The sequence below is a fragment of the Idiotropiscis lumnitzeri genome, chromosome 10, assembly GCF_059441095.1.
Source record: "Idiotropiscis lumnitzeri isolate Australia: NSW breed Sydney's pygmy pipehorse chromosome 10, RoL_Ilum_1.0, whole genome shotgun sequence".
Lineage (NCBI taxonomy): Eukaryota > Metazoa > Chordata > Actinopteri > Syngnathiformes > Syngnathidae > Idiotropiscis > Idiotropiscis lumnitzeri.
The window spans coordinates 19842538-19914626 of NC_142400.1; the positions used below are offsets into that span (position 1 = coordinate 19842538).

Genomic DNA, 72089 nt, shown 5'->3' on the forward strand with positions numbered 1-72089 from the left:
GAGATATTTGCATGTTGTTCTTTGAAAGAGTGCTTTGGACGGCTAAGTGTATATAAAAAAGAAAATTTTAATTTAAGAGAGAAGCCTCTATAACTGTTCAACATTGTCAAGATTTTTATAGTCTACCAAATTCGCAAAAATACTCAACTAGACCACTGTCCCAGCACGAAAATGACGATGTGCCTGTTTTTATGCTGAGCGCAGACTATTTTCTGTCACCAATAATATATCAAATATCAAAATATCAGGTGTGTCAGGGGCAAGGCTGGTTTGTGCTCTTGGTCTTGTGCTGGTCTCAGTGAGTTCTGGTCTTGGCATGTCTTGGTCTCAGATAGTGTCATCTTGAGCACATCATTTAAGTACGATATTGTATTCCTAACATAAAAGCGTTAAAGGCTTTATTTGCTAAAATATATCCATAATAATAATAATAATATTCCCTTTATTAGTCCCACAATGGGGAAATTCGAGATTCGAACCCAGGCCTCCTGGGGAGACTGGGTCCTGAACGCGGCACCTTAGACCACTCGGCCATCCTGGCAGCCAATAATATTCCCTTTATTAGTCCCACAATGGGGAAATTCGAGATTCGAACCCAGGCCTCCTGGGGAGACTGGGTCCTGAACGCGGCGCCTTAGACCACTCGGCCATCCTGGCAGCAAACATCAGGTTCCACCGAGATATGGTGTACAATGTATAATGTGTTTAATTTCAAGGCAGGAGCCATGTTAAATTTCTACCAGATAAAGAAGAGGATATCCAAAGTTGAATGGTCTGAAATGAGAGAGGAAACGTGGCCAGCACATTGCAACAGATTACACACCAGTGATCGCTCATGCTTCAATTACAGACTTTCTTGAGTATGTAAATAAATGAGGCAGAAACATAATCAATGCAAACAAAGGGAATACTGTACACATATTCAATGTGGAAACAGTTTCAAAGGCAACCTTGATATCGTGTCCATTCTTTGTTGATCGAGCATAACATTCTGACCAATAATGTTTTTTGTCAATCATAACCATTCTTCCAAAGTTAAATGAAGAACAAAGAATGCTTGTTTCTGTCTGTAGATTGTTTTTCTCTCATGTTAGGTCCCATGGTGATGTACAGTAAACTGATACCGAGAATTGCTATGCAGTTCTCTCAAAATAAATGCTGTCATTAATAAATCAAGTCCTCTTTTGGTAATCATCCACTCAAATGTGAAATGGGATGCTAATACCACAATACCGGTACTTACGATAAAACCAATTAACACACACACATTAAAGTAAGTAAGACATTTTTTTTACATTTACCAGACAGTTCTGATTGTATCTTTATTTATTTATTTTTTGACAAAAGTCTTTTTTGTCATTCAGAAGATCCATCAGATTATTTATTTAATGCTTCTGATAATGGTGAACTCATGTGAGTCGATTTCATATATTCACTAAGACGTTTGATGATTTTAACATTATTTACTTTTTAGATATATCGGTCCGTTAATATGTTCAAAACAGGAAACTGTATAAAACCTCATTCGCACTGTCCCGCATTTTCACGGCTGTTTTCTGGCACGGATGCAGGCAGTAATGGCATTACACCGGGGCTAGGTGGTGCTATAGCCCCGCCCGTGAGAAATCTGTGTAGCCCCAGTTAAGCAACAAAGCACCCTTAATTTTATACTATAAAATACGTTTATGCATTATATTCTCAGCCCACTATTGATAAATCTCGCCCCCATTAATCCCAGGGAGAAGAAAAAAACCTGAAGTCTTCCCTGGATGCGGGATCAGGGGAAGGTCAACTATATATATATATATATATATATATATATATATATACACATATATATATGACTGTCAAAATTAAAACATTAACTTTTTTTTTTAATTCATCTTTCAAATTTCAAATTTTTTGGTTCTGAAAAGTGACAGTATCCTAAACCACAACAAAATATTTCGCAGGAATGGAAAAGGAGCGGTTGAATCTTTAGTTAAATTGCCCTTTTCCTCTTTGTGTGCTTGGAGAAAACATTCTGTGCAATTCGAAAGAACGTTGGCTTTGTTTTGTAAACTTGAATATATTTTATGGCGCAAACCTGTCAGGGTGGAGGAGCTGAAGAGGAGGAATCAAATACTTTCATTTTCACGATGAATAACAACAACTGATGTAATTTCAGAATGCTGCCTTTTTGTGATTAAAAGTAGAAAATGACTGGTTCTGATATCACAAAACTAAAAAAAATCTAAAGCAAGAATACGCAAGGTGACTGTTTTAGACTGTTTGGTTATGAGCAACGACACCGAAATTGAGTTTCTATCCACCTGAATGGTGCATTCACACTCAAAGAGCCTCATCCATTACAGTGTTCTAAATGGCTAAAAATAATTGCCTTTTGATAATCTCTTCTCTCAGGCCTTTATCTGTTTTTCCTTCTTTGCTCACCACATGCTACCTCATTTCCCCCTCCTCCAGTTTCACTGTGTCATGTTTGAACCTGAACGTGGGAAGGGAAGTTGGGTTGAGTTTGTGAGAGATGTTTCTTTAATCCCGGATGAATACATCGTCTGTGAATGCATCTTCACCAAATACTTTCTTGACTACTGTCCAAACCTCTGCTATCTGAATGAGCCTAACAACTCACTGGGGAAGCACACACGCACACACACACACCCACACGCACGCACACCCCCGCACACCCCCCCACCCCCACACACACACCCCGCACACCCCCCCACCCCCACACACACACGCGTTGACACTCCTGTTCAGTCTCACTAAATCAGCATGCTTCAACAAGCAATTAACAAGACTGTAATAAAACTGTTGGCAGAGTGGTACTACGCAGCAGTAGTATCGCGTCCAACTATTTTCAGGATCAACAAACCAGAATTTCTGTATTGACAGAGGAATAACTACACACAACCTGTCTCGTCTGACAGTGTGGAAGAAGTGAAGACTTTATTATGAGGCGACAAAGCATGAAAGGAACGTTAAATCATAAGCATGCATGTAACAAAGTATTACATCATAAACATATACCTAACAAAGTAAGGACTTTGAGAGCACATCTTTAACAATAAAATATTAAACTGTTATTCTTGTCAGAGTAAATCAGAAGAGTTGCTACAGGCACCTGCTTACACACCCCAAAATAAATTTGTATTATTCTGCCTCCTCTCAGTTATTTACACTACATTATATCATTGTGCGGAAATTCCAAGAATGCCGAACATGACATCCAAATACTGTTTTTACATTTATTTCCTTGAAGTGGAAAGTTCCTCTCTGGTCACATTAAAACAACCTTTAAGTTGTCCAAAATGATCATACTGGATGGTAGCCCAAGATGTATTTTTTTTAAATATAATGCTCATCATGGTATGGAACCAGGATAATTTCACAACTCATAAGTGAAAATGAATATTTCTCTATTTTTGTGATCAGCACAAGTCTGGCACAGCGAGTTGCATAAAATTACCAAGTTCGACCGAGTGTTGGTGTTTTCACAGATGCATGCAAGCTGGTGGTTGAAAAAAGGGCCGTTTGCGCCCATGTGGGGATGAACACAGCCAACTTGATTCATCACCATTCAAAGCGGCTCCTCTCATTCTTTTTCAATGTGGCGTGTGAGGAGCACACTGATCATCCTTGACATGGCAGAAGAAGAAAAAGTTTGGTTGAAATACAAAGTAGGCCTACATTCATTACATTCAGGAACTTCAGACCTCAACAGGCAGATGACGTAAAGTTGGCAAGGGAGATAGCAGGAGTGTTTTTCAACGCCGTGCACTGCATTGATGTGCACTTCTGCCTCACTCTCAAAAGGGTTTGAATTTCTGATCAGGCCCTCCTGCTTATGAGGAGTCAATTAGAGACTAAATTGTCTATAGGTGTGAACATGAGTGTGATTTTTTTTATTTCTCCACCATGTTTCCCGCCTCTCAGTCACCTGAAAAAGGCTCCAGCTCCTGATGGTTCTGAAAAGTCGGTCAAATAGCAAATGTTGGACCCCCAGGACTCCATTTTCTGAATGACAACTTTATTTTCTTTGCTCAGTTTGGCAAACAGTTTTGTTTTGGAATGTCCATGGACGCAAAAACTGAATCTCGTGCAACAAGGTCATACTCTCTGGACATTCTTCTCCATTCTCCATGACCAAGGATGTCATTTCATTATTGACATTGGTCTCCGCACAAGCACATGTGCTACACTAAACAATACACAGTGCAAGATGAATCATCCATCCACCCATTATACACTATTAACTTCTTAAAATCTATGACATTACATTCACATACTTACGTCTTATTTTTACTGTATCTGAAACACACACACATTAATACTGTTGGTTGCAACGCAATTCTTCTGAAGACTCTAAAACAAGCCGTCATCAGTCTGACAGGTAGGCTGAATATTTTTTCAAATTATTTGAATGTTTTGTTACCCAAACACACAGCGTTCCCCTTTTTAAATGCCTGTTTTTCCACTATTAATTTGACCTTGAGCAAGTACAATCAATTAAAAAAAAGAAATACTTTAGAAAGCATGAGTAAAAATAAACAACAGTTACTGTGGTTGCCCAAGTGTGCACGCCATCTTATAAGTGGGGATGTGGTTGTGTTCAGAATTAACCAAGCGCATTCAAACTCAGGTGAACTAAAGTGCCTTGAATTAACCTCAATAAAGTTTAGCTGCTCTAACAGGCTTTTTTTTTGTGTTTTTTTTGCTTTGTGGCAGAAGCCCGAGACTTTTGTGTTGACACTGACTGGTATATGGAACGGTTCATAATTCCGGCCATTCTGACTGGCGTCTTTATACTCACGCCCATACAGGTGGGGCACGACGGCCACATTGCATCAAGTAACCGACACATTATCCTCTCCGACCGGTCTACAACACATGCTGCGTATGTGACAGAAATTGTGGCCAAGTGTAGAATCATCTCTCATGATTAGGCCGTTTAGACTCGTGCTGTGATGCCGAACTCAGCTTTCTTTGGCTCGGTTTCTCAATACACCTTATTCCTTCGCCCAATATGTTTTTGTGCGCAGGTTAGAAGAGAAAACATTTCAATCCCGTTTTCCGCTTAGAGGGAGGAGGATGACATCAAAAGAGCCCAGGACCCACAACCTCTGCACTGTAAGGCCATCGTGCTAACCACTTGTTCTCCGTTCCGCATAACAGAAACATCCCTCCATTCATTATCTGCACTGCTTGTCCTCACAAGGGTCGCTGGGGTGCTGGAGCCTACCCCAGCTGTCTTCAGGCAGTAGGCGGGGTACACCCTGAACTGGTTGCCAGCCAATCGCAGGGCACACATACATGAACAACCATCCGCACTCACACTCACCCCTAGGGGCAATTTAGACTGTCCAATCAACCTGCCTTATGTTTTTGGAATGTAAGAGGTAACCGGAGAAATCCACGCAGGCCCGGGGAGAACATGCAAACTCCATACATGAAGGCCGGAGCCAGAATCAAACCCACGACCTCTGCACTCTGAGGCCATCGTACTAACTAGTCGGCCACCGTGCCACATTACAGCAACATATTTTGTCAATATATCTTGAGTCACTGTCAATCTTTACATCATATGAAACTATGGTATGCCAAATGAGACCTCGATACATCAGCAAATATGATCATGCTGTACTGCAAAGAAAAAAGTGCAATCAAATTCTGTGCTGGTGCGACCGACTGAAAAAGTTGGTCGCACCAACTATCTATGCAAATGTTTGTGTAGAGCCCTGTAGTTGGAAGAACAAATGTTGCACGAATATGTGAAAGGGAAACGGGGTGACAAACTGTTCAAAATTTGTAAAATTAAACTAGTAGTTGTTTTGTTTGTTTGTTTGTTTTTGTTTGTTTGTTTTTCAATGTATCTTATCTCCAAAATGGGAGAGAATCAGAATCAGAATCAGAAATCCCTTTTAGTCATTGTACTCAAGTGTGCAACGAGATTAGAGAGCTCCCCTCTCCAGTGCAATACAACAATAATTCAGATAAATATATAAATTAGATATAGAATAGTTAGTGCAGAGAGATGTGGGATGTCAAGTTAAACGGGCGCAAGACGGGATGGGAGTTGTTTTCACTGGGACAGAGTAGGACATAATTTTTTTTTTTTTTTTTTTACTAGGGTCCGGGCCTGAGACAGAAGTGAAAATACACTTCCGTGTCACTATGCTTTAATCCTCTCTTGATCTGCTGTATTGTTACGTGAACACAGAAGACATTACAAATAAAAGTTGTGCTTTAGCAACAGAAATCACAGTGAATCATGTCATGCCTTTATAAAATAAAGTTCTGAATTGTATTAATTTCGCTGTCAGCAACTATATTTGCAGGGAAACATCCCGCCATCCACGCTTCCTCCTTGATCGTTTTGGAGACGGTGCATTGAAATAAATCATAACGCAACCATTTGGCACCATCTAGCGGCTCTTGACTTCCATTGCAATTCATTTTCATCTTTAGAAAATGATTCTCTCTCTCTTATTCTGATAGAGGAAATAAAACAGTTTGACACCTCATTTTTATAATGTAATTACATTTAGATGTTTTCTAAGTCAAACAATAAGCTGGAGCAAGATTTCTTTTTAGAGACGTGTCACATAGGAGTGGAGTGCAAGTATGATAGTAACCATCTAAAAGACAGAAAACAAATACAGCATATAGTTAATAAATGGATGCTTTGTTTTGTTTCATCTTTTTGGTAGGTTTTCATTAAACGTATAGTTTAGTTGCACACTATCTTAAGAATGAAACAAGTAACAACTGTATGTGTGCGTGTGGTGGTGGGGGTGGGAGTCGCATTAAATAAAAAAAAATAGTCGTTGTAAAATGACAACGTAACACACTGCATTTGATTGTTTCAAATTGTATTTTATAGATGCTTACAGACTAATGCAGAGTACTTCAACCTCTGGATGTGTGCGCGTGTGCGTGCGCGTGTACGCTTGCGTGCATGCGTGCGTGTGTATGGAGCGGCCAATGAAGTTATTGTCCATGTTGGAGTTTATAGATTCCAAATCCCGGAGGTCTATGAAGGCAATTTATGAGTCTTCACGAGTAGGCTTGTATGAGACTGTTGTGTGTTTGCGGAAAAAAAACAAGAAGTGAGTGGTTAATGTAGTATTAGGTGACATATGTAGGTAGGAACCTTACGTATGTACTGTGGGCTTGGGGGCAAATGATAAACGTTACGCAATAATACTGCACGGTGTGTGTCGTCCCTCCTGTCGCCTCCTGCCAATATAGTTCGGCCAGACTCACGAACCAACAATACATGGTGTCAGAAGTGGCAGAAGAGGGTCTTTTTGGAGCTGAATCTTACCGAGAGAGTGTCCCGCGTACACGCGAGTTTTCGTTTCATACGAGACAGTTCAGGCTGCGGGGGCGAGCCCGCGTAACGGCAAGATGTCTCAGTTTCAAGTCTCTCCACCTGAAAAATTTACGTTCAGGGCTGAAGACTGGACGAAATGGATAAAGCGTTTTGAACGGTTTCGCATTGCGTCCGGGCTGGAAGCGCAAGCAGACGAGAATCAGGTGAATACGCTTATCTACACCATGGGGGAGGAAGCGGAGGACATACTAGTTTCTCTCCACCTGAGCGCCGTGGAAGCGAGTGACTATGTCACAGTCAAAAATAAGTTGGACACCCACTTTGTGGCTCGCAGAAATGTCATCTTCGAGAGGGCAAAGTTTAATTTGCGTCAACAAGAAGAGGGGGAGTCGGCTGATGGCTTTCACACGGCACTACATTGTCTCGCGGAGTACTGCGGATACGGGGCTCTTCACGATGAAATGGTGAGAGACAGATTTGTTGTCGGCTTGAGAGATAAACGTTTATCAGAACAACTGCAGTTGGACCCAGAATTAACACTGGTGAAGGCAATTACCAGAGCTCGTCAAAGTGAGCAAATAAAGAAGCAACAGGAGGTGTTAAAGTCTAACTTTAAAGTTGACATCGCCAACACTCAGCTGGACAGCGTGCACGCGCGTCACCGCGGAGGCGCGCGGCCGAAACAAATGCCGCGACAACATGGAGGAACATTTAAAAAAGCACCAAAGGACAGACAGACACAATGCAAACGATGCGGTGATTCAAAAGGACATAGTCTGCAACAATGCCCAGCTAGAGAAGCAATGTGTAATTACTGCAAGAAAAGGGGGCATTATGCAACAGTGTGCAGAACGAAGAAAATAAAAGGAGTGAATGCTGTCATAGAGACTGATGATGAGGCAGAAGTTGCATTCCTTGGCTCCTTGTCAGCCGATAAAATGACCAGTCCATGGATGACAGACATAAACATGGACAATTACAGTGCAGTGTTTAAGATTGACACTGGCGCGGATGTTACAGCTGTTTCAGAAACACTTTACAGCCGTGGTAAATTCAGAAGACTGGTGAGACCTCTTAAAGTTCTGAAGGGACCAGGGGGCGCACGTCTAAAGGTCAAGGGCATGTTCACAGCCACACTCAGTAAGAACAATAATTGCGTCAAGGAGAACATATATGTTGTGAAAGGGCTGAGCACACCACTGCTGGGCGGGATGGCTGCGATGAAACTGCAGCTGGTCGCTCGACTGGAGAACATCAGCCTGGTCTCCATGGAATCCATAAAGGAGGAGTTTCCCAAGCTTTTCAGTGGATTAGGTAAAATGGAGGGTGAGTACAACATTGTACTGAAGCCTGGGGCACAACCTTTCTCTCTTTCGACGCCCCGACGTATTTCTCTCCCACTCCTGCCAAAAGTTAAAGAGGAGCTGAAGCGTATGGAGGCGCAAGGAGTCATCTCTAAAGTGGAGGTACCAACGGAATGGTGTGCACCAATGGTGGTGGTGCCGAAGCGGACTTGCAAGAGCAGAGTGAGAATATGCACAGACCTCACTGAACTGAATAAATCTGTCATGAGAGAAAAACACCCTCTTCCCTCAGTCGAACACACCTTAGGTCAGTTGGCAGGCGCTAAGGTGTTCTCAAAGTTAGATGCCAATGCTGGTTTCTGGCAGATACCGCTATCCAAGGAGTCTGCTTTGCTGACTACGTTCATCACTCCGTTTGGACGCTACTGTTACAACCGTCTGTGTTTTGGAATCTCATCTGCACCGGAACACTTCCAGAAGCGTATGTCGCGCATTTTGGAGGGCCTGGATGGAGTTGTATGTCAAATGGATGATGTGCTCATCTGGGGAGCAACGCAGTGTGAGCATGATGAGAGACTGAGGAGGACTTTGTTACGTCTACAGGACGCGGGCGTCACACTGAATGAAAAGTGTGAGTTCTCAAAGAACACAATAAAGTTCTTGGGACAAGTTATCGACTCATCGGGGGTCAGTGCAGACCCTGACAAAGTGAGTGCTGTAAAAGTTATGAAGGAACCAAGCAACATCAGCGAGGTGAGACGTTTCCTAGGGATGACTAATCATCTTGGCAAGTTCCTACCTCACCTGGCGGAAAAGACGCGTCCTCTCAGAGACCTGCTTAGGAAGTCCAACATGTGGGTCTGGGGACCACAACAGCAGCAAGCATTTGATGGCATTAAAGCGGACTTGACGTCGACCCCTGGGCTGGCGTTATATGACCCAAATGCTGAAACACTGGTCTCTGCTGATGCATCCTCCTTCGGGTTGGGCAGTGTGCTTCTCCAGAAGCAAGCTGATTCTCGTTGGAAGCCAGTGGCGTATGCTTCGAGAGCCCTCAGCAGCACCGAACAGCGATACGCCCAGATCGAGAAAGAGGCACTAGCTTCGACATGGGCCTGTGAGAGGTTTTCAGAGTTTCTCATAGGAAAGCAGTTCCATATCGAGACAGACCACAAGCCTCTAGTTCCCCTGCTGGGCTCCAAGAGTCTAGAGATGCTTCCGCCACGCATCCAGCGTCTTCGTATGAGATTGATGAGGTTTTCTTACACTATCTCTCATGTAGCTGGTAAGAACATTGCAACAGCAGATGTGCTGTCACGGGCCCCTGTCAGCGCCACGTCGGACGGGTTGCAAGAAGAAGAGGTCAACTTGTATGTTGATTCTGTCATTGCGAACCTTCCTGCTACTGAATCGAGGCTGGTGGAAATACAAGAAAGTCAAGACAACGATGCCATTCTCCTGCAGCTGAAGAAGTTCTGCCTGGAGGGATGGTCGGACAAATTTTCTGTGGACCGTACAATCCAGCCCTATCTGCCGTTTTCTGGTGAGCTCACAGTTCAGGATGGACTACTGCTGTATGGCTGCAGGATTGTGATTCCAGCGTCGCTTAGGGCAGACGTGCTGTCCAAGCTTCACGAGGGCCACCTTGGGATTGCTAAATGCAGGGAGAGGGCGAAACAGTCTGTGTGGTGGCCTGGTCTCAGTACGGATCTGTCCAGGACGATTGCGGACTGTGATGTGTGTGCCAAGGAGAGGACGACTCTCAGAGAAACAATGATGCCTACTGCGTTCCCATCGAGGCCATGGTCCTTGGTCGGGGCTGATCTGTTCCGGATAAATAACAAAGATTATCTGGTCGTAGTGGACTATTTTTCAAGGTTCTTCGAAGTGGCTTGGCTGACCTCTACTACATCGGAGGCTGTGATCGAGCACTTCAAGTCTATCCTTGCTCGTCATGGAATTCCCGAAGAAGTGCGCTCCGACAACAGGCCACAGTTTGCTTCTGTGGTCTTCAACAAGTTTGCCTCGGAATGGGGATTCAAGCATGTGACGTCCAGCCCACGTTTTCCACGGGGTAATGGTGAGGCTGAGCGTGCGGTGAGGACCATAAAGGGTCTTCTCAAAAAGTCTGCAGACCCGTATCTTGCCCTTATGGCCTACCGTGCTGCTCCCTTGGCGAATGGCTACAGTCCCACTGAACTCCTCATGGGGAGGAGGATAAGGACACCTGTTCCTGTGATTTCATCTCAGCTTAATCCCAGATGTGCGGACATTGAGGATTTGAAGACTACAGAACAGAGGTACCGACAGATGCAGCGTCAAAATTATGATCGCAGACACAGAGCACGTGATATGCCACACCTTCGACCAGGAGATCAGGTGTGGGTCAGGGACACGCAAGAACGTGGCACAGTTGTGTCTACTGCGGGCACACCGAGGTCCTATGTTGTCGAGACACCCGGCGGTAGGCTGCGAAGGAACCGTTATCATCTCTCGCAGACCTCTGGAGGAGCCGAGACATCAAAAGACTTGCCAGAGGCCCAGGTAAACGCTGATCGTCAGGAGGTGAGTACACCTGGCACACCTGACATTCTTCAACAACCAAGCGGTCAGCAGAATCCAGTGTGTGAGAGGCGGTTTCCCACAAGAGTGAGGACACCTCCCACATTCTTAAAAGACTTTGTTTGCACATAGCTATAGGAGCTGAGTGAGCATGAGGCAGAATAATCCTCACACTCAGTTGGAGGGTTTGGGCAGTCTACCCCATCCCTCATAGAACATATAGGAATGTGTGATGACTTTCCGTTTTCCTTGAGTGGATTATTTTTTTGGGTTATTAATGGTGTGCATTGACGAATGTTTAATAGCTAATATCATATCTTGAGTGTAGGTGTTTATATGCTATAAGGCATTCCTCAGCTAATGACTGGAATGCTGTTTTGAGTTTGTTTACTGACTCGGTATAATACATGTTGTTGTGTTTGCCTATAAGTGCATATGCATCTTCCCTAGAAAGATTCTTTAACCTCGAAAGGGGGATGTAGTATTAGGTGACATATGTAGGTAGGAACCTTACGTATGTACTGTGGGCTTGGGGGCAAATGATAAACGTTACGCAATAATACTGCACGGTGTGTGTCGTCCCTCCTGTCGCCTCCTGCCAATATAGTTCGGCCAGACTCACGAACCAACAATACAGTTAAATGCTATACGTAACAATTCACAAAACAATCGCTAAACATGAAATGTTAACATAACTACCAAGGGGCCAGTGGTCATAAGATAAACACAATAACACACGCACGCACGCACACGCACACACACACACCCACTCACGCCCACACTCGCACACAAACCATACAAAAAGAGAAGCGATTTTTTTTCTTTGTTTCTTTTTGCAAAAGACAGTGGATACAACTTGATCAAATATGAAGAACAAGCGCAATAGTTGATAGAAATACACTACAAATCAGTCAGTCAAGCTAAAGATGAGCAGACACAGCGGAAAGGCAAATATAGGAGCAAAAGAAAAAAAGGACTTAAAAAGATAGCAAAATGTTATGCTGCAACATACAATGGGCATACAAGTTTATATAAATTTAAATCAGTGCAAGGCTCCATTGTTTTCCAATAGAAAAATGGATTGAAAGAATGTATTGTCTAATTTATTTTCCAAGAAATTTACAAAAATGATTTTACAACAAATAATGCTTGAAATGCTTGAACATGAGCCACCATGAAAGAAATGACTGGTGGTAAAAAACGGACATTTTAGGGATTTTAATCAATGTCACAACTGCAAAAGAGAATAAAGTCAATACCACCTAGCTTTGATATTATATGGAGAGGAATAATATTATAAAGTTGGGTTTTGAACAATTTATTTCATCCAATTAATCTTGAAAGGGAAGTGTAAGAGAAAGAAATTAAGTCCACCATTTTCACAAGAATTCAAAACAAGTCTGATTTAAATATTGAGGCCTGTTTTGTCAATCCAATGAAGGATCGCCTTTTGACATGTTGCATCCTAGTCGTATATGTAAAGGCCTCTACACACCAAGCCGACACCGTCCATCATGGCCAACCGTTGCGTCAGCCTAGAACAGTGGTTCTCAATAATTTCCTGTCACGCCCCCCCCTACCAAGAAGAAAACAATTCGCCTCCCCCCCACCACCATTTTTTTTTACATTTCGTACTAATGTACATGTTCTTTGTATATTAACGTTAGATTGTCAATAAAATATCCCTTAACAAAGCTAAATGAAAATTATTTAAAAAAAAAAATAATAATAAAAAAAAAATATATATATATATATATATATATATATATATATATATATATATGTACAATACACTTCAATATATCTTTCTAAGTGTTTATTTTCTGCTATACTGAAAATACAGTCAAGCACCCAAGATGATACACAACTGTATTTGGATGAGGTTTGTGTTATGATTCAAATTTTAAAAACAATGATGTTTCAAAGTATACACTATTAAGAAAGATAATTGTTTTTTATGTATACTCGACTGAAAAGATGTGTTACAGAAAAATATTTTTAATTTTATATATAAAATAAATAAATGTTAGAATAAATATTTTAATATTTTTTTACATACCATATATAGCCTATATCTTTAACCCAAGAGTTTAAGTTTAAGGTCCTGTTTTTGTTTAATAAGTTAATGGTGCTGAATAGATAAGTACAGTCTTTTATTTTCTAAGGAGCTGTTTATTTGTCAAATATGCTGTAATCTGTTGCTTAGAATGCACCACAGAAGATGGGTCATTTCTCAAATAATTTATTTTGTATTCATACAATATTCTTATATTTTTTCATGGTGCTGTTTTGTTTAATTTTGCTAAGTCAGCAGAAAAGTAGTCAGGTATTGCTTAAATATATTTAATTAAATGTAAAATGTTTACTTTTGAGTTTAAACAAATGTAAGTAGCTTCAATTAACTATAAATTAAAAAGAATTGTATTGAAAAAATATCGAACCGTGTAACAAACGTATCGAACCGAACTGTGAATTCTGTGTATTGTTGCACCCCTAATATATATATATATATATATATATATATTGTTCCGGCCTTTGGCTAGGGCCCACCTACAAGGCCATGCCCCTTGTTTCATGTGTTACCTTTTCCACCTTTTGTACTAAAGTAAATGGACTAGTATCCTGCTTGTCCCTCATCGGTGGCCTGGTTTCCTGCTCATTCGTCATTGGTGGACTGCTTTCCCGCTCGTTCCTCGTTGGTGGATTGGTTTGCCGCTCGTTTCTAATGGACCGCCCTATCAACGGGCTCCACCTGTGCAGCTGGGACCAATAAAAGGACCTCGGCCCTGCTGCTCAGGGCGGCTGGGACTTAAGAGTTCAGTTAGCCGAGCTTTTGCTAGTCGTGTCTCTTACTATGTGTGGACTTCAGTTTATTTTGAGACACTTGTTATTGTTTACTCATATACATTTGTGAAATTGGTTAATACTTTTTTGTTAAATTTGTTGTCCAAAACTTACCTCTTTTCTTTCACTAAAAATAAATTGTAAACTCCATGTTCAAACCATTTTACAACTTGGTCTATGTTGCTTTCCTCCTTCCCAAGCAGAGCTGGTCGTAACATATAAATGTGTGTTTGTGTGTGTGTGGGTGCGTGTGCGTGTGCGTGTGTCAGGGGCCGACAATTTCTATTAGTAGTGCCGGTGGGTCGAAGCCGGAACGGTACCGAGATTGCGGCCGGAGGGAGGGTGACTGTCCGTCAGAAAAGGGTCAAGTGCCCAGCTCTGGTTTCCACGGGGAAAATGCACATAATGACTCACAAACAAGCTGGAGTTCTCTGTGGTAAATACCATCAAACATTAATATTGTCAGTATGGAGCGTGAGATTTATAAAGCAATGACGCTAATTTAATATAACACGAAAGCAACACCCAAGTGCAATGGGGCATCAACAACGATATCAAGACCACCATCTGAGTTTTACTGACTAAAATCCGTGCATGTGGGCTGGGGAAGCGTGGGTTTGCCAAGGTCACTATCAGTTCAAAAATAAGTCCAGAGGAGGTCACTGTTGCGTGACAGGTTTCCAGGCGCCAAGGATCAGTTTTGTGTGTGCGTGTGTCAAGCATAGGACTCAAAGGAGCAAGGGGGGGGGGGTCAAGGGGGCGGCACAGGGTTGTGGAAGCCACACCCCCCTCGTGATGATTTCATATTCAATGAGGTCGGAACAGACGAGGGTAGGCATCAGCACAGTAACAACACGGACTTCATTCACCTAAACACCGGTCGTCATGCTTCATGGATGCGTCGGTACATCCTCTGTCACCCTGGCAGAAGAGTTTGCCCACTTTCTACCGCCCTCCTGTGAACTTTCCACGGCTACAGCAGCAAGCAGCCGCTGTGGACGGATACCGATGCCCCGTTGCGGCATGCAAATACGTACTCTGACGTCGGCGATCATGTGGCTTTTGGCGTAGATCCTCCTTGTGATCGCCAATTTTTCTCTCTCCTGTCGCCTGTTGTCTGCCTAGCTACTGGAGCTACAGTGGTTTTAACAGCTTTCGCTTATTCTGTTGCTTTGGGATTGTAACATACGCTATCTGAGCATCACGACAGAACAGTCGACAGGTAAGAAATAATTCTAGTTTTGGTTTAGCTCCAAAGTACCGCAAATCAAAAGTGTCTGTAAGCGCATTTGTCTCTGAAACCATTTCTGTCTTCTCAGCTTTTGCGCGTGTTCAAAACAGCCCCACGTCTTCATCTAAATATTTAACTTGTCTCACTGCGTGAACTTTGCTTGCCCGCTTGCATATCCCCACCTGCGCACTAAATGTCTCCAAGTTGTTGTTTTTTTGTTGCCATTCGGTGCCCCCCTATTTTTGAGTTCTACTCTGAAACGCCGTCGCCGAGTCGACAGAAGGAAGCAAGCCAGTCAGAGAGTCGGGGAACGAGAAACGTCGGGTCTACTTTTCCTCCTCCTCCTCAGTGTGTCGACATAACCAGCTAAACATGGCCGTCCTCTGCCGACATGTTGTTACGTCGCTGGCGAGAAGGAGGGGGACGTTTGCGGAGCGGGAGTGCGTTTCCCCGTGCCGCTATGTCGCACCAACGTCGGGAAGAGAGCGCTCGGCTTGGCTCCCCTGCCGGTGCATCCGCACAGGGGTCTGAGTGCAACTTTAGGAGTCCCGTGTTGTTTATCTACTTGGATTTGTGATGTAGGCGGCGTAACGCGGCCAGTCGGTGACGCCTCCTCCCTGCCGGGCGCAGGCTGAGGCTGCTTGCAGTCTCGCTGACTGGGGCTCACTTTCACTGCAGTGACGTGTGGGCCGCTGCAAGACGCCAGGCGCGGTTCTTTCTGTTCCCAATGTCAACTTTGGGACAGGCGTATTGCCTCTCGTTTTAAATAACACGTTGCAGCGCCCTGTGATTCTTTGCTGGTGGTGGTGGCATCTTTGCATCCCGATTGCCAACCCTGAGCAAAATCACTGACAGAAACTGGGCAAACATATTTCACAATAATAGAACCACAATTTTGCCTTTTCTCGCGATATATTTACTTGCTTGATCTGTCATCATAGGAGCAGAATGTCATTTTAAGCAGATGCCAGGACAGGTTCATCAAGTACCTTAAAATAACGAAACAGAAAATGGACTCAATTAAAAACCCTACTTTTAAGGATTATTCGTTCGTCTTACAATATTTTTTATCAGAGATGCTGTCTGTTTTATAGAGGTGTTGATTTAAAATGCACTGAAATTTTGGAGAGTCTTGTATGTTGTCTCTTGTGTAGCAGACTATCAGATACACCTTAAGTATGATGGGGTGAATCACTACCAAATCGCATCTACACAAATTAATATTTCATTGTTATAGTCTCAATAAAACCAAGTTTGTTTACATTTCCCTTAATCACCAAAGAGTCTGAAATGGCTCCACAAGCCTACAGTTCACAAAGATTGACACTATTTCCTCGTCTAAACCCGTTTGGGAAGAGAAAAACTCCCAGGAAACCCATTTTGAGAAAAATAACACTTGAAAAGGAATCATAGATTAAGGGATCTCCCTTCCAGGATGATGGGTATGTTGTAATTATGATTAATTCTAGTAATTCATACTTCTGGTCGTGTTTTTTTTAAAATTATAATTGGGGGGCATCAGATAGCCACCTCGGACCACATGAGTAAAAAAAAATACAATGTAGCGTATTTTTTTCATGTTACTCTTTTAAAAAGAAAAAAAATATTGGTATTTTCCAATTGGCTGCAGATAACTTAATTTGTTTATATTATTTTTTAAAAAGCAAACTAACACACAGAGTATGCATATTCACTGGTTATTTGTCATGATTTGTTTATATTTTTCATTTCTATAAAGTGTAATTGTAATTATTCAGCATCCAATGCACAATCGATTTTCACCAAATACTCTTCAGGAGCTTTGTGCCTGTCGTTTTGCTCAGCTTGTCAGATAGTTGTCTGGATGGTTATCTGACATGACATATTTCCCTTTTGAAGAAGTATGGTGTTCATGTGCCAATACCCCCCTCACACTGGGATGACCCAAGATTCTCTGTTTGTGAACACACGCTATTCAGCTGGAGCAATCAGCCCAACATCTAAGAGGGTTTGATCACAGCGCAGTTAACCCTCCTGTCATACTTTCTAGTACCTGCAATTCCTCTGGGTATTAACTTGTCGCCTCACACTCCTGCTCTTTACATGTGAAGAGCTATTTGGCTCATGTTTGTTCGCATGTTCCCCCGCGTGTGATGTGCCTAATCTGAGATCATGTGTAATTTAGAGTGACAGCGGGCTCAATTCTATTCTTGCAGTCATAAATCGGAGGTCTCTTGCTGATGAAAGTTAACCACAATTCTTCTGTACATTTTTTGGATGTGTTTCAGTGTGAATGTAGACCAAATTAGCACAATTAATGTATCTACTTGTGTTGCAAGTAAAATAATTAAATCCATACAAAGAGATTGCTGCTGATGACAGATGTATTTTGTGGAAGGGGGTGGCGAGTAGAGCGATGACGAAATTGCTCAAAGGATTACGCACGAGTGTACAGATGTCGCATCATCATTGCTACGCAGAGCATTTAAGTTCAACTTGAAATGATTTTATTTATTTTTGTTGATGCTAGCGGATCACACAGCTGGTTTTGTGCAGCTGGGAGTGATCAATTGCCATCAAATGCATAATTCACCATCAAATGCTGTGTAGCTCTCCTCTCGCCCTAAGTCAACTGGGATAGATTGTACGTGACATGGAACAAGATAAAGCAGTATATGAAATGGATGAATGGGTCCAGACAGTAATTGTTGTTTTTTTATTTTATAAATTTGAGCTTGAATAAAAAAAACTATTGTTTATTCTATGTTATTTGTGTGCTGCAACCTCTAAGAATGTCATGGCCAAACATCCAGCTGTGATGTGATCCACTCTGTTGCTTCCTAGAGGCGTTTACTTCTCTACTTTAGTCAGAGAGTGGAAAAGTGAACAACACTCAGTCTGTCAGATTTTGTGGGCTAAAAACCTTGGATGCATATAAGAGCTGCTGTCGTGTTTTAACCCTGAAATAGAATCAAAACACAAAGATCTCTTTTAGCACAATCAAATTCCAATTTTACAACTTAAATGTGAGATCTACTGTTTTGGATTAACGTTGTACATTCAGTCGAATGAGCTCAATGCATTTTGTTTGTTGGTGGTCATCTGCAGCAGCATAAAAAATATTTTGTTGCGCAAATCTGTTTGCATCTTTTATAAGAATAATAATATATATACTGTATTGTATCAATGGAAGGTTAATCATGCTGTGATGAAATCCATAGACAAAATGGACAAAAATCTTTGTTTTGATTCAGTTTTTTTAATATGCATGTATTTCTTTTATCGTGTGGTTGGAGGAGTTTGGTGTGGAAAAATGATTTCCTGTGAGACAGCCATTGGCCCCAGCTCCATCAGACTCCTTTGAAATGTGCTAGAACCAATACAGTGAACCAACATCAGTGAGCTCTGACCGTTCAAACGTTCGTCAGCGTGATCGGACAAAAACTTTCAGACACACTATTATATCCTGTTGGAAGTATTCCCAGAAGCTTGACTACTTGCATGAGGGAGACCATCTCCACACCATCTTCCATTTTCAGTTGCTCTAAATTTAATGACCAAGTGTCCCAATATTTATTTAGATTTTATAAATATCAATCAGGCAATATACAGTAGAGCACAATTAGATGGCCCTGGAGACATTGGAAAGAAGTTTTTTGTGTGTGTGTGGGTGTGCGTGCGTGGGGGGGTGTGCGTGTGCGTGTGTGTGGGGGTGGGTGTGTGTGTGTGTGTGTGTGTGTGTGTGTGTGAGATGATATAGCTGTTAGTTTAAAGCGTTGTTGTTGACTTTTTACATTTGTTTTGGAGTGCGACCGTCACTCTACATTTTTAATACTTGTCATGGTTGCCGTCATTCTCTGTGTGCTCATGCTTATTTATCCCGTGGCATATCGCCCATTACATCTATTTTCGTCTTTTTGGCTGACTTGCAGCATTTTCTTTGCCGACATCAATAACTTCCAGCATCCTCTGACTCCACGTTAAGTATTCAAATCAAGTTTCAAGCCGTCCTTTGTCTTTATGAAATGAAAAACAAGTCCTAGCACATTTGAAGGATGAATTTGCTCAGCTTGATATTGTGATGACATCACCAACAGGGACGTGATGGTTTTGTTTCATGTATTCAGACGTGTTGTTTAGTGACTAATGCTACCAGAAACGTTAGGTCATCATCTGTTTCCTGCGGCGAAGAGGAGTGTGGGTAGTAGGAGGCAGAAGAAGTTTCTGGTATGGCTGAACGATTAATCGCGATGTGATCTTTGGAAGGGTTCAGGCCCGGCAGCAAGAGCAACAGTGTAATTAATGCAATACAATACAATACAATGCAGCTTTATTTGTGTAGCTTTGGCGATCTCACTGAGTGTTGAAAATTTGTTTTCGAAGGCCACAAATGTTTCATTCGTGTCAGTGTCACAAATGTTTGCCAAATGTTCACCAACTTTTTTTTTTCTTATTGCGAGAACATTTTGAACAAGTTTAAAATTTCCTTCGGACAGCAAATGTACAGGTTGACGTCTGACGACTGTTTGACGGACATTTGCAACCTTGAACGAACCCTGACAAAAATGCACATTTTTCTACCTTTGCCATCAGTTGTAAATGTTCACCCCTCAGTGGGATAGGGACTTAAGTCAGCAATCATATCTTCCATGGTGCGAATGAGATACACGACTTAGAAGTGTTGTTATCATCAAGGAATTAAGAAGCTTAATTAACAGAGGGAAAGATTTGAGAAGCCGTGCTTGTTGCTAAGATAATTGGCTAACAGTAGCTGCAAAAGACTCGAATAAAGTGCTTGGGTGATTGAGTACACTTCTCATAGAAGTCTGTCTGGAACTGGGTATCCAAATTTGACCGGCAAAATAGCATGCAGTTTTGTGTCTGGCCCTATGTGAGGAAAGAAAATCCATCAAAAACACCCGATCTCTCTCATGCTTGTCATATGTGCGCCACCGTTGTAAGGCTTGACATCGATTTCTGTGTCTCCCAATTTGGAGCACACATGCAGAGACGATAGTGTGTGGCTACTTGAGCCATGACTAATAAAAACGCATTCGTGCAAAGGTGTCAAGTGGTCAAATATTAAGAGGCTGTATGTTTCTAACCAAAAGACAGTCGTTAAGATGTTTAATGATGAGTCGCCGCTGAGTGGTAATGTCTGCTGGTGCTTGTTTGTTATTGAACTAGAAAGCTATTATGTCATAACTAGGCATGATACTTACTTTTTCTACATGTTAACTCACTGTTCTGCTGTTTTTCTGGCATCTGTTGTAAATGTGTTTGTGTTTTAATTTGTGTTCTATTTACCTGCTAATTTATATGACGGCATATGGAAAACGCTTTGTTACAGCTGCAGCTGTTGTGAAATGCGCTATATAAATAAAATTGTATCGTATTGTATTATGTGATGCTATGAACTGCAGAGCAGGTAAATTTAATTTTATACGTTTTATTTATTTATCCATCGATATAATAAGTTGAGTGAGTGATTTAAGAAGTGCAGTCCATGTTTACATGTAATAGTTCATGAAATTAAGTGACGTCTAGGGAGTGGTAGAGCCACTTGATTATTGTTTGACGCTTTATATGAGAATTTGAGTGATTAAGAAGTGCAGTTCATGTTTGCATCTTGTGTCATGTTTCATGAAACTAAGTGATATGGCGGAATTGGCAAAGCTACTATATTTATGGTACAGCACACCTGTGTGGCAGAATTATGTTGTTGTGGTGGCGCTTACCAAACTGCACATCAACATCTTTAAGTTCATACCTATATTTTGTTACTTGCTTTGTTGTTGGTTTTGCTAATGGATCTTTTGTATATGCACTGAGAAATGTGTCATGAAAATTCAAATTGCACATATGCCCATTTTGTCCATGCCTGAAAATGTAGTTTTGTTATAGTACCCTGGTAGCACTGATGAAATTTTTTTGCCCACTGCAGTATTTAAGTTGCCCATCCCTGGCCTAGAAGATTAAAAGTATATTATGAATGAAGATTCGTGGCCCAAAAATGGATGGATGAATGAATATGGTATATCGAATACATTACAACACAGTCCTGAATTTTGATTTGACTTTTGAGGACTGCACTGTTGTGTTCGTCTTCTGTTTACATTTGAGTTTATCGAGCATCAGTATTGGATGCATTTCTCATTTTAATTTATTTTCATTCAAGTTCTGTTTAACGTAAAAATTAAGTGAGAAAGGGGATGCAGTCAAATTGCATTCTGTGTTCGATATTTTTTATAGCATAACTGCACTGTCCCCCCCCCCAATCAAACCTTGACTTTAGGTTGCGTGTATTTGTGACATCTTAGCCAATTCCTTCACTTGAGTTGCAATGCTCACCAGAGCGTTGCTTGTAAAAGTCAAAATGAATGAATTATTCATTGACACAACCATTGAATGACTGTATGGATGTGATAACTGTCATGCATGATGAGGCACTCAAAGTCCTGATTGTTTTCCGTGTAGTAAATTATGAGATCATTGGTATCTGTGTACACCATTGTTCACCGTACATGAAGGGAGAAACAGTTGGCAAATAAGGGCCAATTTGCCGATGATCTTTACTGATGGTAGAAGGACTATCATTGGTTTAGACCTACTTTTAAGTGGAGTTGTTTCAAGTCATGTAAAACATTACTAGACCACCTTATTTTCTTCAATTTCTTGTTCATTTTAACATCATCTGGTACCACTGAAGGACTCTCATGTACCAGACAGAATAGAACACTTAGATTGCTTAAAATGTTCTGCCAGTACATTTCCATCGCTGTTGAAAAGAACTTTTGATTTTGGTTGAAGAAGGAAAACCATGAAAAAGGGCTTGCTCCTTAGTAAAACTTTTTTTGATTGTCATCATTTTCTTTGTCCGAACAAATCTACATTTTGTCATATCATGCATTTAAAATATACATACTGAAGAAACCATATTATTATTTTCTATCACTGTATGTACAGCAGTGCATACATTTCACTGCAGATGATGTTTTTTATGGCCAATGCAGTCTTTCTCCAGTGAGAAGATTGTCTCCCATCCTCCAGATTTCTAATTTGGAAGAAGGCAAGGAGAGGCAGTGAATGTTCACTGACAGGCTCACTGCACTGCATCACGTCAGCCACGGGCAGCGCAATGCCACCCCAACCCCCACTTCCCCTGGTAGCGTGTGGAGGAGACAATTCAAATGTGAGGAAGGCACAGAGTGACAGGTGCAGAGATTTGACCACACGGTAATGGGTAGACTCATACATAAACAGTTTTCCTCATTGAGTAGTGGTATGTGCAATATCCATATACATGAGGTCATTTTAGCTGATGAAGAAAGACGACGATGTTGTCACGCTGACCTAATTTGAAGGCTGCTAGATTAAAATGAACAACCACTTCTCCCCCGCCCCCTTCCAATTTTATTTATTGTCATTTATTATCAACTATAGATAAAACACATCATCTTTAGTTACATGTGACTAAGTTGCAATTATCAAAGAACTGTCTTTGATTAATTGGACGTGAATACAAGGGACATTGTCAGTTGACTGCCTGGCGTGGAACAAGACATGAATTGGACACTTCATTATCAACTGACTTATAATCGAGTTGAATTAGAACAACACTCAAAGCGTAGACCTCTGTCCACGTTGAATAAACGTGAGTGAAAATAATTTGACAGGAGACAATTAGCATCAGTTTCTGCTGGGCTTTACGCGGTCAGGATTTTTGGAGGCGAGCAGCAATCACAAATCTTGGCAGGTAAAAAAACATACTTGACCTATTCAAGCAGAAGATGGAGAAATAGATCTATTTAAACAACTTGTAACTTCCAGTCACCCCCAACCATAGCGAAAATCCATGCATTGGAAAAAAATATTAATTTAAATCCCCCAAAATATAAAAAATGCTGATAGATATTAAACTTTGCCTTGTGTTACATTACGTTATGTTATGTAATAAATAGTCCAGACACTTACTTGCTAGCTATGGCAAGTAGCCTACGCCTGCTCCTTTTTGGCTCGTATTGAAAACTCGCGGTATTGTACAAGTCCCGGTGCCCACAGACCTTAATGACTTCTGACGGACTGACCAACCGATGATTACAATTCAATTCGGCTTTAAAAATGACCGATGATGGACGGGTACCCAGGCGTCTGACGGATGACTAATGACGGACCGTCAACATTTTGTCAAATGGCTTTCGGACTTACAAATACACTAACCTGGAGGGAATGAGGTTGTGTTTGCTGTAATATTTAATTTTGCAGATCTGATCAATGTCATTAATAGATTGCGCAAATTATAATATTGTAGTCAGTGGTTTTTTTTTTAACATCAAATCCTAAATATTAACCGATCTCAGTCCAGTCAATCACATCGGTATAAAATCTAATTTGAGCAATCAACAGCATGCGCTCTGACAGGAACAGGGTGCTAATGTAATTTCTGGATTAAAAGTGACCTTTTTTCATAGTTTGGCTGGTCCTGCGACTTCTACTCATATGCAACTTGTACATACTAATATTAGAGCTCGGTCTCGCCACTAATTTCCCTGTTCTCTAATCGTGTTGATAACAGCAAATGAGTTCCAGTTGGATTTGAAACTTAAACTTCTATGCTTTTGATTTTAGTTTTAAATTGTTTTCGTTAACTACCATCGGGCTTTACATTGAATCAGAATCAGAAAGCTGTTTATTGTCATTGTACTCAGTGTGCAACGAGATTAGGGAGCTCCCCTCTCCAGTGCAATACGACAATTTAATTAAATATATAAATTAGACTAATTAAAGATTAATTAATTAATAAATTAATTAATTAGACAATAAATACGAAATTGGATAAATAAAAACATTACGTTGCTGTTTGTGTTCTCCCCGTGCCTGCGTGGGTTTCCTCCGGGTACTCTGGTTTCCTCCCACATTCCAAAAAACATGCATGGCAGGCCGATTGAACACTCTAAATTGCCCCTTGGTATGAGTATGAGCGCGGATGGTTGTTCGACTCTGTGTGCCCTGCGATTGACTGGCAACCAATTCAGGGTGTACCCCGCCCCCTGCCCGAATTAGCTGGGATAGGGTCCAGCAACCCCCGCGACCCTAGTGAGGAGAAGCGGTACAGAAAGTGGATGGATGGATGTTGCTGTTTGTGTGAGAGTTCAGCATGGAGATGGCTCTCAGGAAGAAACTGTTTTTCAGTCTGTTAGTCTTTGTTTTGATGCACCTGTAGCGCCTGCCAGAGGGAAACAGGTCGAACAGGTGTGAGCTCGGGTGAGTATTGTCTTTGATGATCTTGTGAGCTCTGCTGAGGCACCAAGTGGTGTAGATGTCCGACAGGGAGGCGAGAGGGCGGCCAATAATTCTCTGTGCTGTTTTGATTGTCCTCTGGAGCCTCACTCTGTCTGCCTCAGTGCAGCTGCCGTACCAGGTGGAGACACAGTAAGTCAGCAGGCTCTTGATGGACGAGTGGTAGAAGGTAAAATCCTGGTCAGGTATTGTGCCTTTTACTTCTGTAACTAGTAAATCCTTGTTGTGGTGGCTCCCTCATGCAAACAGAGCAAGCTCACCGGTGAGACGATCATTTCATTTGTTGCCATGAGAGGCAGCTGCAAACTAACGACCTACGTCAAACATTAGTTGCAATGACTGGTACTTTTTCCTTCTATTCTTCTTCTTTTTGTTGTGACATTTCTACTTCTGCTTGCTTTTAGCAGTTGACAAACACTTTTGCTGCAGTACTGCCACCTTCTGAAATGGCGTGCGTCCGATAATATTCAATGATTTATGATTCAAATCAGAAATTTCTGATCTGGTTTTAATTTTTGATGGCCAATTCTTATCTTAATTCTGGTCACCAAAACATAAAATGTATACTGTGATTTTACATTCTTTAGTGTTGACAAGTACAGATATCTGCTCCATCTGTACCGCTGAATATTAATTTACCACAAACATTAACTGAAAGACAATCGAGACGTACTGAATACTAGGGCTGGGTGATAAACCGAAAATTTACCGTTACCGAAATTTATTACAATGACCGAAATCATTTTGCCCATGTCGGTAAATTCGGTGTTAAAAAAAAAGAAACGCCTTTTCTGTCTGCGGCAATGTTCATGCCCCTTTAAGACCGCTACAGCGCCTCTAGTCACGTGACTCCACCGGTCTGATCGAGAAAGAAAACAGACGTCGCTGTCGTAGCTGGCGATTGAAATCCAGAAGCTTTTTCACCACCCACAACACAACCATGCTGTGCTGAAAGTTCAACGTGAGTGAGAAGCAAGGTTCGACAAGTGACAACAGCCCATTAACGGAAGCGACACCATACGAGAGATCGTCTCAGAGGTGGACGCGATAGCCTAGCACATAGCTAAAGATAAAGCTCCTCTAGTTACAGTGGCGCGCACAGGATTTAAACGCTTCATGAAAGCCATATTTCCCGATATGGACTACATCGGGCCGGGAGCTTAGACATGTCAAGCATTTTGCATCTACATCCGACTTGTGGTCGGGTCGCAACATGGATCCCTGATTGAGCCTGACTGTGCATTACATAGATGACAAGTGGCAACTGCGCACCAGAGTACTCGAGACGGCACATTTTCCCCGATGTTGCACACTTGTTTATTTGGCTTGCATTGACATTTTCTTTCATTTTATTTACCATTTTTTTAATTTGCCATTATTTACATCATGAGAGCATCTTGGCGCAATCTTTTTGCAGAACAAGATTTTGCAAGAGGTACCCTTTTTCTTTGTGACATTGTTCAAGTCATTTGGAATGTTTATACAAATGATTTTTGTACTTTTATTTTTCATTGAAAGTAATGTGTACCAGTTGGTCAATAAAAAAAACAGTCAATATGCATTTCCTGCATTTATTTTGATTTTAGTCCACGGGGGGAATTTATCGTGCATTTATCGTTATCGAGGTAAAATTGCTCAATTTCTCGCGATATTGATTTGAGGTCATATCGCCCAGCCCTACTGAATACAAATACCACCTAAAAGAAAATAATATACTGCAGATTACAAGTTGCAAGTAGGTCTAAAATGGTATTTGAGTAGCTGAAGGAAAGTTTGGACATTTTCGTAGTTGGAAGCGGAAATTTTCAACCCAACTGGAACCCGTTCGCTGCCATTGCGACGCTTAGGGAACGGGAATTTTGGGTGCGAGTCTGAGCTCTATTGATCTGGATCTCAGGTTTTGTAAAATATATCTCCCCCACAAAAATGTGACTTATAGTCCAGTGCGATATGTTTTATTTTTTCTCTTCTTCATGTTGTATTTTTTGACTGGTGAGACTTTGACACTGGAGTGACTTAGTCAGACAAATTCCATATATGAAAATGAATGGCCTTCATTTTGCACCCGTAATAGCCAGTTTACTGGAAGAACATAAAATCTTGTAACTCAAATGCAGCATACTGTAACTCATCATATACAATACGTCTAACTCAATAACACAATACAAAATGTGTGGTGAACAGGATAGTTGATTCTGGGGCAGGGGGAATTTTTTTCATTTTGAGTCTAAGAAAATAACCACAAGAGTGAGTTTAGAATTTATTTATTTAGAATTTAGTAGGACCTTCTGTTTCATGAACAATGACAAGATGGCTGACGGGACCATTTGTATTATGGAGACTGGTATACCATTGTGACTACTAGGCAAAAAAGAGAGGATGAATTGTGACTAAAGAAAAAATGCATAACAAAAATTTTTTTCTCCACATTTTCACACCAAAATATCATCTGCCAAAAAAGTTTTTTGCTCAGCAAATGTACCACCTCCCCATGCATAGTGTAGCAATATATTGAATATTTTATGGGTAATGGAACATCACATCATTACATTCATTCTAAAAACAAGAACGGCGATCATAACCAGGCCTGCTTTTTACCAACGGGCTTACGTGGGCTAGAGCTGTGTATATTTTTTTTTAATTCCATCTTTTCCTTGCAAATGGAGGCATTAAAAATAACTCATCAAGATGACAAGACAGATACATTTGTATCTACGATACTCAAGGGACTATTAGAATTGAAAAAAGAATAATGATAATTAAAATTCTGTCAGTCACTTTGCCGCTGCAACAATACTTTTAGATTTTAGAAAATGACCCAGTAATTTCCAAAATATTGGGGTGTAAATGTTGGCGTCCATGCCCATTTTTGCCAAAATCTGAAGAATTGCGTGGGCTGTGTCTCCCAACCACTGGTGCGGTATCAATCAAATTTTGAATTTTGTGATCCGAATGAACAAATGTATTCGGTTATTGCAGAGTTTCCGCTCTTTACTTGAAATAATGTTCCAGGAATTTTCCAGGACTAATTTCGTCGGTTTCCGCATGACTAAGTATGACATTAAGTTAACACCCACCCCCAAAATTTGGAGACGTGTTGTTATCTTCTACACTATCTTATATTTTGTATATCTGCCAAACCTCTATAGTGTGGTGTCTATAAAAAATGATGGTGTAAGAAGTTTTATTTTATTTTATTTAATTTCAATGAAATGGTCAGGTTAAAATGTTCTTTTTTGGGGGGTGATTTAGGCCAACATAATAACCATGGGTTGCATATTGAGTTGGCAGACAGGTCTTCCAGGTAATTTGTATTGCAGGTGCCATGAAATTGATTTGATTCTTCGCTGAATGTCATGTTCTATAACTTGTGAGTTTTCCAACGTATGCCATGTTGGCCGTATCCTCCTACAGTGAGGGCAGACTGAACAAGGTCAAAGAAGTTAAACTCGTTCTCGTCTTCCGCATTTTTCTTACTAAAATGAAAGCTGAAATCTGTGTTATTGTAAAAAATATATGCCATCCTCTCTATTGATCTTAAATCGTGAGACTATACACAATTTTAAGGGGGAGAATTTCTCCTGTGTTTTCAACTGCAACATGCAATGCGGAGACTTTACCAGACCGTTTTGCACCATAAATGCGTCACTTGATTGGCGTTGGGGCCTCCTGCTTTTACTGTTCCCATTCATATAAAATATGGATTGACTTACAGTATGGTTAATATTTTTACACCTTCCTGCTCCATGTAAACGTTCAAAATGTGTTCGTTTAATGCAGAGGTATTCAATTAAAAGTCACAGAGGTCCAACCCTAAAACTTTTTCCAATTAAAAGGTCCGAACCAAAGTCCAACTTCCCTTAATGTCTAGCCTATGTTCACATTTTTATATAGTTTCAATATTTAGTCATTTTCAACAGAGCGTGCTTATATACTAAATATTTAGCAATGTTCCCATTAAACACCTTTGCCACTCAAACAAATAAAAGGCGTTTATTTCACATTCAAGAAAATGTGGCTCCAGGAACTTAAGGGTGCCACTTCCAGAAAAAAAACAGTAAAATATCTCCTGCAGAAATTTATCAAGTGCTAAGCATTGAGTTAACATCTTTTACCTTTTTTTTCCCTTAAAATCCAAGAGTTATCAGCCTAAAAAAACGGAAAGCCTAATTATCCAAGGAAAACAGGTCAACATGTTCAGTACACAATCAATAAAAATGGCTGTCCTCATGAAAAAGTAATTCAAAACACCACCTTTTCTTTTGAATATGTTTTTAACTTCTCTTAATGAGAAAAATGAGTTTGTGACTGCACTGCCAGTGACTTAAATCTGGGTTGGAACGGATTCAGGGCCATTGGGATTTGGTAGATTATTTCACACATCTGGCCTTTGTGTTTTCCTTTAAATAATGTTTGTGCAACCATATTTAAGCACTCCTTCACAACTTCCCCATCACTGAATGTTTTTTTTATGTTTCCCCAAAATCCATGATACTTTTAGTGAACATTCGTTTGCATGCCGCTGGGCTGTAAACGAAAATGTAAAAATCTGTTATACTGCACTCGAAGTTCGATGTTTTTGCGTGCGCTCACCTCAAACTTCAGCGGATAACTTTGCACAAAAGGGCGGTGCTTTGTTTCGTAGTGGCGCTTTGCAATGTTGCGACGGTTTCGGAGCACATAATGCACACTGGTTTTGAATCGGCTGCAGCCAGAACGAAACTAAATTTCTCCGTCCATTCATTTAAAACAACACGCATCGACCTTGCTAACTTTTTAGCACGGCATACTGTCAACAGCACTCTCTTCCGATCTGCTGCGCAATTGGCAGTGGATCATAAACAAAAGATTTGATTGGCTCGAATTGCAGCGTCAACGTTTGCGAATGCGCCCTAAAAAAAGTCATCATAGATTGGTCATGGGTCCGGTCCGAACCATCTGTCGGTCCGGATCCGGACCGCGGTCTGCCATTTGGTGATGCCTGGTTGTGTGATGTTTGGCCAAGTGAAAGTAAGCCTGCTCTGTTGCTGTGCAGAACATAAAATGACGCTTGAGAGCCCAGTGCAACACTTTGCGTTGCCCTAGAGGTGTCACGTGATGAGGTTTGAATTAATTCTGTGGCGGTCCAAAATGCTATCTCAGACACTGCTGCTAGAACACACCATGTAAGTGGTAGCAGTGCCTTTCCTCACCCACACACATGCATCCCCCTTTGCTCCACATTGGCTGACTTGTTGAACAAGTAGCATGGAGTGGGAATCCAATCAAGGACATTCTGATTCTGAAAACACAAATACACAAGCAGCAATCTTTCATGGGGCTTTAAGTTGCTATAAGGTCAGTTGGTCTTGTCATTTTATGCAGGATTTTGGAGCTCCAGTTTTAAAGACAGAGAAGGGTTTTATATTCAGTGTGGTTTCAAGTTCATAAGCTGTGGCCACTCCTGTGACAACTGCGTTCTCAAAAACTCTCTGTGAGTTTTTTCTTTTTTTTTTTTAAATAGAGCAAATAACCTCGGCCGAATTGTGCAAGTTGCTCAGCTCGCTCTGTGTTCAGTTCAGTATTTCTCCATTGCACACTTGATTAATCTGCCTGCCTCTTGACATTTGACATCATTTATATTTGAAGAAGTTCACATCCTTCTGAAACATGTCTTCAACATGTCTGTCCTTTCTCGCTGGAAGTGGAGTTGTCATCTTGTGACCTTCAAACATGAAGATACTGTACTGCAGTTTCCATCAGGGTTAGTCAGCTGTCATAGTTATTAGAGTGAACCACCACATTTATTTATTTTTTTTTTTGCGGGGAAACCCATCCTTCGTTCTTCACTAAAAATCTTCCCAATTTGTTGATTGTATTTAGTTTTTTTCTGAGTGACAAAGCCCCTCAAAAAGTGTTACTTTGGCACCATCTTGTGGAAATTTAGTGTTATAAGGTTTAATTTATTGCTGGTGTTATTTTTTTCTTCCTGCGTTTGTGATGTCGGGATTTGTTCCCGGTATTCTCAAAAATAAATAATTAATAATAAATAGTGCAACCAAGCAAACAAGTCTGTGAGGATGATGGGTGTACGCAAATGTTTGACAACATATCCTCTGTCACACCTTCTGTCTCTACCGTCTCTCATAGGATATTCTTCTCTGGGCGCAGTGTGTTTTAAGATAATTAGGATAAGATTAGAGGCAGATAATGGGACCATAGAGGGATGATTCATTTTTACAAATTTATTTTAATAATCTTCAACTTTTAGTAATTGCAGACAGTTTTAATATACATCCATCCATTCATTATCCGAGCCGCTTCTCCTCACGAGGATCTCTGGCATGCTGGAGCCTATCCCAGCCGTCTTCGGGCCGTAGGCGTGGTTCACTCTGAACTGGTTGCTAGCCAATCACAGGGCACACTTGGATGAACAACCAATCACACTCACGTTCACACCAAGGGACAATTTAGTGTTCATTTAAACTACCATGCATGTTTTTGTAATGTGGGAGGAGACGAGAGGACTTGAAGAAAATCCATGCAGGCAGAACATGCAAACTTGACACACGAAGGTCACAGCCTTAACATATATGATATATTTTTAGGGATGCTTTTTTTTTCTGACTGATAACAGTACATGTACCGTACTTAACTTTTCAGTACTCACAAAAGCCTGATACCAAGTAACCAATACCATTAATATTTTTGATAAATAAAATTTCTATTAAACTAATGACAATTTTAAAGGAAGACCTTTGATTTGTTTCAGATAAAACACTGAACTTTTACTCTACAATAGAGAATTTAAAGTCCAAAATAAAATTCCACAAAGGTGACGTTCCCTCGCAATCACATTGTGATCCTTCGCAATCATTTCATTGTGTAGGAACACAAGTCTTGACAAATGCAGCAATTATTTTGGAGGCTCTGTCTCAGTTGGCAGAGTAGATTGTCCACTGACTGAAGGGTCAGTGGTTCTAATCCCAGCTCTAATTGTTGCGTGTCCTTGGATAAGACACTGAATCATAAATTGTCACCAAGTTGGTAGTATGAATGAGAAAGCTTTCATGAAGGACTACATATATCAGCGAATAATTACTGTTTGAGATGCTGAAAACAGAGGATTTGGAAAATGTAAGTTAAATGGCTCCAAACTATTACTTGACTATTCAAATAGTTGATGATTAATTGGATAATCGATTAGTTGTCAAAGTAAATGATTAATTTTGACACCAAAGTATATGCATCGCTAGAGATGTTCTGATATTGGGGATGCATTCTAATTCAATGAACACCTTAAAATGTATATTAACTAGTGCTGTCAAGTGATTAATTTTTTTAACTAATTAATCACAAAAAAATTCCATGATTAATCGCAATTAATCACATTTTTCAACTACTATTTTTTGCAAAGCTTGTAACAGATATTTACTTGAATAATATCTTGGAATTGATGCAAAATCACCCAATATGAAGTACATTTAATTCAAAGACTGTTCTAATAGCTTTCTTTGATTCTTGAATCCGATCTAAATGGAAGCATCATTCCAGGCATTTTTCTTCGAAACATTTCTCAAAACTGCCCACAAGCCCCACACTCCAGCAGCGTTGGTTTGCAAGGCCCAATGGTAACTTGAACGTGGTGTTTTGTACTGAAATGTGCTAAAGATGTACAGCTAACATGACGCAATATTGGCAAAGTATGCAAATTATTTTTGAAGTTAATCAAACTGAGTTAATTGAGTTAAAATATTTAACTGTGTTAAAAAAAAAAGATGAATCATCTGAGTTATTGCTTTAATTTTGACAGCCCTAATATTAACATGCCATTTTTAGTGTACTTTAAAAGTGATATAGCAATTGTTAATTATTACACTGACTTGAATCTTGTTTGGCTGTTGAAAAACACGTATAACCTTTAGTTACTGTACCATGGTACTCCATCGGTGGAGTTAGTTACGTAAAACACTCGAGACCAGTGGTTCTCAAATGGGGGTATGAGTACCTCTGGGGGTACTTGATGGAAGGGGGTAAGCGAGATTTTAAATGAAACAAACAAACGTGCAAAAATCCTTTCGAAATAATATTTGAATTAATTAAATGTTTCCGTAAAAATATAAGGTCATAAAATGAATGTTATTTTCAGTAGGTTATTCAATTTCATTATTTAAAAAATGCAGATTCTCCCCCAAACTGGAATGGTTTGGACGCAATCGTCACATGTCACCTCTTGTTATTTGTCAATCACTTGAAGACGCAAACAATAGAGTCATGGTTGAAGTGTAAGTCTTCTGGGAGGAAATAAAAATGCAACTGAAGGCCAAACCAAAGTCGGCAAAATTCCGCTTGTATGTTAAAAGTTGTTTTATTTGGATTTACATGTGACCCACAAGTTGCAACAAACCCAAGGCACTGTAATTTTTTTTTTTTCTGTGGGGAGAAACCTGCTGACATTGCGCATCTGTAGCACCTTCTTAAGACGAAACATGGATGTCACGTTGGTAACATGAGGAAACTCTGAATTCAGATCATCTCAAGATATGATGCCAAAGCTTCTTATGTGGATGTCTTTGCTCGTAGCCAAAGCCAAAAAGCCATTCACTATCGCTAAAGACCTGATCACAGATGTCTGCTATGATCCAAAAGAGGACACTTTGTTGATTATTTTCTTATGGACCAATACAAATGAAGTTTGAAAGGTTATAGAGTTTAATAAACCAGACACTGATGGCATTTTAACCCAAAACATTTTTGCGCCCGTTCAGTGGCACTTGGCTGAAAAAAAAATATTTCTTAGGCAGTACATCACTGAAAAAACTGCTCGAGACCAACGGGTCACCACCATGGTGCCCAAAGGCAGGCATGTACCCCACTAGGACCACGTGAGCTAAAAATAGATCACCAGTGATGCGGCCATTTTGATGTGGAAGTGATCATTTGAAAACGTGAACACTGGCAGATATTTATAGAAGTAGTATGACATTGCACATTGCAATTTATCTGTTTCCTAATTATTGTGCGAAATCAATATTATTGTCGCTTATGAAAAATTTGCATCATTAATGATTAATAGTAACATGTAGCAATATAATTATTAAAGGTAATTTGAGCAAATCTGTTATATCTGAAGTGTGTATGAAACTGTTTGCCATTCAAATTGATAAGTAGCTTCTCGTTTTTCAAAATGTTGGTGACCCTTGCTCGAGACGCAGACCGTGTTTGGATTTACACAGAAAGAGACTAGTTTACACTAGTCACGTTTTTCAGAGGAATCTGAGTTTTTTTCTTTCGTTCTTTATTTTTTCATTTTTGCCCTTCCACGACTCGCTTCACTGAGTGGGATGTGTTGCTGTGACTCATCCACTTTGTGTCTTTATCATCATGCTGGTCCTATAACAATTGTACAGTAGTTTTCTGTGGCGTCATCATTTAGGACGTTATACATTAGACAAGATCTCCGCCTGAGCTCTTTTCTCACCCAATACATACTGTAATGCTAGCCAGTGCTTTTGCTGCCATCTTCTGACTCCCTCAAAATGACGTCTGCGCTCGTACAAGGCGCCATTCTCACGTAGAGCTGCACTAAAGGCAAAGAAGATAAGAAAGTCTAGCATGTGACTGCCAGGCTGAGTATTCATACAAATTTAATGAGCATCCAGACTGTTGGGAGTCGAGGCTACAGCATAGAGCTTTGTCTGCATACAGAAACCAACTGGATGACCCAGGTTAGACACACCATGGGCATGTTTTTCTTAAAATCTCCCAAATATGTTTACCATTAAGTTACATAGCATATAAATGCTTGGAAGAAGCCACCAGAGCAGTGGATTTCCCCCTCCCTCTACAGCTGAAAATGGTAGAAGCTGTTTGTGCCATTGTGTTTGCAGGCTTTTCTCTTTTTGTTTGTGACAGCTCGTGTTTCTTACTTTTTCTTTGTGACAGCTCGTGTTACTTACTTTTTCTTTGCAATGGCCAGTGTTTCTTCCAGCTTTGACTTGATAGCTATGGTATGTTATTCCGAGCCTCTCTGCGCACAGTTCTCCTAATGTCTCAGTGGGTTCTCGGATAATATGCAGTATCTGACATTAACCAGTGATTCATGAGTCAGTTAACACTGAATATCAATATCTGTAGCAGTTGTGATCACAGCTTACTAATATGGATATGGCATGAATTCAATGACACATCTGATCTCTTATTGTTTGGGCTCAGCACACAAGCGGGAGTACTGTATCTTCAGCTCCAGCGTATTTGAGCAGTTAAATCGTTTTTCCATCATGTAAAAAGAACTATCCCTGGTGTCTGGCGGAAACCTTGCTTCTCCAAAACTTTTCAGGAAACTAAAAAGTTTGCCGAGCCATTAATTGTGAATCGTCCAAGAGAGCAAGCCATTTTCAGCTATTGAGATTGGTCAAACTTTTGTGAAAATAACGTAACCTATGTGGCGGACTAATACTTGTATCAATTTGTGAAAACATGTGAAATTCACCAAATTTGTTAATGGGAGGCTTAGCCTTCCGCCGGAAGCACATTTAATTTTATTTGAGATTTTCTTGATTTGTATAAATATTACAGCAATGCAAGAATACTTGATTTCAGAATGTAGGAACACCCAAAATTTAATTATGGTCAAACTAGTGTGTGGCCTGAAAAGCCTATCGTAGTTAGGAAAAAATAAATTTTAAAGAAAGCATGGTGCAACTTGGGGTGGGACCATTTCAAATTTGAAACAAACAACAACAAAACAAGCGGTCGTTGCTCGGGCCCTAAAGATGATATTTTAAATACAGAAATGCTGACAAAACAGTCACAGATGGAAACTTGAATGGAGTGAGATTCCCCAGGCTGTCAAAGTTAGTTTGTGAATAACTGTATTAGCACATGTGGAGTAGATATTTTGTCTGCAGCCGAATTCTTGGCAGCTAGAAATTGTTTGTCACATTGTGTGCTTTGTATACAAAAACATTTAGTTCAGAGCCTCTGTGTCTGCTTCTTTTAGAAGAGACAATTATTTTAAAATGTCTCCACCACCATTGATGAAATTATACGAAGAATCCATTTGTATATTTTCAACATCCCATTATAATAATAAAATATGCTGGTGACTAGTTCTACAAATTCTGAGGTCTCCTGGACATCATGCTTCGAAAATGTGAGCATTTAATAAAACATCCGATAAGAAAGATTTTGTTCTTGCTCAAAGCAGATGGCAAGTGTGACATTTTCTGCAGATTTTTCATCTGGTGTTGCCCATGTCTCACCTCTATCTAATACGCAATGCGGTCAGGTTATTACTGTGAATACGCAGTCACTGTTGCAGCTTCTAGACTACAGCACTATGTCTACAGTTGCTATAGTGACACCATTGTAATGAGTCTGTATTCTAATGACTTTTCTGGGGGTTGTTTGAGGAGTTGCATTATTTGGGGAGAAACTTTGAGTCTGTCACAGAGGTGCCACAACTTTATAACACATCTATAACACATCTTATTTTCCTCATATATGCAAGTATTGCTCAAGTATTGCTATGAAGGTGTTATGCAAATTGTAAGAGAACATTCCGGTATCCCCTATTTGCTCTTTTATGGAAACTCACTTGATGGTAGGAATGGAGTACTACCAGCTTTGACTCCGTTGATTTGTACTTGTGAATATGAGAATGACACGTTCCGTGTGGAGGCCCTAGAATATCATTGAATGTTTTCCCAGTCTGACGATCTTCTTCTTGTAATGTTATCCTGGAAAACTTCTATTCCTGCTCATGCTTCTCATGATTGCTTTAGAAAGTTGTCTCACAACTAAATAAAGCTGCTCAGTGCTTGTAGTCATTATTCTTCATGACACAGGCACAATTTGCGTGTTTTGCATTTGGACTGCTGCTATGTCATCAATGACATTGATCACACTGCTAGGTACTTCCTAAAGTTGCCAGTTAGTGTACATTTAAATTGCATTTCATGAAAATGAGGCGGCAAATATCACATGATCTAATGATCTTCATCACATACATTATTAGAGATGGGCGAGTACCAATAACAGGTATTGGTAGCGGCCTCATACCTGGCCTCATTTTAAGGTGTCAATACCAATGGCAATCGCAGAATCGGCCACCCTCTTGTGGACGTTAAAATATAAGGAATTGATTGCCTATTAACAAATTTTGATTGGGACTTTTTATGGTCAATAAATTATTTTTTCATTTTATTTATTGAAATGTATATTATTGTGTTTTCTATAAAACATTGTATCTTATGAACAAAAGGGTAAAAAAAAGGAAGCTTGTCACAACTTTCATGCAATTTTAAGGAATAACGCTAAATACATAGTTCTTTCTTTAAAATTATCTGTCATTGTCTTTTTTTTATTATATGTATCAAATATACTTGTGCCATGAGTATCAGTGACTATTTGAGTTGACTACTCGTACTGATTACGGTCTTAAAAAAAGTGGTCTTGGACATTGATCGCGATGCACTAACTTGCTGAAGTTTCAATTCCGTTTCCATTAATGGTCCATTAATTTTATACCAACAGTAGTAAACATGTGACACCCTTCTGTCCTGAAATGGTGCATGCAAATAGATGTTTACAAGGCTTTTTTAATGGTGTCTGTCTTCGTTTTTAACTGAAGTTTTAATTACCCTCTTTTCCACAGTGCTGTTTTTTTGCCTCATTTTCACTTTGAGCTTTACAGTACTTTTATTATGTTAATAAAAACAATAATTGCCAAATGTTCTGAAAATATCCTTACAAAATTATCTCATCCATTAATGGTTATTATGAAAATCAAAGGACTAGCCTTCAGCCCTGATTTTACAGGCGGTAAAGGTTTTGGAAATGGACAACGTAACCATCCTAATGTTTGGCACTTTTTCTCTCAGGTTAAAGCCACAGTGATACGGTACTTAATTGGTTAACGGCGGACAATCACAAGTCCTTTTCTCAAACAACGCTTGTCCTATTCTTGTCTGAAACTGTCGCATGCCAAGATGAAAAAACGCAAAAAGTCCTCCATTGCTCCCTCTTTGTAAACAATGTCTTGCTCCTATTCTTTAATGAACTAATGTTGCACCCTGCCAAGCTTGTAGATGTCACATTATTTGCAACACTTATTCAGCCATTGTCACACCACCCACATGCACGGACAGAAACGCAAGCCAGGTCAGGGATTTTCATTTCTGACTGTAAGTAATATTGCAAGACGGACGGAACTGTGTGGCTTGGTTACAATGCATCTTTTTAGTGATGCGATTGTTGCTCTGTTCTGTGTTGATGTAACAAACCAAAGTGAAGAAAGCCATCGGGCATATTTATAAGCAGAACAGTGGCTCTTGACTTATGTCAGGTGGGAATTTAATTGGCTCAATCACTTTGTTGTGAAGGTAAAAGCTGATTTTTGTTTTGTTTGTCCAGGTGGTATCCTGTCATGCATTTTCACGAGGTCGTCCTACTGCGGAGCTGACACTGTCAGCGAGACGAGGCCAGACCTTCACCCTCCATTGCTCCGTTCTCTGCTACTCATTGTGCCCCAGCAAGCAGTGGCAGCATTCCTGTTCTAAATATCGGACGCATCCCAGTACAAGTCGTGGAAACATCCTCTCGGCTGTCGTCCTGCCTTTCTGGTTTCCCGGTCATAGTTTTGTTTATAGCATATCTGGCCAAGTAGAAGTGCAGGGAGCCATCCCTCATTATTCATCATCATGTCTAGTCGGCGGAAGGCTTCCACCCCCTGTATGATCCGACCACAGGAGACTATGGTGGCGCTGGACGATGATAAAGAGGAGGTACCCTATTCATTTCTGGGCTCTATAATTCTATTAATATGTTGTGATATTATATAAACGTTATTTCTTTTCTTCAATATACCCTACCTGTGTAGGAGGGAGAAAACATACTTTTTGTCTGTTTCTTGTCTTATTTTGTGTAAATAGTATAAATGTATGAACATGTATGTGTGAGTCTTGCATTAATTAACACATTTGTTTTCCATGATCCACTGATTTTGGAAATGGAGTATCTCACTAAGTCATTTGACATCTGAAAACGTGTCTTTCTCGGTTAGACAACAGACAACCACACTGAGGAGGATGCTATGGAGACAGATCCATCCGGTGACCTGGACCTGACAGGGAAGACCTCTGACTCCACAGCAGCTCCTGACATCCCTGTGTCTGAGTCATCAGACGGTTCTAAGCCGACACGTAAACAACAAAGGGGCTATGAGTGCAAGTACTGTACCTTCTCTACTCAGAACCTCAACACATTCAAAGAACACGTGGATGCCAACCACCCCAATGTCATCCTCAACCCACTGTACCTGTGCGCTGTATGTAACTTCAACACAAAAAAGTTCGACTCCCTGACAGAACACAACGAGAGGAATCACCCTGGGGAGAGCAACTTCAAGTTTAAACGCATTAAAATGAACAATCAGACAATCTTGGAACAGACAATTGAGGGAAACAGCAGCAGCAATGCGGTCATTTACAATAGTTCCAGTGTCATATCTGGTAAAGCAGAGGGGCAAAGCACTGTGCCCCTCAGCAAAACCACTGCAGTCAAGATGGGGAAACAAAAAGTCATGTCTTCAGATAATAAACGGATGGAGCCTCAGTTTTGTAAACTGAACCCCGACTTGACTAAGAAAGCAATCACGGCACTAAATGTCAACGGGACAGTAATCATCCCAGACTCGACTCTTCTCAAAGCTGACGGCCTTTCTCACATTATGCCTTCCCTGCAGCGGCCTGTAAACTACACCCAGGTAGGATGCGATACATGCTGAAAAAGTCCTCGATTAGGCTTCGGTATTGGCTTTGGCCAGTATATGTAGTATAAAATATCAATATCAAAAGTTGGAATTTGACTATATTGTAATTAGCAAGATGACGTGTTATGATTCCAGGTGCCGAAGATTGCTATTCCCCTCAACACAACCAAATACAATCCCTCTTTGGACGACAACCTGACCCTCATCTCGTCTTTCAACAAGTTCCCATACCCAACACAAGCTGAGCTCTCATGGCTTACTGCCGTCTCCAAACATCCAGAGGAGCAAATTAAAGTCTGGTTTACCACCCAGAGGCTCAAACAGGGCATTAGCTGGTCACCGGAGGAGGTACAAATGCTCAAATGATTATTTATTTATGCTTTTTTCCCCCCCAAATTTTTTTAGGCCAGATCTAGACAAGTCATAGTCAAAAACACTCTTATGGGAGGTCATTCTAATGAATGTAACAGGAATATTTTTTTTTCCTATCAGGTTGAGGAAGCAAGAAAGAAGATGTTCAATGGTACAATCTCATCTGTGCCTCAGACTTTCACAGTTGTAACGCCTCATCTTACCACTCAATCATCCGCCAATACACCATCGGTAACGACCGCAGTCTCCAAATCCGTGCAGCCTGCGGCCTCTGTCCTCCAGTCTGTCCCTTGTCAACTCCTGGGACAAACCAGTCTGGTGCTGACTCCCGTAGCCAACGGCTCTACTGTTACATGTGCACCACTGGCGCTCACGTTGGCTAACCAGGTGCAGAGAAAAGAAGACATACATTTATTTGAACATCCTAAATGAAGAATGATCTAAATATAATCTAAATAGATGTTTGTTTTTTTTAAAAAAAAAAGTTACTCAATATCTATGCTTTCATTTTTTTCCCCACAGGTTGCGCAGTCACTCAAACGACCCATGGCCTCACCCTCAACTGCCTCAGAGAGTAAACGGCCCTCCATCATTCAAGCCATATCTACGCCTATTTCCACATCCAAACTAACATCGCCCAAAGTGTTAAATTTCACTGCGGACCCCAACAAAACAGCCGAGCAGCTATCAGTGCTGCGGTCCAGTTACATGCAGTGTCCTTTCCCTGAAGAAGAAGAGGTCGGAGTAATGAACTGACCACTGTTACTGCTATGAATATGGACCGTGATAATCACATGCATCTTGTCATGTGACAGATCTACCGGCTGATCGAGACCACCGGGCTGTCCAGAGGGGAGATTAAGAAGTGGTTCAGTGAACAAAGGCTCCTTAATCTCAAAGGTATTTGGTGTCTCACATCTGAAGTTATGAATTACCTGGGCCTGTAAGTTTTCATTTAGAGCTCTATTATTTGAAACAACAATGTGTAGTCCTGAAATAACAGCTCCATAACAATTTTGGTACACTGGTTTGGGACAAGGAGAATATTGTCTCTGTTGTTGCCATGGCAACACCATCTACTTTTAGAGGACTGTAATATTGGTGGGCCAGCCTGGACACAGTGTTCAGGAAAGGATTGGCTGATGTCATTTAAGCAACATAAGACTCCTGATAAGTGGAAGAAGATGGATGGATGGATGGTTGGTTGGTTGGGTGGATGGATATAATATTTGTCTATTTCGACAATATCAACACTGTATGTTGTAAGTGAAACACAAAAAGCATGCAGTTTAAACTTACATATTTATGGATATCTCTAAAAGGTCCCATTGCATCATAATCCATTTTTTTCTGTTTTATGCGTAATATTTGTCAAAAATGCGTCTGTTACTTGGTTTAAATTTGAGATCTATGTGGTTTGACATTTGCTTGTAATAGCCTTTGAAAGACAAAGGCGCGCAAAATGAGCGGATCTTTATTCAGCGGCGGCGTGACATAGATTTGACAATCAGTATTCAAGTACTCGCCCACTAAATTCACATTTGATGTGATGCTGTGTCGTCACAATCCATCAGCAAAGAAATTAAATGGGTGTGGCTCGTCATGAACTCTTAGTTAAGAAGTGCTACCAATCTCGTACCAAAAAGAGATTGCCCACTCTTTATCAAGAAATAAACAAAATGGCCTTGGTACCTACCTGAAGAATGCCTCACCTCATCTCTGGCACATGTGGCACAACGCATGCTAATATGCATTTGGTGTTTACACTACACCCTATAAAATTATGGCTGCCAAGGAAGCGGGCACGGCCGCAAGGCAGGAGGGCCCGCTGCATGCTCGCGGAGCCACCACCTGTGTCGCTGGGCGAGTCTTGCCAAGGTAGCAGGCTTCATGCTATCCAATTGAAGCAAAACTTATTTACATATTGAATATTAATGACAGAATGGTTTTTGACCAACAAAAATAGCTTGCAATGAGGCATCCTGACCATTTTCAACCCAAATTATCTTGCAAACCTGATGAAAGAACATCACACAAATGTGGCAAGTGACCTTTAAATGTCTCATAAATGCAACATACCTGTCAAACTGCTACAACTGAATTTTATCTGAGTTTCACTTAATTGTACGTCTGGTACGTACACTGAACATCACCATTTCCGGTTGAGTTTTGAATCAAAGGATGTAGTTGAGTCTTAAAATGTATTCATTGTGCTTTCAAAGGGAGCTATGAGGAGGAACAAATACATAAGCAATGCATAGTTAGGCACTTTTTGTCATGATATGCTTTATTAAGTCACAAGCAATATAGCAACATTACATTTTTGTTTATCATGTAAAGAAATTCCGTCTCTCACCTCAAAATTCACAATTTGGCATTTTAAAAATGTACATGAACCAAATAGTCCTTTTGAACTGAACAGTCAAAAAAAATATTAAATGATACACTGTTGACAATTTATTTAAATATGTATTTTCACTTTCTTTATTGAATGTTATCAAAAGTAATTGCTGTTTGTAATCAAATAGCTATGCATGGAAATATGTTTGATAAACGTAGTTCATGTTTTCTACACCAAAATTTGAAAGCGGGATGAACCTGTACTTTAGCAACTACCACTTGTTTTTGCACTTCTTGTGTAATTCATCCTGATAAACAGTGAGATACATTGAGGTAATCTATGATCTATATTTCTATCGTAGTTCAACATTTCAATTTCTGGTTAACATAAACACATTTTTCTCTTCGTCCCATTTAAGGTGTTCCTCCGCCCCCAGTGTTGGTGAAAGCGGAGGTGACTCCAGTACCTAAAGATGGACTCGTGAGGAAAGCGGTCCCTAGCCACTTCCCCCTACTGGAGCGAGTGAAGGGGAAGTCCTCTGAGCAACTGAAGGCACTCGAGGAGACTTTCCAGAGAAGCAGCACTCCAACGGACACTGAGCTTGGTACAAGTCCACTGTCAGGCTTTTTGCGTATTGAATAAAAATGGTGACTTTGCCCTCTTAAGTAAAAAAAAAAAAACTCAGTGAGGGGTTGAAAATACATAAATTAGATTTAAATTCCACAAAACACCCAAGATTTTTTTCAAATAAACATTATTTTAGAGAAAAAGTTAACTGTTTTCACAAGGAAGGATGTGTAGTATGTGTGATAAACTATTTGGAGGGATGAGAACCAAACCAAAATAACCATTCTCAAAATAACTGAAAAGCCGTTGAAAGATTTTTGGGTTTTAAATGTCACTTGCATTGCATGTCCACTTCCAAAATTGAAACGAGTCCTCTTCGCTGAAATGGTCACTGCACACGCGCATGTGCATGCCTCTCCTTGTGCGCACGGGGGCTTGACAACACTTGCATATGTACACTTTTTGGAAAAAATATGGAATAACATGCCAGCCAGCACCCCCCCCCCCCCCCTTGTGAGGAGAAGCGGTTAAGATAATGGATAGATGGATGGATGTTTGCTGTTTCTGGTTGACCCCTTGCACATTTTGCAAAGCGTTATGGGATTGTTTTTCTTTGTGTCCTCCTCATTGTCCAATGTGTCTATTGTCCAGCAGTAAATTACGCATGTTACGTCTTGTTGGACCAATCATGTACGTACCGTGTGTGTCTGAGCTCTTTTTCTTTCAACATATTTCCAAGCAAACTAAATAATTACTACTGATCAATCCACACTTTCATTTAATCTAGCCTTCCTTGAAGATGTTAGAACCTGGTAATCACACATCTCAGTCAAAAGGATAACCTTATACGATTATTTTATCGGACATAAAGTGATTTGACATTTGACATCATTGGTCAGAAAGGGCAAAGATTGGGACAAAAATAGCCCGATGGTCTTTATGTGTTTATCTGAAAACATTGGAGCCCTGTTATGTTATGAGATGTATCCAGTTTCTGCCTATGGCAGTTGAATCGTACGGTCAAAGTGTGGAAAAGATGCTCAGGATGCTTTGTTAATTGTTGCACCGATAAAGTAACATCTTTTGAGGAGGCAGTTTGTAGTTGTGGGGCGGCAACTCCCTCGCGGGAATATTGAGGCTTGTCATCAGCGGAGGCAATCTCAATGGAGAGATATCATGAGATTCTGCAACCATTTGAAGTCCCATATCTCCACCGTCTGGGACCAAACTATATCCTCCAAGATGATAACACTCACCCCCACAGAGTTAGCTTTATCAGACGTGACCTGCAGAATTTAGAATTTAGTAGAGAGGATGGAATGGCCTCTATTGAAGACTTGCGGGATCAACTTGAGCTTATTGTTCACAACACACAATCGTTTTGAATTCACACAAAGCCTGGTTTAAGAACGAAATAACATCCCACAGCAGTGTGTGACCACAGGAGGAGCTGCCAGGCTTCTGTGGATGTTGTTGAGTCCTCCACACGTTATTGAGGCTCCTGATCGTTTACAAACTTCAAACATTCAATCTGCTGGATGCCAAGCAACAGTCAGTGCCAATGGCAAAACAAGATGTTTGGCATTGGCAGACAAGATGAGACCTTTTTTTTCCCATGGAAACAACCCACATTATCAGCTCAACTGCTTTCCCACAAATACATGTCCCTTACAAATGTGGTACCTAGAAATAAGCTACCAAACACATGGAGTAATTCCTTACTCTTTGTGCTCTTATTTTGATTTTGACAATTTAAAATTCTACTTTCTTTATATACAATAGTGAGTGCGCGAGCACGTTCATGCGTAGATTTCTCATTGATGAAATAATAAAAATCGAATGAAAAATTTAAGCATTGGTTATAGTACTGAAAAACATTATCGGGATCATTAGATCACATAGGGATGCCATCAAAGCCATTTTTTATCATATTTGCTAAGATCTTTAAACGCCGCCATGACATCACTGTCATTCTTTGTCGATGAACGTTCAATCAATGTGACTGCATTTTATGTTTTTTTTTTAAGAACAGATAGGTGTGAGCGTGTTCTTTTTGTGACTGCCGACACACAAAGAAATCGTAGCGACAGTTTTCCCAGTTTTTAGTGGAACCAGCTCACCTGACTCTTTGAACTCTGTTCTTCTCTAGAACAACTAGCGCAGGAGACCCGACTGTCCAAGACCGAGGTGGACTGCTGGTTTTCTGAGCGCAGGGCGTTGAGGGACAACATGGAGAAGGCCTTGCTCAGTGTGACCTCCAGGAACACGGATGACAAAAGCGACAGGCCAGGGCTCTTGCTCAATGGCTCTTCTCATCGCGAGCAGGATGGGAAAATACTCCAATCATCAGCCCTCCCACCCTTCCTTTCTTCTTCATCATCCTCATCCTCCCCTCCTGTGCTCGCAGTCTCCTCCCCTCATCCGCCAACCTTGTCTGCATCTGCATCACCTCCCATCCTGAATTCATCCTCCTCCTCCTCTTCTCCGCATCCTCCCATCCTCTCTCTGTCGACGAGCCCCGCTCCCATCCCAAGTGGCTCACTTACCCTGCTGCGAGAGGTAACAATTGATACACTATCTTTGTCAAAACTAATTCCTGAAGTTGTAACGAAAACAAACATTTCATATTTTTTAAATGAATTGCTCATGATAACTGAGTTTTGTAGCTTGTGACTAGGGATAGATTAGTTGACAGTTTTTTACAGGTTACGGTCTAACTGACTACCTTGTTTTAATAGTTGTAATTATTGGCATTATGTGATGTGATTGGATGGCAGATCGCAAGTAAGATAAGGCGATGGGGTAACAACTGCGTTATCAGGAGTGACATATTAATAATTTGAGGCAATGGCGCATTACACAAGCACGTAGTCAATCAAACAATGGTTGCAGTGGACACACTCACACATTCACGGACTGTAGCTTCTCTTGCTTGCCTTTTCCTGTCTAACATGAAATGATGGGAAAAGAATACATGCAGTGTCAGATGCAGGTTGTTTGAAGATTCTGCCCAATATGAAAATTTAATGGGAAGTCAACACCAAAAATGTTCTTTACCATATGTTGAATGTACGCCCACTAGCCTAAACATGGCCTTCTAATTAACTCATTGAATGCAAGCTATTTAAAGCACAGCTAAGACCCTGAGGGCGAGCCGTTTTAGACGATTTTGACCTTTGATCTCCAAAGGCCCGAATGATGTGTTCTTTGGCCGTAGTGACATAGAACCTAACAAAGGAAACATTTCACTCTCTTTTTTTCAGCAGAAAAGAATGATTTCTACTATTTGTCATTCTTTAGTAATCTTCTGTAGAACATAGGCAAGTTGAATTGAAAATCCTGTTTCTGGGGGGGAAAAAAGCGGAGCAATCAAAGGTTTTGTGAAAAGTTGTACTTCAAGTAAAACTAACTTTGACACCAATGTTTTGCTTTTATGACAGCTCAAATATTTAAACAGTACTTTTCTTCTAAAAAAAAAAAAGTCTGAAAAAGCAATTTTAATACAAAAACAATATATTATCAAGTATCTAAATAGACACAATTTTAACATTTGCCCAAAAATTTGGAATATTGTGCTACAGAGCCGCGTTCATGTGCGTGTACTTATCTGTTCATTAGCTTCCTTCCTTAGACATATATTTTTTGGGAGGCATGGTAGGATGGAGGCCCACAAAAGGATACACACCATATTGTTCAACACTCCAATACATGGTGGGAGTTTTATTTATTTATTTATTTTTATTTTATTTTTTTTAACTCAAAACAAATGATAAAATTCACTTGTTGGAATGTTTGGAGTTCATTCACTGAGATGGGGCCATATCCCATCAATATGTGGCCAGCCAGAATCATCCCGACGTCTACACACGGCATGATCTGGACAATGTAGAAATAAGAACATTACCATGAAACATATATTTGCTTGTTAAAAATGTGAAGTAAAAAATGTGTTTTCATCTTTGCTTTACCTGCCGCCAACCTAACGTATGGAAATATATTCTATGTACATTTACCCCCCACTGACTGAAAATTACAGAACAGTTGCTCCGGTAATCACCAATCACGACTCATTTGTTTTCTGTAGTTGATCCGTGATTGGTCATTTTCAGTTGACAGCAAATGACAAAATGTCCGCGCCCTGATATGATTAAAAGCAAGTGGATTTTGCTGCTTAACTAGTTTTCACAATATTAATCAGAAGTATGTGTTTTAGACTAGTGGGTGTGGAACATTTTTGGGTTGACTTCCCCTTTAATTTTGCAGTCTGCGATTAGCGAAGTTTTAAAATGTGCCCAAATTGAACTTTTTCTGAAGCTCTTTTTTTCCCCACATTGGCTGTGTCTGCTCTCTCAGTGTCTTGAAATGTTCTCTTTCCTGCTCTTGTCTCTTCTTCACTGATGTGACTGTGGCCTCCACCTTCCTACTTTGACTAATCACGTGCTTTAGCGGAAAAACGATGATCATAATCACCAAATCAACTCCCAATCAGAAGCAGGCTCCCGTTATTCACTTCACAGAACCGGCTTTAAGAACCAGATCAAATCTAAAGTCTTGAGTGAGCATTTTTTATACAGTATTGCAATATCAACTGGTGAAAACTATTAGGCCCCCTAGGACCTGATTCTTCAAGTCTCCTCAGTGGTGGAGTTCGAGGTGATCTTTTTGTTCTGACATGATTCTAATAAAACATGTGTTGCAAAACTATTTCATTTTAAACTCAAACCACTTTCAACCCGCTTGGGACATTAGAGGTTGTGGAGGGCTTAGTCCATAGCTGTGCCAGCTTCGCCTCGTCACGATATGACAGAGGTATTCAATTAAAAGTCTCAGAGGTCCACGACTAAAATTTCTTCCAATTAAAAGGTCCGAACCAAAGTCCAACTTCCCTTAATGTCTAGCCTATGTTCACGTTTTTATATAGTTTCAATATTTAGTCATTTTCAACAGAGCGCACTCATATACTAAATATTTAGCAATGTTCCCATTAAACACCTTTGCCAGTCAAACAAATATAAGGTGTTTATTTCACATTCAAGAAAATGTGGCTCCAGGAACTTAAGTTTGCCACTTCCAGAAAAAAAACAGTAAAATATCTCCTGCAGAAATATATGAAGTGCTAAGCATTGAGTTAACATTTTTTTTCTTAAATCAAAGAGTTATCAGCCTAAAAAAAAACGGAAAGCCTAATTATCCAAGTAAAACAGGTGTACATGTTAAGTACACAATCAATAAAAATGGCTGTCCTCATGAAAAACTAATTCAAAATTAGCTTTGACAACACCTTTTCTTTTGAATATTTTTTTAACTTCTCTTAATGAGAAAAATGAGTTTGTGACTGCCCTGCCAGTAATTTAAATCTGGGTTGGAAAGGAGTCAGGGCCATTGGGATTTGGTAGATTATTTCACACATCTGGGCTTTGTGTTTTCCTTTAAATAATGTTTGCGCAACCACATTTAAGCACTCCTTCACAACTTCCCCATCACTTGAACGTTTTTTTATGTTTCCCCAAAATCCATGATACTTTTACTGAATATTCGTTTGCATGCCGCTGGGATGTAAACGAAAATGTAAAAATCTGTTGTACTGCACTCGAAGTTCGATGTTTTTGCATGCGCTCACCTCAAACGTCAGCGGATAACTGTGCACAAAAGGGCGGTGCTTTGTTTCGTAGTGGCGCTTCGCAATGTTGCGATGGTTTCGGAGCATTTGATGCACACTGGTTTTGAATTGGCTGCAGCCAGAACAAAACTAAATTTCTCCGTCCATTCATTTAAAACAAGACGCATCGACCTTGCTAACTTTTTAGCAAGGCATACTGTCAGCTCTCTTCCGGTGTGCTGCGCAATTGGCAGTGGATCGTAAACAAAAGATCTGATTGGCTCAAATCAGTGACGCCTTTTCCGTATTAACTAGAATTGCAGTGCCAACGTTTGCGAATGCGCCCTGAAAAGAAATCATCATAGATTGGTCATGGGTCCGGTCCGAACCATCGTGCTGTCCGCATCCGGACCGCGGTCCGCCATTTGGTGATGCCTGCGATATGACATTGTCTTATTCCAGTGCTTGGGACACTTGAGACACCTCATTAATAACCTTTACCTTTATTTTCTCGATGTTGTTTTCAATATACTGTGCATTTCTGGCAATATCTTTTGCCATTGTCACTCTAAAATCACTCCGCCACCATCTCTCCTATTGGATGTGCCAAATTTAACGTTTTTCAATTAAAGTGTGTCAGCTCCTTTAAAACTAGTTTATAGTAACAGAATCTTGCTCTTATTTTACACGTAAGCCACATTCTCCTGAAGCTAAAGCTTATTGTGCCACCTACTGTTTATTTGCATGTACCGGAGTGTGGTTTGAGATAGTGCATCACAGATTTAATGTAGATATGGTTGTGAAGTAAATGGAATTAAATTGTTTTCTTATCTGTAATATTTAGCTTTTGCTCCACTTGACCTGTCTTGGCAGACATTCTGTCGGACCCAGTGGCCAACACCTGAGGAATACAGTCAACTAGAGGGGCAAACAAGCCTGGGCCGCACCGACATTGTCCGCTGGTTTAAGGAACATCGCTCGGCCCTGAAGAACGGTGAGATCTTGGATTGGTTGGAAGCTTTCCAGAGCCAAAAAGAACAACAGAAATCTGGACAAGAGCAGAATGGAGAAAGCTTTGACAAACAACAACAAAGTTCGTCACTGGAAGGAAAAGGTATGTTCGATATGATCATTACGTCCCGCTTTGTCTCGTTTTCACATTTAACCCCACAAACTTTGGTGTAGTGGAGGAAGCTGGCGAGAAGAAAACGGCAACAGCAGCAGCATCTATGGAGAAATCCAAGCTGTCTAATTCAGACACGGTACAGTGGTTGACTGAAAAATTAACTCACAGTGTGTCGGAACTGAGCCAGTCCAGGCTGGACCAGACCAGCTCAAGCATTGCTGAAAAGGGGAGGTGAGTGTCTTATGTTTTGGGGGAGGAGTGGGGGGAACATTTCTTAAGTAATCTCTAAATTCACACTATTGAAATTACCATTGATTAACATTTCTTCCTTTATCGTTAACAATGCTCTTCGCTATTTGTATCTAAAGTTCTGTCCAGTGATGTATGAGGTCATTTATATTATTTCAGCACTTCCGTTTCATGCGCATTTAATATCCAAGAATGTACAATCCGTCATGCGTGTGGCGATGTTGAAACTGGTGCATTATGTTCTTGGTAGGTGGGTTCAGGTGACTGTTGCTGTGGATGAAGAGAGTGAGGGTGGATTACAAAGACAGAGACTGGCAGCAGATCCTGATGTTTTGACCTTGGAGCAACCTGGGAGGGTCACTGGCTGATGGTAAGTAAATTCACTTTGTTATACATTTATTTTAATTCTCAAACAAAAAAAAGTTGTGAAATTTGTTTTTGGTAGATTATTTCTGTGTTGTAAGAAGGTGTTTTTTTCAATAAATGTTATACCACTGGGAAAGCTGTTTTGTCCCCGTTCATTTGCAAAGTACATACATTTCAAGTCTTTGGTTAGCACATCCGCCTCACCGTTCAAAGGTTCGAGTACGGTGTTCGATCCCGGGTGTGATTGTGAGCACAATGGTTGTTTGTCTTTGCACGCCCTGTGATTGGCTGGCAACCAGTCCAAGTTGTACCGTGCCGACAGCCCAAAGATGGCTGTGATAGGCCTGACCCTACTTGCGACCCTTATGAGGAAAAGCGGATCGGATAATGGGTGGATGGAAGTCTTGTCCATAAGGAAGAAACAAAACATATGGGCTTTTTTTTACAAAATGGAAATTAACTGCCACTGCATTGTTATACGCATGCATTGACAAAACCTGTGGTACCCTTTTGTTCATGAAAGGAAACTGACAAAGTAATTACAACAAATTAACCAATGAAAGTCAGACATCGCTTTTGAATTGTGCTTCAACAAACTTTGAATGCTCTTCGATTGGCTGGCAACCTGTCCAGGGTGTACCCCGCCTACTGCCCAAAGATGGCTGGAATAGGCTCCAGCACCCTTATGAGGAAAAGCGGCTCAGATAATGGATGGAAGAAAATATTGTATGTTTTGTTACACGTCATGATTGTGTCCCACTTGGTGTTCAAGTTTTTCTTTTCAGTTTGCGCATGCATTTGTGTTGGCATGACAATGGTGAAAAGAACCACAGATATTCTCAAACATTTTGGCCAGAGTCTCTATGGTTTGAAAAGGCCCATTGCAATAATGTTCATATCGGGCCATGTTCCCGTAGAACAGGCGTGGGCAAACTACGGCCAGGGGGCCACATGCGGCCCGTTAAACGTTTTAATCCGGCCCGCCGAACTTGAACAAAATTAAATGAATAAACCTTGTTGATGTATTATTTTCTAAATACTGTGGTTTTTCAAAGACATATATTGTTGTAATGCTTTTGTTCCCTTTCATTTAACATTAAATGTATTTATTTTCTCCGATGAGGTGAGGTTACCAAAACACTCCATTCGTCTGCTACTGGTCCGGCCCCTCTGTCAAATTTTAGAACCCATTGTGGCCCGCCAATCAAAAAGTTTGCCCACCCCAGCCGTAGAAGATAGAACAAAACGGTTTTGATACTGTTCTCAAGAGCTTCTTATTGAATTTGTGACAAAAGGTAAGAACTGTCATGCTTTTACTGCTGAGCTGGCAATATGTTAGCACTGCAGCTGTTTACATATACAGAAGTACTACAAACTATGATCGTCATCAAGTTCAAACAAAATTCTTGTCATATTTTCATCGTTCGCGGTTAACCGCTTCCCGATTGCAAGTGAAATTTGGCCACGGGCAAGGTAAAATTATGGGCAACTTACCCGACCGGGCAAGCATTTTTTAAAGCAGCCAAATATCTTTAATTTCTATGAAAACCTACGATATTTCGGCCGTAAATTGACAGCCGAAAGTTTTCTTACCTTCTGCGCATCTTTCTGCGCATGTTTACAAGTGAATTCGAGTTTGTTCAAATCCGAACATTTCGGATTCCTATGACATAACTAAAATAGCTCGAATATTTTTAAGTAGACAATTCAGTTGTGAGTTAGGAATAAAAAATTCATAATTTTGCATCTGGACATTCTGCAAATTGCATTTAAGCAGACAAAATACAACTACCTATTTCAGATTTTTTACGACTATTTGCCGAATACGTTGGAAGTGCGCATGTTAGAATTGTTATTTCCGTTTCCGTTTATTACCGAACATGGAGAAACGTGTTTTTTTTCGAGAATTCCAAGGCCAAGCCCTCCAAAACAAACGGATAAAGAGCCTCAGCCATCAACATCGGGAGTTAAACGAAGGACGAAGGGAAAATCCAAAATCCCAGCACTATTTAAGCAACGTTGTGACGCTACTAGTACAGTTACGAGTACATCTTCCGGTGACGATACGGAGGCCACCTCAACGTCTTCCAAACTCAACAGTGCTGCATCTTCTGTCATTCGACTGGATGCTGCAGTAATGTCCAGTGATTCCGATAGGCCTACATCTCCCAAGAAAAAGTAGCATGTGGACTCTCCAGTACGAAAAAAGAGCAAATTAGGACTAGTAAAGACTACTCAAAAAAGCAAAGGAACTGTCCGAACAAAAAATTCATGCAATTTGTAATTAGATACTTTGTCATACAAAAAGTCACTCAGGGCAAGGTAATTTAATCTTCGGGCAAGAGAAAAAAAATTGTCACTTGCCCAAGTTGGACAAGTAATTTGGCCACTCGAGCAAGGCAAATTTTAGTGACACTTGCCCTATGGGCAAGCAGTTTTTAAAGTCAACTTCGAACCCTGATTTTTATGACAAATCACTTGGTCATATTAAAGAGACGCTTGATTGACATTAACATTGGCACTTATATAACAGGTTTGTGTGTAAAAATGACAGCAGTTCTGAAATGCACCCCTCTAAAAGACTGTAGTGATTTAAGTTTTTTTTGTGATGAGATTTACGTCAAATTGTCGTGCCCCCTTTTGGAGCTTGGCTTGTTGTTTTTTTCCGGTTTCAAGTGTCTACATCATAGAAGAGAGGCAAACGTTGTCATATTGACTGCTTAGTCAGTTCTGTTGTCTAAAACGGCGACCAATCGCCACCAAAATGCAAATGCACATTACTGCTCTTGTCTACTTCAACCTGTCAAAGTATAAAAGTGTTTTGCACTATAGTTTGGATTTATTGAGCTCACGTGATCACCTCGACGAAATCCAAAATATCGATCGAGTCTCCATTTATACAGGCTAAAGTGGACAAGAGCATGAATGTGCACACATACCCGATTGATTATACAGTAATCCCACGCCATATAACGATCACTCGCCATATCACGCTTCACCTATCGCTGCTTTGCATATTTTTTCATTTTTTTTACAATGGTATTGTGCTCTGTGTAGCGGCCCCTTGGATTTTGAATAAGGACGCAGAGAGTTTCAAACGGGTGTCGATAATCTTTTATCTCTGAACAAGCATGTTCAGCATTCTGCACAGTGAAAACTACAGAACAACAGAAAAACACAAATTGTAATAATAGTTTCACAAATAATTCACATATCAATCTCGCTTTACGCGCATGCGCAGTCCATCACAAATCAGAATTATCAAATTAACTACACTATTATTTACAACACAGTAAATTCTAAATCCCATAGTTTACCTATAAGCACTAAACATGAATCTGTGTAAATACCTAACATAACATAAAATATAGCACAATAAGAACTGGCTCAGTCACTGATGGTGTAGTGGTACACTCACCTGAGTTATGTGTGGGCAGCGTGGGTTCAGTTCCCACTCAGTGACGGTGTCGATGTCTGCCCTGTGACTGGCTGGCGACCAGTTCAGGGTGTAGTGCGTCTTTCGCCCGTAGTCAGCTGGGATAGGATCCAGCACCCTCCCGCGACCCTGTACAGGATAAGCGGTGTGGATAATGACATGACAAGAACTGGCTCTTACAGCTCCAATCAACTCAATACAAAGGAATGAAGAAATATAAATGAATCAAATGACACCGTTTCAATTTGCCATCCAACTAATAATTAACATTTTTTATATATTTAACGTTTTATACACTACCGTACCTCATTCCGCTCTCCAAGGGCGCTAGTTAACAGTTCCGACATTCAGCTATCTTGCCTTAGCTTGGGATACACATTGAGATTCTGAGCTACGTACAATGTAAAATAACGAAAAATCACAATGTCAATTATTTCCCAAAACAATCAAATTAATGCTCTATACCTAGCTTGTGTTAATATAGATGGCTTTTTTCCCGCTCCTCTGTCAACATATGAGAACACGTCTCAAAGTGAAGCAACCCGGAAGTTGAATAACAAAAAAAAGATAGAAGAAGAAATAACACGCTTAAAACAAACGCAGCATCTACACGCGCAAACAAAGCACAATGCATCATATCAAATCCATTGTAAAATAATAAAAAATAAATAAATAAAGCTGACTACTTTGCGGATTTCACCTATCGCGGGTTATTTTTGGAACGTATCCCCCGCGAAAAAGAGGGATTACTATATTTCGGATATTTAGCTACGCTAAAATTGTGTCAACTCTCAGGAGGCTGACAGCGGGCAGCAGGTGGGCATGGATCTTGACTAGTAAAAAGTGCAGCTACAGTAAAAGTACATGAGTGCAATGATGAGTGTACCTGTGCCATGCAGTCGTAATTATGACTATGAAATAGCGCGTTATGTATCTGTGTTTACATATAATGTACATGGATAACCTATTTATTATTTGCTATGATTTAAAAACAATTAAGTTCAGTACATTGGTAAAACATCCTAAAATTCACCTTATTCTTATTGGAGAAGTACACAACTTGGTATACCCCGCATGGTACCCCTTTAAATGTTTTCAAAGGAGAAGTGACTGCTGCCATCTTGGCTTCAGTGTTTTCCTACTTTTCTCCAGATTTCACACAGGGAGGAGTTCATCCTTGTATGACCCGCAACAGAAATAACTGTTTGTGATTGGCTGCAGCCATGAATGGTGGACTGGGACTTAAAAATGCCACAGCTGATCGGTCCTGTTAGTGGACGGTTTGACGGCATGGCGTGATGTGACGAGCACAATGCCGTCATTAGTTTACATGCACGTAACACTCACACACACAAGCACGCGCACGCAATACTGTTATTGGAGGAAGGCGGCACTGCCATTCCAGTTAATGATGATGTTATGTTGACTGAAGTGTTAGCGTGTCAGTAACATTCACTGTTTGAAAGGACATTGGTTGTACATGTATTTTTCTGGCAATTCAATGGTTAGTTTGTAACATTTTATTTCATGACTCAAAATCTCAGCGTGACTGACCACTGACTGTAGATAATGATGTTAATAAAATAAGATAGCTCTAAAGTTCTATTAGCGGGACCTGGGAAGTGACTTGACTGAATTGTGAATTTAGAATGAATAATGGCTCAAAGTTACCGTACAGTGAGTCTTAACGACATTTTAGGTTCAAATAAATCAGTGGGGATTAGATACACAAATTTGCTTGGGGGCACACAGGCTGACTTCCTGTTTGTGTTTCATTTCTGTTCTAGATAACGTCCATCCATCCACAACTCACAAAGAAAGTCATGTACAAGATGCCAAAAGTGGAAGCGGGGATGTGTCTCCATGCCGGTCGTCTGGTCACTAAGCAGATTGGACGTCTGCTCGCGTTTCCCCCGACGTGTGGTGCAGATGCTCTTGTAGAGGAGTGCCAAAGCTGGACTTATTTTGTTTTTGGTTGTTGTTTTTTAGAAGAAGTATCCTTGTAAATATTTGTTTCTCTATTGCTAAAAAAAAGTTTGTACAGTTTTCTTGAAAGGGCGTGTTTTGTTACTTTTCTTTTATTTTTTTTAAAGAATTGTGCCCAATACTTGGAATGTTCCATTCTTTAAAGCTCAAAGTGTAAAATCGCCGTTTATTTGCTGAAAATCAATCCTATTTTGGAGGAAAATTGAACCTGCTTTCTGCTCAGTATGAGTATTTTTTTTTTCAATGAAACTTGTATTACTATATGGCTATCTCATGCTCGGACGCTTCATCTCCAGCAAGAAATGTCCTCTTTTAGCGTCAAGCCCATATAAAAGGAGTCACAATGTTCTCGAAGAGAGATAAGAGGGAATGGATTGTGGGAGCGCAATCTTGGCCTCGCTGCTGGATACGAAGTCACACGTTTGCCACAAAGAGCCACATGTGCAGACCAGGACCAACTACATTAGGCCAATGAATGATAGAATGCACTAACTTGAATCTTTTTGAATCAGCTGGTGTGCTCCTGCATCAGTACCTGAGGCAATAACAGTGCAGAATGTTCTTTCTGTTCTATTAATGTTGAAACACATAGTCTGTCTGATCGCACCATGCTGCCTTTTCAGGTCTTTCCGCATCAACTGACGATGGTTCATTTCGATGGAAAAACATAACTTGGATTATTTTTGACTGAACTTGCAGTGTTGAGGAGATTCATGACTGGCGATTGAACATTCAAGTCATTTCAAGTGTGAATCTTCTTCAGCAGTGAATTGTGAACACGTCTTGTCTGCTTTCGCCTTTGCGTATTTTGTCTTCTCAATTGACAATGGGGTGTTTTAGTTCATTCGAGTTGTTCGTGTACAGTTGGTTCCAACAGGCTCAAATGGCAATTTCTTTTAAATGTAAGCGCAAACCTGTGTTGACTGCCTTAGAATCAAATGGATTTTTCCCCTACTTTTACTCCAGATTTAAAGGGATGTTGTATTTTGTTTTTGTCTTATTGCATCCTCATGCTTCATTTGTGCGAACACTGCAACTGTCACTTCTGTACGATAATGCCGGTTTGAAAAGCAGAATGAACATGTTTCCGCTGCTTAAGTTTCACGTTCAAGCGTCTATGAGCGTATTCTGGCTTGTGGTTGGCTTCAAAGAAATACTGCCTGCATTTTCATTTTCTACTTTAAGACTGCTCTAACTCAATAAATACATAATGCTGGTCTTGGCCTTCATGCATTAAAACCTGGAGATTGGTTTAAATGTCTGGTTATTCAAGAACAATTATTTTAAGAGAAATGATTTGTGAGATTGCTGCGGGGTGATGGAAAGTATTGGTCCTTTTTTTTTTTTAAATCTGAGTTTGGGGCCTTTTTATATTTTTTTCCAGGTATTCTGGTATCCTCCCACTTTCAAAAATTTGCTTGTTTGGTTCACTGAGGATTATGGATGTGAGTGGTTAATTTATTTGTCCATACACAACTCACAAAGTGTGCTCAACAACTAAAAAACATTCCGGCTCCAGATTTCTTTGAATTGTCTGTTCTCCTTCCCAACCTTTCTCTTTGCAGATTTTGAAAAAGAGACGAGTGGGACTCCACTTGAGGTCACTTCATAATTACATTTTGCCGAAAGTGGTCATGCACTTGAGCTATCGTGGCTCATAAGTGAATAAAAAAATTTATCTTAACCCACCACCTACACACATAAACGCACATTGCAACGATGTGTCAAAAAAAAGTTGGGGCCGCACCATTATGAAACTGATATCGAATAGGGGGCGGCAAAATATCTTTGTGAGTTAGGTATTACTGGTTTAGTGTCATGTTATCAGCCGGCAGTGTTTGGGGTAACGTGTTAGAAAATATAATGCGGTACAGTAATGTATTACATTTTAGAATTAGAATTAGAAATCCCTTTATTGTCATTGTACTCAAGTGTGCAACGAGATTAGAGGGCTCCCCTCTCCAGTGCAATACAACAATAATACAGACAAATATATAAATTAGATAAATAAATAAGAGAGTGCAATGGAACCAGTAACCAAATCAAATATAACGAGTTACTCTGACTTTTTTTGTACTAAGGCTGATAGTGCAATACAAATTTCAGGCCTTAGATATTCATTTAACCATATAATGTACAAGAAAGTGTAGCATTGCCTCTCACTAACTGGATAAGTTACAAAAGCAAGTATTCATTGTTCTTTTTATAACTTAATTCCGGGGTTCGATCTTCTTACGAAAGTCACGTAGCAAGAACAAGCGATTTATTCAATTGAACTTCATTTAAAGTGTAATGTTTGATAATTTAGTCAAATCTGTATAATAAATTATCTGAGCAGTTATTGTTGGCGACACCAATCACAGTCATGGTTTCATTAAATAAAATGAAAAATATACTCAAAAGACAAGCAGGAATAAATCTAAGTAAAAAGCAGAGAATATCAATTGCAATATGTAACAGTGGACATTCTGATTCTGTTCGCAATCAAAACGCAAATCGGCTGCGTCAAAGCCGAAGGCGCGCGGTTGCCGATGACGTCACGCTACGGCACCTTCAGTCGGATGAACTACAATATGGGCCTTCAAATTAGAATGTAAAATCACCTCGAATCGTCTCGGTGTAGTAAAGAGAATTTCAACAAACTGAACTTTGAATTAATATATAGCCCATAATGTATAATCAAATATCTCAATTACGAGTTAACTTTACCAGCTACATTACGTTTGAATTGCTTTTATTTTCCTTTCAAAGGGTTATAATCATTAACAAATAAATCTCCGAATTTTTTAAGTAACTTAAACTTGATTAACTGAATTACTCTAGAAAGACAATATTGTAAAGGAACGTTTTACTTCCACATGCAAGTAGCATGTAATATATTACATTTTAGAATTAACTCGACCCACACTGGCAGCAGGCTGCACCACAGATGCTGAACGGCATAGAAATATACATCCTTAGCAATTGCTTGGTTGATTCGTGTTTAAAGTTCATATTAAGTTCACCTGTAAAGATCAGGTGCATTTTAGGTTTAACTTGAGATTTCATCAAACAACCGAATACCCTTAACGGGCAGTGTAGAATTGAGCGCTATCTAGTGGTAACTAGTAGAATTCAGCGACATTATTTCGAAACGCATGCATAACGCACACGCACTACAGTGCCTCAAGGAAACCACACTTCGGATGCCTAGCACCACCAATTCCTTCAACTGAATTGTCAGAAAAATGACATCACAAACGACATCTGGTATTCCCTCAAATTACAAATTAAGTGCATTTTATTTGTTACACAAGCTATATTGATTTAGCAAATTTGTGATCGGGTGATAAGTTCCCTTTGGTGTTTGTAGCAGAAATACGGCGACCAGACACAAAACCTTCATTTATTGATGTGATAGAACATATTTTTTTGCATTTATTGAAATAGTGGGTTTTTTAAATTAATGAAGTTTGATAAACCAAAACATTGTACACACTGTCACTTTATAAGGACAAGCACTCTAGATATAATTATTTTGAGACTCCCTGCGGGGTTTCCACCCCTGTGGAAGGAAACAAAAAAGGAAACCGCTAATAACACACTCAGACAAGACAAGATTATTTTTTCTGTAACTGTTGTATTTACAAAAACAAAAATTACTTGTGGTAATAAGAAGTCTGTACTACCCACAACAGTGCTTCAGGTTGGCCATGTGTGTTAGACAAGCATTCACCCAGCATGTTGATAAATCCAAAGTCATATGACATGCCATCAGAGAGGGAGGAGATCATGAAGAACGTAAATCATAACTGATGTGTAGCGTCTCTCAACCTGACCGTCTGCTGTCAAAGGGTGAAATAAGGCAGTAAAACAGACAGTACGAACTGCAGATTGAAATCATATTAAAAAAAATAATTTCCATGTTGGGTACATGAATCACATTAAAACAAATCTTTTTCCATGTTTGAAGTCATCAAAACAACTGTCTTAATGTACTTTCCCCAATATTATACTTGCCACCTTTACTTTTCATTAGTCAGACTTCACTAATTTAGAGTTCCTCAAACAGAAGAAAATGAAGAAGCAAACATTTTAACCCAAGCGCAGATGCTGAAAGTAGGCGATGGGATACGCTTCTCATCTCTTATTAATCCCCCAAGCGGAAGCCGTGGCCCCAGTTGTGGTGTCCGCCACCACCACCACCGCCGCCTCCTTGTGCCTGCTCCTGAGGTGCTGGTCTCCTCGCAGGAGGAGCTCCAAAGCCTGACACCCCTCCTCTCCTGGTAGGGAGGAGTTGATACCTGTGGAGAAGGATTACAATGACACAAAAAGGAAAGTTTTAGAATTATGCCACCACCACTGATATATACTGACCAGTCATAACATCAGGACCACTTGCAAAATATAAAGACACAGCAGCAGTATCAAATATTTCTTTACAAAAACCATGTTCAGTTAGATTGACACTGTCAGGGGAAAATTCATTTCATACGTAAATTATTGTGTTTGCAGTGGTGTAGAACTGTATACCATTATACCGAGAACTGAATATAACATTTCTTTACTCTGTTGCAACTACAAAATATTAAACATTGCTCATTATGATGCAAAATAATTCTTTATCACTGAATGGCACTACAGTACCGGTACATGAATGCAAAATAAAAATATTTTAAAATGAATACCTCTGTTTATGGCTGGGAAATTGATTAAATTAAATTGTGATTGAACTTTTGGCTCCTCGCGTTCTTAAATACATTATTATAAAAGAAAAAAAAAACTTTACTATACAGCATTTGGGAATTTATCTAGAAATAAAACTAAAGACCAAAGGGAAAATATTTTATATATAATGCCTGCTGAAGCATGGAATTGCCCAGAGTAAACATTTTTGACTGGAAATACATTTGAACGAATTTGCAAGTACATTCAAACATACTTTTTTCCCAAAAATGCCACAGGGTATAGAATAAAATATTGTTTTTTAGAATTAAGCCTAAATTATAACATTACTATCAAAGTCAACATTGTTGATTTGTAATTTTCATAGTTTTATTATTATGTCCACAATGCATGAGTTCCATGAAGCATTTTTTTCCCATGATGCTATGTATGGATTTAAACACACGCAGTTCCATACTTCTGTCGTCCGATAAATAATAGCACTTACAGGAACTGTGGCGTAGAAAGGAAGGAGCGTCCTCCTAGGTCCATGGGATATTTGAACATGAGAAAGAAGTAGAGGTGACCCACCAGGTTCCCAATGAGTTCATTCACAAACCTGCGCCAGAAGAGCAGAAAAACATGTCGTGTGTTGTAGAAAGTACGATAACATGACAACGCGATAATGACAAAAATAAAAAATGATGTGAACAAAGCGCAGAGGTTACTTACGAGCCTCCGATGATGAAGTTGAAGATCAAGATGACCCAAGGCAGATAATGTGCCTAGATAGGGCATACACTGACCATTAATACCATGGCTACGGAATATGCTGGACACATTTAACAAAGCTGTTCATGATGTCACGTGAGTGTTGTAACACTATGTTACCTTGAATCTCGTTCCGAACCAGAAAGACACAATCGTGTCTTTATTGAACTGAGCCCAGATGTACAAAACAGACATGATAAATGGGATCATCAGCAGCTATAAAATAAAACAAAAACACTAAGAACACAGGCAAACACTATTAAAATTATTTTCTGCTAACGCTGAGACTCACGACAGTCTATTGACTAAATGGCGTTTTGACTATTTGCTTGGCAACGGCATCATTAGCCGTTGTGTCACACTCTGCATGGAGACGTGAGCACAATAAAGTGGATATTAAAAAAAACAACAACAAAAAAAGTCTACAAACTGTCTACATTTTCGGGATGTAAAAATGAGACCAAGATACCTATACAATCTGATTGCAGAAATATGCACACCCCCAGGCTAATTCTGTCAGTGTGGCACATTAAGATGGGCCAGTATTTGCACTCTTTTCTATGTAAAAATGTGATAGCGACGGTATCTCCTGTGCACAGCCCACTTCAAATTAAGAGTACAGGTGGCCATCAAATTACGATTTTTTTTTTTTTTAATAAACCGAAATTACAGTTATAGATTGAAATGTAATGTGTCCCGACTTACAATTCATCTTAAAAACACCCTCTTGGCAACTTTTGTGTTCATAATAACTTGGTGACCTAGCTTAATTAGAACATGGAGCAATTTGTTTTAATTTCATTAAAGAAAACTTTCTTTCCATACATGAGAGCATGCATTGAGCAGCTTTTAAAAATTTATTGCGTTAAATGGACTTTAAGTTTACTTGGAACAAAGCAGTAATTTTGACAACTCTAGTTTATGTACATCGTATGACCTGGATGTGTTTTTCTTACAAATATTTGATTCAATTATAACGTCTGAAGGTTAGGAACGTCGCACAACCAACCACTTGGCATAGAGGGATAAGAAAACAAATATTTTCTTTGATTGTTTAATTCTATGGCAACATACAACTATTTCTTTGTGACTTTACTACAACATTAGAGCATGATAGTCACCTTTCGACATTCGTGCAAATTCAGGTTTAATAATCAGGCTTTTTAAATGCTTACCTGCATGTCCATGAGCAGCCCAGTTATCTACAACAGAGTCAAGGACAACAACCACCACTTTGACATTGGTCACAGTCAGCTCATTTTTACATGCACCTATTCTCCAACTTTTCAAAGAAACAAAATAGATTAATTTGCATGCTGTCACCTGTAAACACCAATAAACGTTTTTTTTATAGTTTTAACAAAATACAACTCTCATGAGAAAGACTGTGTTTGGGGCACGTTGGCAGCATATGAAGATTAAAAAAAAGAAGAAGAAGAAGAAGAAGACAGCGTGAGGGAAAGGATACAACAATGCAGATCCAGTTGAAGAGGAGCATAAAAACATAGTCAGCCGGTCGCCCATCAAACGCTCCTAAAAAAGACAAAAGGAATAAGATGCATGACGCACAGAAAAATATCAGTTTGTGTGTGTAGGTATGCCATCTCACCTGTCTCTAATCGAGTTGAGTAATTGTAGAGGAAATACAGGTTGACTAAGAACAGGAAGCCGGTGTTGGGGTACACTGGGAAATACAGGGTGGCCGTCACTGGTCTCCACAGCTAAAAACAGAGCAGGTGAATCCAATAGAAACATAGTCCAACTACAAATAAACTGCTTTGACAGGAAAAAAGTCTCTAAGAAAGTATTCTCCATGTCATCGAGTCTTCTGGATAAGCGCTACTACAAAATGCCAAGCTATGGTGCACAGTAATAAAGACGAGACACTTTAAAGTTTGTTTAAAGTATCATTAGCACCATTGCACATTGGACTTCATTGGTCCTACAGTAATTAAGTGCTATATGATATGTAGCTTTGTTCAACTATAACTGTTAGTAATAATAATAATAATAATAACTATGAAATAACAATTTAGCGCGTGAATCCACTTTCAGTAATGTTTTTATTGAACGGAGTCTTGTTACCGAGCTCCAATCAGGCTGCCAAACACTTCATTATCATATTTTGATACAATCTGCAATTTAAATCATTTATGATTTTCAGTACAACCTTAAATCAAGTGTATGCGCACAAAAAGGCCGTTTTGATATTAAACGAAGGACCTGTTTTATTGCACGCATTTCATCAGTAGAAATAACTAAAAACGTTGAGATTCTGAGTCACCAGCGTACCCGGAAGTCTTCAATTAGCCTCTACGTTGCAAGCGATGATTGGCTGACTTTTGCCTCGGCCTGTTGGGTGAGCCTAGCTAGCCACCTGCTAACCCCCCTACATTTTTTGTAAACAAACATTGCAGCATTCGCTTGGCTCGCTCAAGACAATCGCAAGAAACACTTACGTGAAATCTCCGTAAGAACAAATCTGGCCTCAATGCAAGGTTCCTGGGATCAATCAGTCCTAGTTTCCCTATGAGGGGAACAGCAATGGAGGCAGCAAACCAGCCCCTGGTTATGAGGGGGATGCTTTTGAACCAGTCTCCGATGTCTGACATCTTCCATATAATTATTTCAGCGTACTAACCATAAAGTTCCAAGCCTGATTAAAAGTTAAGTGAATTGGACCGACTACGCCAGCGCCCATAAGTCTTTAATGAGTACCACTTGAAAAGTTTACATGACGTGGCTAATCACAAGTGGCTAGCTATGCTTGTCGGTAACAACTGTGATCACAGCATTCTCATCCGGTCAAGATTTTCAAAATACATTACGAGCCGAATGACGTCCGCCGATTTAATGTAAAATGAGACCAAACGATTTAATCACCCATCTACTATATGTAACATAACATTCTCTAATCTCGTTGCACACTGTACAATGACAATAAAGGGATTTCTGATTCTGATATCAACTTACATATATGTCCACAATATGCAAATTTAGAGAAAATTAGAGTGGAAATTATGCATGCACAGGTCACACCGAACTATATAGAGTGCATTGCTTGGTGTTTTAGATCTATATATTTGCTATGTTGCTATTAAACGTACCACTGGCCCCTTCCCTTAATGCTTTTATTTTGAAGGCACATTTATTACCCAAAACGAGTGTATGGGTTGCTAATTATAGATTTTTTTCCCCATTGATGGTATTTTCACACGTCTAATTTGCATTTGTAAGAAACATAAACCACTGTAAATAAAGATGAAAAGATTGGATAAAATAGTTACCATGTCAATCATTACCATGATGGACACGCTGAGTGATGGGCGGACCTATAAAACGACATCTCCCATGGTGCACCTCTCTGTTTGTGTGTGACGTACCTCTAGGCGACGCTAATGTATCACCAATCACGATGAAAACAGAAGTTGGAGGAAGTTAGTTAATTTACGATTTAAAACGCGGGAGCAGCCTTCTAAATGCGGCCAAATGTCTGAGCTTTTATCGATATTATTTAGTACTTGTTTGTTTGCACATAATAGAAAGCGATGCTTTTCTTTTCAAACATTTCCCGCTGCCCGCCCCGCTAGCAGAGATTAGATCAACTGGTTGGCTTTACAGTTTCTCATGTTGCTTCATTTATACATCAACTTTTCACGGAGCATAATAAAATGGATGTGACCGACATCGGAAACAGAGAAGTAGGGAAGCTCAAGGATCGAAAACCAGCTTCTGGAAAAGGGTAATTATCAGCTATTGTTTGTTATTGGTAAAAGTCAGTAGTTGTCGTCATTGTCGTTTAAATTAATTCAGCAGTACTGTACAGTGTATTGAATAAAGTCCGCATTTCACAACAGCTGCAACTATATCAAAGCGCTTAACAGAGTATAACATAAAATAGCAATAATTCAATAACACCGAAAGTGAAAGCAGTACATTAAAATTCAAATTCATATATACTAACATGTATTATAAACGATATCAATTGTTTTGTGATAGACCGAAAACTGCTACCTACTGAAAGTGTAATATTTAATTTTCCCCCCCATGATGGCACTTAGTGGTTTGGCATACCATGATTGATCGATTTTAGGTACATTGTTATAGCTAGCTAGCAATGTGGGTCATTCCATGCCAAACCACCTAATGGGAGCGGATTTTTAATGAAACTTGCTGTACTTTTTAATAGTGATGGCACAACACAAAATATATGTCAATCAGAGCAGGGTTTTGGGAGCCCACCGAATTTTAATTAGTTCGGCAAAAAGGAACTACGCCACCTTCCTTTGAACCCTTATATCTCAGAAACTGCTGGGTCAATCATAGCAAAACATATATTGTTGGAAAATGAATTCAACAAGGAATCAAATCGGCAATGATATAAAAGATTGGTGCCTATTTTAGTAACTTGACCTTCTGACATTGTGGATCATGTGACCTTAACAACATTTCTGATTAAATGTAATCCCTCACACGTTCTCTCGAACATAAAAATAGTTTAAGAGATGTGAATGTTTTTGTTTAGCAGCAATAAGAAGTCAAAGTATCCATACCCTCAGATTTGCAATAAATGAATGTATATTCACCTCCTGAATAGACCTTACCAGGGAGGCTGAGGAGTGAGGTGATCCCCTTATGGTTGGAGCACACCCTATGGTCCTCCTTCTTAAAATGGGGAACCACCCTGGTCTGCCAATTCAGAGGCACTGTCTCCAATGCTCATACAATGTTTCAGATGTGTGTAAAACGGGCCACGCCCACAACAACCTTGAGGAACTCTGGTCAGATCTCATCCACCCCCAGGCCTAGCCACCTCTGTGACCTTAACCCCAGAGATAGTAAAATCCACCTCAGAGACCCCAAACTCTCCTTCCTTCCTTTTCCATGGCCTCACCTAACTCTTCCCACATTCGAGTTTTTTGGTTACCACGAAGGCTGATTTTGCTTGGCCAGCTGGTATCCATCAGCTGCCTCCGGAGTCGCACAGGCCGAAAAGGCTCCTCCTTCAGTTTGTCCACCAACAGGTTTGGGAGTTCCTACCATGACAGGCACTGACCACCTTATGGTATGTCAAAATAAAAACGTCACTGCTGACCAGCCCTGTTGATTTAATTGTGAATGTGAGCTAAAGTGCATTATGTATCATTTTCTTTTCTTTTTGGGTTACTACCTGGTTTGATTAGTGTGTGCCCATGTTGCATTGAAATTGTAGCAACAAAACACATACGACCACCGACTGACCCTTCTTTTTTTTCATTTTTTTTTGTAAAAGAGGGTACTGGTCCAGTCTGACTCAATGTCCACCAGCTCCACTGGGACATGGAGGTGCACGTTGAAAGTCTTTCTGACAGGGGATTCTGCCAGACGTTCCCAGCAAACACCCACGATACGTTTGGACCAGCTTTTCCCCCACCATAGGGGCTAACACATGACCTGGTGGTGGTCAGTTGACTGCTCTGTCCCTTTTTTCACCCGAGTGTCCAAAACATGCGGCCGCAAATCCGATAACACGACTACAAAGTCGATCATCGAACTGCCGCGCAGGGTGTCCTCGAACCAAGTGCACATATGGACAACCTTGGGTTTGAAAAGATAAAAGATAAAGATGTCCTTTATTAGTCCCACAATGGGGAAATTTGAGGTGTTACAGCAGCAAAGATATAGATCACACAGAGTCGGCGGCGTAATGTAGCCGTTAATGTATAACATTAGCAGCAGACATTCATAAAAAGCATGCAATATACACAGTATAAACGTATATAAGTGTAAGGAAACACTCCTATTGCCTGTCCATTATACAGAGGGGGAAACGCTGTAATGATAAAAACTACTGAATGATTGAAAATACTGCAATGATAAAAATATTGCAATGATAAAAGTACTGTAATGGTAAGAGAACTGAAATGATAGAAAAGTACTGCAATGATAGAAAATACTGCAATGATAAAAGTACTGTAATGGTAAAAAGTACTGCAATGATAAAATTTACTGCAATGGTAAAAGTACTGCAACGATAGAAAAATACTGCAATGATAAAAGTACTGTAATAGTAAAAGTACCGCAATGATGGGAAATACTGCAGTGATAAAAGTACTGCAATGATAAAAGTACTGTAATAGTGAACGTCCTGCAATGGTAGAAATACTGCAGTGATAGAAGTACTGTAATAAGAATACTGTAATGGTAAACAAAATACATCATTGGTCAATATTTAAGTACACCATTAGCTGAAAGTACAGTAGTAGTGTATATTGCATCCTAGGACTGCACAATTGCACTAATGCCTTCCCGTTTGTACGCCTGACCCAATGTTCTTGTTAAAAAGTCTGACAGCAGTTGGCAGGAAGGAGCGGCGAAATCTCTCTTTGGTACAGCGAGGGTGTAACAGTCTATCACTGAAGGAGCTGTGGAGTGTTCTCAGAGTGTCATTGAGTGGGTGGGCTGGGTTGTCCAGCATTGATGACAGTTTTGCCGTCATCCTCCTGCCCCCCACTGAGTCCACAGAGTCCAGGGAGCAGCCCAGGACAGAGCTGGCCCTCCTCACTAGTTTGTCCAGTCTCTTTTTGTCCCGGCCCGAGATGCCTCCAGCCCAGGAGACCACTCCATAGAAGATGACTGATGAAACCACAGAGTCATAGAAGTTCCTGAGGAGTGTTCACCGAACGCCAAAGGACCTCAGCCTCCTGAGTAGGAAGAGTCTGCTCTGACCCTTCCTATAGAGAGCGTCTGTGTTGTTGCTCCAGTCCAGTTTATTGTTCAGATGAACACCCAGGTACTTTTAAGTTGAGACTCTCTCAACGTCTGTTCCCTGGATATTTACTGGTGCAGGTGGAGAGTGCCGACGCTTGCGGAAATCCACCACCAGCTCTTTGGATTTCCCAGCGTTGATTTGGAGGCGGTTCTGCTGACACCAGTCCACGAACCCCTGCGTAACCCCTCTGTACTCCCGATCGTCACCGTCAGTGATGAGGCCGACAATTGCAGCGTCATCAGAGATCTTCTGCAGGTGACAGGTTGTGGAATTGTATTTATAGTCCGAGGTGTAGAGGGTGAACAGGAAGGGAGCCAGAACAGTTCCCTGCGGCGCTCCCGTGCTGCAGAGAAGCACGTCAGACACACAGTCCTGTGTCCTCACGTACTGTGGCCGGTTTGTGAGGTAGTCGTGGATCCATGTGATGAGGTGGTGGGCCACTCCTGCCTGCTCCAGCTTGTCTCCCAATAAGGCGGGCTGGATGGTGTTGAAAGCACTTGAGAAATCAAAGAACAGTATCCTCATCGTGCCCCCCGCCTTCTCCAGGTGGGAGAGTGAAGTGTGGAGCAGGTAGATGATGGCATCATCCACACTGATGCCAGGCTGGTATGCGAACTGGAGTGGGTCCATTGAGGAGCTGACCAGGGGGCGCAGATGGACGAGGAAACATGGTGAACATGAACATGGTGTTCGTTACGGACAAGCCATGGTGAGCACAGAAGTCCAATAACACGGGTTCTTTTTAAGGGGGGCTGTTCTTACCAATCAGCTCCTCCAGTTCTCACTCTCATTGCCCACATAAGCATTGAAGTCACCCAGCAAAATGATGGAGTCCCCAGAAGCAGCACTCTGTATCACTCTTCATCCAAGGACTCCAAAAAGGGTGGCTGGCTACTGGGTACTCGACAATCAGAACCCATTCCTTCACCCTAAGGCGGAGGGAGGCTACATTCTCGTTAACCGGAGTGAACTCTAGTCTATAAACGCCAAGCAGGGGCCAATAAGTCTGCACATATCTGTTCTGCGTCTCTCGTTGGCAACCTCTGAGTGGAAAAGAGTCCAACCTCTCTAGACAATACCAGTACCAGAGCTCAAGATTTGTGTGGAGGCAATATCTAGTCGGAATTTCTCTGCCTCCCACTCCAGGTCAGGCTCTTTCCTTGCCCGATAAGTGGCATTTGACGTCCCTAGAGCTAGTTTCTATAGCCGGGCATCGGCCTGACAAAGTCCCCGCGTTTAGCTGCCAGGGTGCTCTCTTTGCACCTGACCTCTTTTGCCCCTCCCACAGGTGGTGAGCCTTTTAGAAGTCATACATTTTTTTTTAGAAAAATGTTTATTACGTTTGTTAGATTCAAGTTATTTCTGTGACCACTGTGAGTTTTACTTGAAGCAACTAAGGGCTACAAACAATTTTGTCCACATGTGAAAATATTAAATGACACAATTTCCCTTAAATTCTAAATAATCTGCATGTGTAAAAAGGTTGAGAATAGTACATCACGTTTTGACATTTTAGTCACCACTAAAGAGCAGATGACTTCTCATATTTTTGTTTTCCTCATTCCTGTTTTCTACTTATCTGTTTGTGTGTTGTTTGTATATCCACAGTGCATGGTTGAAGGTGGCCCGTACTGCTCAGCAGGCCAAGGTGCGTTTCCTCCATGCAGCGTTTAACAAAACAGGAGAATCCTTCCTTTCTGGTGATCACCATGGTAACATCTATGCCTTTGACCTAAGTAGAAACAGGTGAGTCAATTCTTCGTTCCCATCAGAAGCCCATCCTACTGCATGAAACATTACACTTTTATAATGCCAGCATGTCTGAGCCATATTTGATAGGCATTTAAATGTGTGCTGCATACTCTGCATCACCGTCTTTTTTCACAGAATCTCTCTGAACAAAATTATGCTTTACACTGAAATAAATTTTGTCCTTCTCACCTTTGGACAGATTTCGTCTAGTGCAGAAGACGGGCCAGGCCTGCACTGCTCTGGCATTAAGCTTACATCGCAGCACTGAGTTTCTGGTGGCTCTTGTTGACAATACCATCAAGTGTTTTGACCAAGGTATAACAAAAACCTGCACATGAAGCGTCATCATTGAGTCCAATTGTATTATTAATGTGAGCTCACAAACCAGCTTTATCTGTCAGTCACTGATATGTCATTCTTTGTTATGTGAGCCACCCTGTGTACCAGAAAGAAATACTTAGCGCTAGTGTGCTTTTCTTTTTTTTTGTACAGACACAAAGCAGATGGTCAGCTTGATGCGGGGTCATGAAGGGACAGTTTCATCCATCTCTGTCCATAGCTCAGGGCATTACGCCATCACCACATCCTCAGACACTGCTCAACTGTGGGACCTGGACACCTTCCAGAGGAAGAGGAAGCTCAACGTTCATCAGTCAGTGGGCATACAGAAGGTAAAAAACAGTTTTCCACATTGGCAATAAACTACAAACCCAGTACATTTAAATCAGGGGTTGCACTAAATTAAAGTGTCAAGGAACCTGAAATCAAATTGATGCAACTTATCTCATTGTTATTCAGTAGAACCATGGGATTTGCCTTCACCAGTCAACAATGTACTGTGATAATAATGGAAAAAATGTTATTTAAAAAAAAAAAAAGAGAGTTCTTATTATTATTCCATTCACTTTTGTCATCAGACTCTTGAGTCGTATGAAAACAAGTAGCCGCTCTTTTAATCACGATCCTCTCGCCCTTTGTCGTTATCGAAGCCTTACTTGACATTGTAATGGTGAGTGGATGAGTCTTGAGTCTACTTCATAAAGTGGATTTATTTGCAGGGCGGAGGGCAAATCTTGCTCGCTTCCAGACCCAAAACTGTATATTTAGCCTGCGCTCTGTGTGACTGAATGACATCATCGCTAGACAAGAGCCATGCTGAAAGACAGTGGGTGTTGCTTGCCAAGCACAATGTACTCACACCCAAAAATTCTGTCTGCCAGTGCACCATCTATGAGGCAATCGCGAGGTACATCCTCAATTGGTTGCCAGTCAATCGCAGGGCACACACAGACATACAAATATTCACGCCCATAGTCACACCCTTTTGTCAAGAATGACTTTAATAACTTCATTATTTTTCTTGTACCTTTAGCACCTTTAAAAACGCGTTTTGCCACATGCTGTTGGTTGAAAGTACTCGGGGCTCAGGTATCAACCAATCACGGCTCAAGTGAAGGTCACATGCTGAGCTTTCGTTGGTCGATATTCGATTCCGGAGTATTCGTGATGTCATTTTCAATCAACAGCAAGTGCCAAATGTATTTTTAAAGGTGTTAAATTCTGCATAGAAAAATAATGTCGCTGTCAAATTAGATTATATGCAAAAAAATGTATTTTTTACTGCTGAAAATTGAAAAACAATGTAGAGTATCCCAAGTGTTTTGACCAAGGTATAACAAAAACCTGCACATGAAGCGTCATCATTGAGTCCAATTGTATTATTAATGTGAGCATAAGCAGCAGAGAAAATGAATGATCTTTAAAAGAGAGTTTTAAAAGGAACTTAAAAAAATCATTTTGGAATTGGATTTCTAAAAACACTTTATTTGAAAACCTTTGGTAAGTCCTGGAAAATTCCTGGAAAATATTTTCAAAAAAATATTAGGAACGCTGATTGAAGACGGCAGATTGTATCCAAAAGATTGTAAAAATATGAACAAATCGCAAATTGCTTTTTTTCACCTTCTTTTCCTACAGAGAAGAAATCATGTGTATGTTAGTACGGTAAGTGTAAAAGATGTTGACTGTACAGTCTTGAGGGAATGTGATATTAGCATTTCACACCCAGAGTGGAATTTGGAAAATATGTCCAGCCCCGTGTCCACAACTTACCCCGCCTTATAAATATTAAATTATGTAAATTAGCTCATTTGTCATCTCAAAGTTGGACTACTTTAGGGTCTCGCAAATCAATTTGAACACTTACGGTGTATAGGGTTGTCTGTGAAACACCGTACGTGATTGGAATTAAAAATTTTAACCACAGACCAGACCAAGTATTTACACACATTGTCTAACTTGAAACTGTTGGCTGTTGGAAATAACATGGTTCCATTGCCTCACAATGAGATGTACTGGGACCATTTTAAACGCCAGATTCAGTTACCAATTATGACTCCTTTGCTTGATTATGTTTTAATAACAAAGAACCAGCCCATGTCAATGTTCTCTATTTCTGCTGCTAAAGCTGCAATGTTCACACACCATAGTGCAAGCCACAAATCCATAAAATGACCATCCCATTCTTGAGTTTCATAATTAATGGAATGGCGGTCCTCGTTTCAGGTTTTCTTCCTCCCTCTCAGCAACACCATCCTCAGCTGTTTCAGTGACAACTCCATCTTTGTTTGGGAGAGCAACACGCTGGTGTGCAAATACCAGCTTCCGGTGCCAGAACACGGACCCCAGCTCTTCTATAAGACCTTTGCTGTAACGCAGTGAGTCTCTCACTTCCCAGCCACAATGGCCAATGGTCTGTGTGCCTCTGTAGTATGTTTTGTAAAGCTCCACTGAAAGCCAACATACAGTGAAGTGGATATAG

General features: G+C 40.3%; 3 protein-coding genes across 4 annotated transcripts in view; 2 read left to right on the forward strand and 1 right to left on the reverse strand.

The window, feature by feature from the left end:
* Window positions 1-14868: 14868 nt before the first annotated feature.
* Window positions 14869-56607, forward strand: zhx2a (zinc fingers and homeoboxes 2a). The gene is made up of 13 exons (XM_088306779.1): window positions 14869-15268; window positions 37952-38322; window positions 38601-39302; window positions 39444-39656; window positions 39801-40067; window positions 40203-40418; window positions 40496-40580; window positions 42440-42625; window positions 44738-45147; window positions 49061-49301; window positions 49373-49544; window positions 49813-49932; window positions 55152-56607. Exons 2-12 carry the CDS (start codon window positions 38239-38241, stop codon window positions 49928-49930), a joined length of 2694 nt encoding a protein of 897 aa, XP_088162905.1. The 5' UTR covers window positions 14869-15268; window positions 37952-38238; the 3' UTR covers window positions 49931-49932; window positions 55152-56607.
* Window positions 56608-58949: 2342 nt separating this feature from the next.
* Window positions 58950-63575, reverse strand: derl1 (derlin 1). The gene is made up of 8 exons (XM_088307795.1): window positions 63225-63575; window positions 62375-62486; window positions 62234-62298; window positions 61941-61967; window positions 60886-60981; window positions 60727-60779; window positions 60503-60613; window positions 58950-59633 (listed from the first exon to the last, which is right to left on the reverse strand). The coding sequence occupies exons 1-8, from the start codon at window positions 63375-63377 to the stop codon at window positions 59480-59482; spliced, it is 771 nt and encodes a 256-aa protein (XP_088163921.1). The 5' UTR covers window positions 63378-63575; the 3' UTR covers window positions 58950-59479.
* Window positions 63576-64149: 574 nt separating this feature from the next.
* The window catches only part of tbc1d31 (TBC1 domain family, member 31), a 16165-nt gene continuing 8225 nt past the window's right edge, over window positions 64150-72089 (forward strand). For both annotated transcript variants that reach the window (XM_088307247.1, XM_088307248.1), the window contains exons 1-5: window positions 64150-64507; window positions 69125-69262; window positions 69468-69583; window positions 69761-69939; window positions 71834-71985. In XM_088307247.1, the coding sequence (XP_088163373.1) occupies window positions 64437-64507; window positions 69125-69262; window positions 69468-69583; window positions 69761-69939; window positions 71834-71985 (656 nt within the window). In that variant the 5' untranslated portion in view covers window positions 64150-64436. The remainder of the gene's footprint in view (window positions 64508-69124; window positions 69263-69467; window positions 69584-69760; window positions 69940-71833; window positions 71986-72089) is intronic.

What these genes read in the sequence shown, in the direction of transcription:
- zhx2a (XM_088306779.1), top strand. Translation starts at nt 38,239, where the DNA reads ATGTCTAGTCGGCGGAAGGCTTCCACCCCCTGTATGATCCGACCACAG. An exon ending in TGGACGATGATAAAGAGGAG is followed by an intron (nt 38,323 to 38,600) that starts GTACCCTATTCA and finishes TTTCTCGGTTAG; the next exon opens with ACAACAGACAACCACACTGA. An exon ending in AAGGCTCCTTAATCTCAAAG is followed by an intron (nt 40,581 to 42,439) that starts GTATTTGGTGTC and finishes GTCCCATTTAAG; the next exon opens with GTGTTCCTCCGCCCCCAGTG.
- derl1 (XM_088307795.1), bottom strand. Translation starts at nt 63,377, where the DNA reads ATGTCAGACATCGGAGACTGGTTCAAAAGCATCCCCCTCATAACCAGG. An exon ending in TGTTCTTACGGAGATTTCAC is followed by an intron (nt 62,487 to 63,224) that starts GTAAGTGTTTCT and finishes CTCTGTTTTTAG; the next exon opens with CTGTGGAGACCAGTGACGGC. An exon ending in CTTTCTACGCCACAGTTCCT is followed by an intron (nt 59,634 to 60,502) that starts GTAAGTGCTATT and finishes CCTTCTCCACAG; the next exon opens with GTATCAACTCCTCCCTACCA.